Source organism: Lathyrus oleraceus, chromosome 5 (assembly GCF_024323335.1).
Source record: "Lathyrus oleraceus cultivar Zhongwan6 chromosome 5, CAAS_Psat_ZW6_1.0, whole genome shotgun sequence".
NCBI lineage: Eukaryota > Viridiplantae > Streptophyta > Magnoliopsida > Fabales > Fabaceae > Lathyrus > Lathyrus oleraceus.
This window is the reverse complement of record NC_066583.1, coordinates 561,746,197-561,818,285: the sequence shown is the minus strand read 5'-3', so window position 1 is coordinate 561,818,285 and position 72,089 is coordinate 561,746,197. Positions and strand designations below refer to the sequence as shown.

Here is a 72,089-nt window from a genome sequence, read left to right as displayed (position 1 = left end):
CACGTTAGAGGGAGAATGATTACAACTCATAAATGATGTCTAATCTCAAAATCAGCACACTGCTCGAGGAGATCTCAAGAGACCGTTTCTTGATTACTGCTAGACAGCTGTCTAGAAGTTCCAAGGTCAGACGCATGATGCTCCACGTGTTACTTTATCTGATCTTCAGGAATACCAAAGGCTTGGTTCCTGGAGATTTCTAACTCAGATGACTTCTAACTGGTAGTAGCATCAGAGTCGGATACAGAATCCAACTATTTACATCAGAATCTTATTTCACTAACTCAGAGGCACATTTTATTCATGACAATTTTGAATGTTTAGATTCTTTAAGATAAAGGAGAATCTATCTTCAGCAAGGGGTTTGGTAAAGATGTCAGCCCATTGATAGTCTGTATCAATAAATTTTAACATTACTACCCCTTTCTGAACATAGTCTCTAATGAAATGATGTTTTATTTCTATGTGCTTAGCTCTGGAGTGCAAAATAGGATTCTTACTTAAACAGATGGCAGCAGTATTGTCACAAAAGATATGAATGTTACTCTCAAAGATTTGAAGATCCTCTAATTGATTCTTCATCCAGAGCATCTGAGTAGTGCATAATGATGCTGAAATATATTCTGCTTCTGCAGTGGACAAGGCTATGGTTGATTGTCTTTTGCTGGCCCAGGATATCAGATTCTTTCCCAAGAGCTGACAATTTCCAGATGTACTTTTACGTTCCATTCTGTCCCCTGCGTAATCTGCATCACAATAACCAGAAAGTCTATACTCTGATGTTTTCTCATACATCAGGCCCATGTTAGGAGTTCCTTTCAGATATCTGAGTATTCTTTTAACAGATGTTAAATGAGATTCTCTAGGATCTGATTGGAATCTGGCACAGAGACAAACACTAAACAAAATATCAGGACGTGTAGCAGTCAGATAGAGAAGAGAGCCTATCATACCACGATAGAGCTTCTGGCAAACCTTTTGACTGACTTCTTCTTTTTCCAGAATGCAAGTTGGATGCATGGGTGTCTTAGCAGGTTTGCATTCCGCCATTTCGAATTTCTTCAGAATGTCTTTTATGTATTTACTTTGATGAACATAGGTGGCTTCTGAAGCTTGATTGATTTGAATTCCTAGAAAGAACTTTAGTTCTTGCATTAAGCTCATTTCAAATTCTTCCTGCATTAGCTCAGAGAATTCTTGACATACAGAGGGGTTAGCTGAACCAAAAATGATGTCATCGACATATATCTGGCATATCATAAGGTCATTATTAATGTTTTTACAGAAGAGTGTAGAGTCAACTTTCCCTCTGATAAAATCATGTTCCAGAAGAAAATTACTTAGCCTTTCATACCAAGCTCTAGGAGCTTGTTTTAGTCCGTATAGAGATTTCTTAAGTTTAAAAACATGTTCTGGACAAATTGAATTTTCAAAACCTGGAGGTTGATTGACATACACTTCTTCTGATATATAGCCATTAAGAAATGCGCTCTTGACATCCATTTGATATAGTTTGATAGAATGATTTACAGCGAAAGAAACAAGTAAGCGAATAGATTCTAACCTGGCGACTGGGGCAAAGGTTTCATTGTAGTCAATGCCTTCTTGTTGACTGTACCCTTGAGCCACCAGTCGAGCTTTATTTTCTGACGACTTCGCCTTTCTCATTTAGCTTGTTTCTGAACACCCATCTGGTTCCAATAATGTGAATGCCTTTGGGTTTAGGAACAAGATCCCAGACGTCATTCTTTTTGAATTGATCTAGCTCTTCTTGCATGGCTAGAACCCAGTTGTCATCTTGAAGTGCCTCATCACAGGAAGTAGGCTCGATCAGAGATACTAGTCCTAGAGGGGTTTCTTCAGATACTTTGAAAGTTGACCTAGTTCGGATAGGTTCATCCTTGTTTCCCAGAATCAACTCTTCAGATATGTTGTGGAGACTTTTTGGTTTCTTTTGGATCGCTGGGGCTTTAGTTCCTTCTGAACTTTATATATTAGATACTTCTGGTGCTTTTATCTTCTCTTCAGAACCTGCAAGAGTAATCTCCAGATCTGTAAGTTTCTCAACTAGCTTTGACCTTTCAGGGTCAAGCTTATAATCAAATCTGACGTGAATTGATTCTTCCATAATTTTGGTTTCTATATTGTATACTCTGTAGCCTTTAGAGCATTCTGAGTATCATAACATAATACCTTTTTGTGCTTTTGAATCAAACTTGTTCAGATGTTCTTTAGTATTCAGAATAAAGCAAGAGCATCCAAAAGGATGAAAATAAGAAATGTTGGGTTTTCGTCCTTTACACAATTCATATGGAGTCTTCTCCAAAAAAGGTCTTACGGAGATTCTATTCTGAATATAACACGCTGTATTTACTGCTTCAGCCCAAAAGTGCTTAGCCACATTTGTTTCATTGATCATGGTTCTGGCCATCTCTTGGAGTGTCCTATTCTTCCTTTCTACAACTCTATTTTGTTGTGGAGTTCTATGATAGGAGAAATCATGGGATATTCCATTAAAGTCAAATAATTCTTCAAAAAAATTTATTTTCAAATTCTCCACCATGATCACTTCTGACTCTGATGATTTTAGAGTCAAATTCATTTTGCACTTTGGAACAGAAGCTAGTGAATACATAGTGAGACTCACTCTTGTGCTTTAAGAATTTTACCCATGTCCAGTGACTAAAGTCATCAACAATAACTAATCCATATTTCTTCCCATTGACTGATGCTGTTTTAACAGGACCAAACAAATCAATGTGAAGAAGTTCCAGAGGCTTAGAGGTAGAAACAATATTTTTCTTTTTAAAAGATGATTTTGAAAATTTTCCTTTCTGACATGCTTCACATAGAGCATCTGAAGAAAACTTCAGCTTGGGTAGACCTCAGACTAACTCGAGTTTATTTAGCTGAGATAGCTTTCTCATGCTAATGTGGCCCAAACGTCTATGCCATACCCATTGCTCTTCATGAACAGACATTAAACATTTTACATTTTGTTCTTTTAAATCTGAAAGATTTATTTTATAAATATTGTTTTTCCTCTTGCCAGTGAATAAGATTGTTCCATTGTTTTGATTTATTGCTTTACATGTTTTTTGATTGAAGATTACATCATACCCGTTATCACTTAATTGACTTATTGATAACAGATTATGCATTAATCCTTCTACATAGAGAACATCGGATATAGAGGGAAGAGTACCATTACTAATAGTTCCGGAGCCTATGATCCTTCCTTTCTGATTTCCTCTGAAACCTACGAATCCAACATCTTTAAGTTCCAGGTTTTGGAACATATACTTTCTTCCCGTCATGTGTCGCGAGCATCCAGAGTCCAGGTACCATGACTGGTGTTTTAACTCTGCTGCATAAGATATCTGCAACATAAACAATCTTATCTTTTGGTACCCAAAATCTTTTGGGTCCTTTGTTATTAGTTTTCCCAGAGTTTCTTAGCACTTTGGGTTTTCTAGCATTATCAAAGCGTTGTGCTTGTGTATGTGTATAGTGACAATGTCCCAGAGATCAGCGTCGTAGCCCAGAAAGAAACTTTCAATTCTGTCTTTCCAATAATCAAATTTCTCTCCATCAAAGACTGGAGGTTTAGCATTGTAACTATCTCTTTCATTGGTGTTGGCCATAGTTTTTCTCACTCTGGATCTCTCTACATTGTTAAGTGTTTGATTAGAAAATCAATAACAGAGCCGAAGCTCTGATACCAACTGAAGGTGAGAAAAACAAGAAAGGGGGGGGGGGGGGGGGGGGGGGGTTGAATTATTTTGGAATTAAAAGCTTTTTCAAAAATAAGAACACACAAAAATTTTATATTGGTTCGCTTAGAAAACAAAATTACTCCAGTCCACCCGGCCAAGGTGATTTCGCCTTCAAAAAGGACTTAATCCACTAATCTTGAAAGATTACACAACCAATCGTCTAAGAGAATAATCTCTTAGCCCTCTCAAGTATACAGACTGCGCAGAGTCACTTGAGGAACAAAAATAATTTAAGCAAAATAGATTTGTAATGTAAGGTGCTTCTAAGAGTAAGCAAGTATTATAACAAAGTATTAGAACAAGAGTTTTTCACGTAAGAGCAGCAGCTCGTGAAAAAATGAGATAGAATATGAATGATTTTTCTATGCGTTGCAAATGTGTCTCTCTAGTGAGGTAGACTGTCCTTTATATAGTAGTTGAGAAGGACCGTTGGAGTGATGACAGAATCTTGGTCTTTGAAGAGTATTCAATGTCATTACTTATGTGTTTCTTGCTATAACCATTTTATCTGCCGTTTAAATTCTTTCTAAAAATACTTTCTTTCCATAGTGAGATTTATTTCCGTTACGCTTCTGGACTTGTGAATCTTTATCAGAGTCTTGATGTACCAGAGTTATTCTTTAGAGGATGATCACATCTGACTTCATCAGAGCTTCTCAGAGTACTAGTCTTCTAAAGTTTCAGAGTCTATGACCAGTAGAATGTTGGAGCTTCTGGTTCTGTCTTTCTTTGATCAGAACCAGACTCTTCTTGGACGTACTCCTTTCTTAGCGGCGTCTGATCCTTTAATACTTTGTATCTGATATGTGATCAGCATCCTTCATAACTGTTCAGAGTCCAGCGTCAATGTTCAGATTCCTACATGAATGTTCAGAGTCCTGCATACTTAGAAAAAATCTCGTTAGAGTGTCATTTTTGGTTTCATCCTTTGTTATCATCCAAATCTTAGAAATCTATTGTAGAACTAGTTTTTTCTTACAATTTGCAGCAGTCAGACTCTATTGTTAGCCAATAGTAGTCTGCTCTCAACATCTTCTTTGCCATGGCGTGTCCATTGGAATGAGTACCGAATGAACCCTCATGGACTTCAGTCATCAACAGGTCTGCTTCGTGTCTATCCACGCATCTGAGCAGAGCCATGTCAAAATTCCTCTTATAAAGCACATCACCATTGAGATAGAAACTGCCAGATAATCTCCTCAAAGTCTTCTTATCTTTAACAGATGCCCCGGCGGGTAAATCTGACTCTAGAGAAAGCACTTGATATCATAATACCATGGCTTATCATCTTTCACTTCTTCAACTGCAAACACATGAGCTGGTCTATGCAAGCGTATCACAGTGATATTGGGGACTTCATTCCAATATTTCACTACAATCATTGAAGCAAGTGTAGCAAGAGCATCTGCCATCCGATTCTCATCTCGAGGAATATGATGGAAGTCAATCTTAGTAAAGAAAGTTGAAATCCTCCTCGTATAATCTCTATATGGGATGAGGCCAGGCTGATTCGTCTCCCATTCACCCTTAATCTAATTAACAACAAGGGTCGAATCACCATAAACATCAAGATGTTTGATCCTAAGATCAATACACTCTTCCAAACCCATAATACATGCTTCATACTCCGTCATATTATTCATGCATTTGAAAGTTAGCCTTGCTGTAAAAGGAAAATATGTGCCTTGAGGAGTAATAATCACTACCCCAATACTATTTCCATATTGATTAACAGCGCCATCGAACATCATACCCCATCGGCAACCAGGCTCTGGCCCTTCATCGAGCGTAGGCTCATCGCAATCTTTCATCTTCAAATACAGAATCTCCTCATCAGGAAAGTCGTATTGCACAGACTGATAATCTTCAATTGGTTGATGTGCCAAGTGGTCATCCAAGATACTACCTTTAATAGCTTTCCGAGCTCGATACTCGATATCATACTCAGACAACAACATCTGCCAACGGGCAATCCTCCCAGTTAAAGCAGGCTTCTCAAAGATATACTTAATTGGATACATTTTGGATATCAACCAAGTCGTATGATTCAACATATACTGGCGTAAGCGCTTAGCAGCCCAAGTCAAAGCACATCATGTCTTTTACAGCAAACTACAACCACGCAAGTATAGCCCATTCAAAGTAATCAGAAAAATAAATGATAATGCTTATGTGATAGCTCTCTTGGATTCCATGAATATATCCAATACTTTCAATGTTACTGACATTCATGAATATCAAGTATATGAGGCTCTTTATCAAGAAGAGAACTCGAGGTCGAGTTCTTCAGAGGCGGAGGAGATTGATTTAGGAAGACTGATAACGCGTGTCGAAGAAGAAGTTGTGTGTCAGAAAGGTTTTCAGAATTTGTGCAAGTTTGGCGTCTGATGTCATAATGACTATTATTATACCATTCAGGCCCAAAAACCACATTTTAATATTTTACGCAATTTTATTCTTTATTTTTGTTTTAGATTAAAAATTCATTAGGGTTTCTTTTTTCTGTATTTAAACACTCTTGGGAGTGACCGTCAAGATTATCTTTATCATAATAATATTTAGTAATTTCCTCTATCTAGTGGATTCCAGATATTTATTTGGCAATTTTGTCGCTTGCAAACATGTGCTTTAATTTTAGGTTTAGCGCTTGCTAATTTGTAGTGTTTTCGACTACGTCAGCTCACATCCCATCTGAAGAGAAAAGTGAGGGATTTTCTTTCGGTCAGCATCCCAATTGTGATATCCCAAAATTCACCCTATCCTTCACAAAGTTCATCTAGGTCACTAACCCTAATCATATGCATAACCTTATAGACATTCATTTCATCTGCACAACCATGTTCAATACAAGTGGACAAATACCATGGATTTTGAGCTTTGTGCTTGTACTTAGTGGGAGCTAAGGTTTCCCTACAACTAAAGGTGGCTCAATCAATCAACCCTAATTGGAGGTAGCTCTTGAGGCTTATGTATGTTCTTATCATTAAGGATTCAACGGTGGCTTCTTGATGAAGCAAAACCCTAAATTAGGATCCTCACTTGATCATGGTATCCCTAAACCCTAATTATGGCCACCACTTCTTGTGTGTGCCCGTAACCATATTTCATTAGTCCATCATCCTTCCATGGTATGTATGTTTCACTTTATTGGCCAAGATCCAGTCAAGGCCCACTCGTTCATGTGTTTTCTTTGGTTTGATTGGCATTCATCTCATGGCCCTACATGTTCATCTCTTGCTTTCCTATGTTTCATTAGTTCAAGCCTATTTCCATGACATCATAACTTCCACTAGAGTAAATTCATCCCTAGCATTTCATATGATCATTTCTTCATGCCTAGTCCAAGTTCATGTCTTGCTTAGGCCTATTTCATATGGCCATTTCAAGTACCTAGTCTATGCTTTGCTATTTCATCTGGTCATTGTATTTCAATTCCATCTCTTGCCATTGCCATGCCATGGTTTCTTGGTTCATGAATCCTTACTTAAGCTCTATTTCATGGTACATCTAGGTTTTATCCATATGACCATTGGTTCATGCAATTTCATTGTCCATTGGTCCATGCTAAGGCCTAAGTTCATCTATACTTTGTACCATCTATCATTTCCATTGGTTTGGTCTTGGTCCATCCACAATTCATTCATGTCTTTTGGTTCATGATGGTTCATACAAGCTCATTTTCCATGCCACGTGATTCATTTCATACCATGTCTTGCCTAATTCGTTTCAAGTCATGTTACCCATACAATGCATTCAAAGTTATGATCATAGTTGATTCAAGTCACATGTGTTCAAGTTTATCATGGCAAATTCAATTTTCATTCAAATATCATGTTCATGCATAATTTCAAATTCAATCAATTCCATTCAAACAATCATTCAAGAATCCATTTCATCCAGTTATATGTAAATTCCATTCATTACAAACATGAAAGTGTCCTAAGTTTGGAAAATTATAAGAAATGATAACTTTGACCAAGTGTTGACTTTGGTCAACTTTGACCAAAGTCAATCCTAAAATCCTAAAATCCTAATTTTCCAAACCTAGACCTAATTTCATCTTATCTTGTCTTGATTAATCAATGTCCATGTTTGTTTGTTTCCACCATGTTTCACTTCATTTTGCAAGTCATGCCTTGATTTCAACCATGTTCACCATAAACCTACAAAAATAACCAAATCATGGCAATGTAAACAATATGTATCAAGTTAAAAACCACTCATGCCAATTACAATACAGCCCTAGCAATCAAGCTAAATCATACACTAGCATACCAAGTTATAAACATGCTACGTTACAATGTAATCACATAGTAATACATTCATAATAGGCTGCAAAACAAATAGGCATGAAACAAGAAGCTAAACCAGCTAAACCATGACCTACATGTACTAAAAGCAAATTCATAACGGGAATGATTACCACTGCATACCTGCTGAATCAATATGCAACAGCAGTGCAAACCATTTGCACACCAGGCCAAGGCATCATCAAGTTATCCTGTAGAAACACATAAACACAATCCAAGGCCATGAACATGCATCCAACAATTTAGAATAACCTAACCTTCATCCTAACACGTTCTCATCTAACTTGCCACACACTAAAAACATGTTGCATCACCAAGACAACCATGCCAATGAATGTGCACTTGCAGCATGGCAGGAGATAACAACAATCAACATTCATCAAGAAACAAGTATGCACCAATGGGGCGATTCATGCCTGCAATGCACCCGAGCAAATCTGCAACTGAAGCCAATCATGCTTGCATCAGTCCATGCCCTACAGAATACACATACACAAGAACCCAACACAAGCCATGAGTAATGCATACATGAAACATGTTTACTTGTTACAAGGAATTCATACCAATGCTACATGAAGCTCAACCCAAAACCACCCATGTAGAAGGAATATCAAAACACTTCAAGCACAACAGCATAACAAAAACTGCCAATTTAACTTGTCAAAGTATCATGACCTACTGAACTTAGTATTCATCATTTTCAGCTTAGCTAACCTATAACAACTAAACAACAACCTAACCTTACATGCCATCATTCACAGAACTACATAACATAATTTAATCATAACTGAACTCAGGCTAACTAACTACATTGGGATCAACAAAGTCAGTTACAAGCTTCAACAAATCATAACCAACCATTTGCCTCGAATCCACAAAAATCTCCAACAGAAATCCTACATTGGGATTACCTTTGAACCAATAATAAACATCTCAATATGCTAATTACCCTTATTGTTGACAACACTTCAATCGTCAAAAACACGAACAACAAACTTCCATGTGTTGTTTAGAGTCTTTGACATCGTTGATAGCATCAATGGATTGTTCCATTTTTGTGCATGATAAATATATATTTAAAATTATTGATAAGCATTCTATTATTTCAAAAAAAAATAAATTTTTTCTTTATAAATCTCGTTTCAGAAAAAATGAAAAGTAACACAAATTCAAATTTAATGTTCAACGTTTAGAAATCAGAATTTAAAATCTACTTTTAATATATAAAAGTTAATTACCACCATAATTACTTAATTACCCTAATTACAATCCATAATAAAGCTAATTTCATGTTCCTATAAGTAATTTCGTACTAAACTCTATTTAATACTCTAACTAACTCTACCATTTTACAATTTAATAAATTTGCCGTTATTTGAATATTAAAAGTAGATTATATGTAAAGTTGTTCCCAATTAAATACAGTAATGAATATAAAAAATATTTAAATTTTTTATTATTAACATTACAACTAAAAATTGAAAAACTAATTGACGTCTATTACATTTTACTTTTGACTAATCATCTGTAATTTAATTTAATTTTTAATTTTTATTCACATCAAATTTACAACTATTTATTTCCTAATGACAATATAAAATTATAACATTCATATGTGAACTAAATTGAAATATTTATTAACAATAAAAATTTAATCAAATTATAATAAAACAATTTCTCTACATTTTCATTTAACCATTAATATTATTATTTATCAAAATAATATAAATAATGAATATAATGTCATTTTAAAAATTAAATAATGAATATCATAAATAGCTAAAAATTTCATAATTTACGTTATTATTCTTAACTGAATGATGCATACGAATAATAAATATATTACTTTATTTCTAAATATTAACAAAATTAATACATATAAAATTTTATTTTAAATATTAATAGCAGATAATAAAATGTTACACAAACAAAATATTTTATTTTTATAAATAAATTAATAAAGATGGATATTAACATTATTATAAACATTTATATCATTTAAAAAAAACTCATGAAATAAGGACAATAAATATAAGAGACTATTTTTTAAATCAGGAAAGAAAATTGATGAATAGATGGACCTGAGTTGCACATTTTCTTGAATATAATAATAAAATTTTATAATGGTTTAAGATTTATTATCACTCACAACTCATACCGTTTAAAACGGATTGATATGGTTGTTTACTTACGTATTAAGTAATTGACTAATTTAATTTTATCATAATTAAGAGTTAATATTCATTTATTATTATGACAACCATATTTTACACGTTTAATAATTATTTTTATTATAATTAACGGTTCATTGGATTCCAATTACATTATAATTTGCAATTTATAATCAATATACATGGTTTACTTATATTATTATTATTATTATTATTATTATTATTATTATTATTATTATTTGATACATATTCATATCAATTTTTTTTAAATATAACATAGGAAATAATCAATATAAAAAAGATCATTTTGTACAAAATTTTATTCATATTTACAAATAATTATATTTATTCTTTTTATAATCAAAATAATATTCTTCATATTGTTGGTAAATTACAAATATTAAACATAGATATTAGATGACTATAATCAATATTTATTAAAATTAATGCATCACCATGTAGCATATATTATACTATATGAAGGCCATTAATTAAAGTATTAAAATAAAATTCATTTGAATCATAAAAAATTAATTTAGTCTATCTAAAAAAATGTTTATTTATGATACTAATAAATAAACTGAATCTTGATAAAATATTTACAATAAACTACAATTAATTTTTTTTCTTTTTTTGGAGAACCACTAATATATTTAAAGTTGTTCACAAATTTAATTCAATAATGAAAATAATAAAAATTTATTTTTTTTGTTATTACTCTAAATTTAAAATTACATATTAATAAAAATATGTTATTTTATTTCACATGAACAAAAAAAATCATATAATATTGTATCCCAAGTATTAATAGCACATGATAAAATGTTACATAAATTAATTTTATTCCCTATAAAAATAAAAATAAATCTGTCACTAATAATCAAAAAGAGTCAACTATTTTTAAGACAAAAAACCTAATAAATCATTATAAAAAGGTATTGAAAACATTAATGTTATAAAAAATATCGGCATAATTAAAACAAACAAATGTTGATAAAATATTACAATAAATTATATTATTAATCAAAAAAATATAAATAAAATATTGTTTATGGGGACGAAAAAGTCATAAATGATTGTAAAAATTGAAAAAATTATGTCATCAAAATTATTTCCATCATTGAATTTTTTTATAAAAACTAAATAATAAATAATTTAATTTTTTATTATTAACATTATTATTTAAAAAATAAAAAATGCGTATGAATAATAAATATATTATTTTATTTCTTATCATAAAAAAAAATTAATACATATAATATTTTATCCCAAATATTAATAGTACTTAATAAAATGTTACACAAATAAAATATTTTATTTTTATAAGTATTTTATTAAATACGTGTATTATTATTATTATAAACATTTAAATCATTTAAAAAAAATAAAACTCATGAAATAATGGCAATAAATATAATAGACTATTTTTTAAATTATGAAATAAAATCGATGAATGGATGGACTTGAGTTACATATTATATTGAATAAAATAATAAAATTTTATAATATTTTAACGTTCATTATAACTCATAACTCATACATTTTAAAACGAAATGATAATGTTGTTTATATACAATTTCATCATAATTAAGAATTCAATTGGATTCTAATTGCATTATAGTTTAGAAATAATATTCCTTTATTATTATGACAATCACCATTTGCATTATATTATTATTATTATTATTATTATAAATATTCATATCAGTTTAGTTATATATTATTATTATTATAAATATTCATATTAGTTTGTTTTAAGTATAACATAAAAAATAATCAATGTAAAAGAGATCAGTTTGTACATCATTTTATTCATCTTATAATTAATTATATTTATAATTTTTGATAATCAAAATAATATTCTTCATATTGTTTTTAAATTATAAATAATAAATGACTAATTAAATCATATTCAACCAAATGTACATATTTTTAATTATTATAAGAATTAGATATAAATAAAAACAAATATTAATAAGATTAAATATTTTTCATTTATATAGATATAAATAAAAACAAAAGTTATTATAAAAAATATTCTATAATCAATTTTATTAAAATGAATTCATCATCCTTTGACGTATATTATAGTTATATGAACATTGCTTCCCCATAATTAAAATATTAAAATAAAATTCATTTGAATCATAAAAAAATAATTTAGTCTTTATAAAAAAATATAATGTATGTTTGTAATACTAATAAAAAAATCGAATCTTGATAAAATATTTACAATAAACTATATTTAAAGTTGTTCACAATTAAGTTAAATAATAATAATAATAAATTTTTAAATTTTATATTGTTACTAAAAATTGAAAAATAACAACACATAATAAAATATTACAAAAATAAAATATTTTCATTTTATAAATACCTTAATAAAAATGTATATTATTATTATAAATATTTATACCATATTTTTAAAAATATAAGACATGAAATAATGATAATAAAAATATTCATTTATTATCATCACGATTTCATTCATATTTTAATATGGTGGAGGTACATTGTTATACATAAGTTAAAATGTTAATAGTTTATCGAGTTGTAAAGTTCAGATTATCACTCATGGTTGATATTTTATTTTTCCATTAGAATGGAGAAGATGATTCAATGGTTTATCTTGATGAGCTTGAAATGCTGTTGAATAAGAAAATGACTTTTAGAGTTAAGGTGCAGCCAACGTTTTCCCAAGCGTCTGTTTGGAAGCTTTGTGATGATGAAGCCTTTGTTAAAGAGATTGAAAATGACTACATAGTAGAAGATGTATAATATTCACTTAATTCATGTATTATTTAAACATTTAACAAGTATAATAAATATTCGATGTTTCAATATGCAGAATCAGTCTAAAACTGAATATGCAAAGTTGGTCCCTAACAAAGAAAATTTGGAAACTTCCGCAGTAAGTATCTTCATTTGTTAACATAATAATTTTCTATGATAAATATTGTATTATTATAATTCATTTTATATCTGACAATTAATTTTTTATATTGCAAGCAAACATTATTTGCATCTGGTGAAAATGATCCAGAATCAATCATTCTAATGACTCCGGCTAAGGATGTTGTAATTGCTGACAAGGGTGAAGAAGTTGATTTTGAAGCGTCTGACGCTACGCAATTATCAGGAACCAAACCATCCAAGAAAGTAAAGATAGAACCATCTTCTTAATTAGAATTTTCGGAAATTTGATATTGAAATATATTTTATGAACTCTTTAGCACCAGAATGAGTTTAAGTATGAAGTTGTTAAGAACATGATATGTTTTGGTTGTAGGATGTGTTCTTACTTTTTTGAAGTGTTTATTTTGTGGGATTATAATTGACATTTATATTTCATGTATGGCTTAAAGGATGATAATGAGTATTTAATTCATGTGTGTGAAATTATTCAAAATCCTATGTTGTTATGTTGAACATTGTGTTTTGTGTGTTCTTTCATTGTGAAGGTCAAAATTCGGTATATTACACCGATTTTGATCGTATCAATACAGTTCTGGAAAAACCAAGTGTAACTGAATCGATGTTTACATCATGGTTCGAAGCAAATTGCAAGTATCCTGAAGCACAAAATTTAACTTACAGCAAATTTGTTTCAAAATTTGTTTATGTTAAGAAAAAAAGAGAATGGAAACCCCGTCAAAAAGGTTACACAATTGGTAGGCTTATATGGGTTCCTCCAACAACTGGCGAATTGTACTATCTTAGATTGATGCTCACACATGTCAAAGGCCCCCGCAGTTATAATGATATAAAAATAGTGAATAACGTAAAATATGATACTTCCCGGGATGCCTGTTTTGCTATGGGTTTTATCGGCGATGATAGAGAATTCATTGCAGCTATTAAAGAGGCAAATCATTGGGGTTCAGGTCAATATTTGAGATTACTATTTGTTCACATGTTATTATCAGGCAGCATTAACAGGCCAAGACATGTATGGAGTAAAACATGTCATCTCTTAGCTGATGGAATACTATATGCTCAACAGCGAATTGCAAACAATAGAGGTATTATTTTTCCTATATTGTGAATTTTTATTATATTTATTTGTTTGATTCTTAAAAGTAAATTTGTTTTATAGTTTACACTTATAATTACTATTGTATAAAGGTTTGAGGTTGTCGGATGAAGAGATAATGAATTTAACATTAATTGAGATTGAACGAAATCTTCAAAGGAAGAGCCGAAGTCTAAAGGAATTTGCTGGAATGCCTTATCCAAGTGGATATGTGGTTGAGCAGTTGGGAAATAAGCTCATATACGAAGAGCGGAGTTACAATCCAGCCGAACAATTGCAAGAATACAATAATTTGTTCTTAAATCTTACAGGTAAATATGTTAAATGTTTGTAAGTTTTGTCATAATTTTATAAAGTTAACTTTTAAAGTATGATTTTATCTTACAATTTTTTTAATGTATAATTAATTAATCACTGCATGTTTGCTATGTATTTTTTTTTAAATTAGATGAGCAAAGAGGTGTATTCAAGCGAATAATGGAAGCAGTAAACAATCAACAAGGAGGCGTATTTTTTTTGTATGGATACGGTGGCACAGGGAAAACCTACATGTGGAGAACTCTAGTTTCCTACATAAGATCAAAGAAACAAATTTGTTTAACTGTTGCTTCATCGGGCATAGCTTCACTACTACTTCCAGGAGGTCGAACGGCTCATTCAATGTTCAAGATTCCAATACCTACAATGGAGTCTTCTACATGTAATATCGACAAAGGTAGTGATCGTGCAGAGCTACTAAAAATGGCAAAGTTGATAATTTGGGATGAAGCTCCAATGGCACACAGATTTTGTTTTGAAGCGTTTGATAAAACCCTTAAAGACATAATGGGGCGTTTCAATTGTTCTGACAAATTATTCGGAGGGAAAGTAGTTGTATAAAATATACATTATATTTTAACATTTGTTTATATGGATGTAATTGTTTTTTACAGGGTAATGAATCATCACTTCCTAAAAGGTTGCGGGCAGGTTTTGTATAAACCCAATTTTTTAAGGACCAAAGAATTGTACGAAGTTAAATCATTTTTGTTGCTGGACTTATTTCTCACAATTTTAACTAAATTTGTGAACCTTTTGTTTCAATATCTTTTGTTGCATTAAACCTTACTGTATCAATTGCAATTAATTTCAACATTTGGTAGTATTCATTACTATATTTTAAAACAAATGAGGTTCTGGTATTTCTTTTACATGGTTTATGTATTTTGATTAAATAATCATTTATTATGAAGGTTAATATTTGCGCTTTTATACCTCAAATTAGTAACAGATTGGAAAATTTCATCCATTACTAAATAAATATATTTTTATTTCTTATGTCCAAAATCTCAATGATAAATGGAATGTTTATTCATAACATTAACAATGGAATGTTTATTATATATCAATATACCAATAAATTGTAAAAATATTTTTGTATTATATTTTTTGATTATTTCCTTAATATAGTATACAAAAAAATTAAGCAAATTATATTAGTATAAATTAATAATGTTTTACTTTATTATGTCCCAAACTGGAAAAAGTTATTTGTGGAAATTTTTTGAACCCATTTATTGATCATTTAACATCCATTACATTAAAAAAAACTCTTATGCAATAAATTTGTGTACGTTGATCCATATATATATATATATATATATATATATATATATAAACAAAAAAATATATTATATTTTAATTTTTTTTAAATAAATTATTGCACTTGCGCGACCCGTGCGAACGCACGGGTCCTTTACTAGTGTTTATTTAAAAAGAAAATAGTCAAAGTTGAAAAACTCTAACAACTAAAGAAGAAGAACCGATAAAATAGAAGGAGAAGAAGTAGTAAAATGAAAAAAAAGAAAACATATGTAAAATGGAAGGATAAAGAACAGTGGCGGAACTGAGGGGGGGCGTGGGAAGGTCACGGCCACCCCTCAACTTTTTATTTTTTTTAATTCATATAAATTAAATTACTAAAACATCCTTATTTTAAATTAAAATTAATTTTTCTTTTTTCTTTTTCATTCAAAGTTAGGTTAAAATACAGATAAGATAAAAAGCTCCTACCTTTCCTTTCTTTTTTATATGGGTTTGCTACTGGCACCGGAATCGGAACAGATTAAAGTGATCGGCATCTAACAGGTAAAAAACTTTATTCATTCTTCTTTTATAAAAAGTAACAAATTAAAGTGATTGCTTAATTTGTGTTTTTGAGATTTTTAGGGTTCTTCTTTCTTGATGTGTTAAAATAATCTATATGAGGTTTATTAAGTCAATTCATAACACTGTAATTTACAAATATAGTTATACACTGTAATAAGATTTATTTAATCATTGTTGCTGCTAATTTTTAATAGTGAAGTTACCGGTATTTGAAAACCGATTAAAGTTGATTAATTAAGTTTATTAATTTTTTTCTCTTTTAATTTTTATGTTCTCTAAATTGATTTTTGGATCTGATATGATATTATAGGAAGAGTAAAGATGAATAATAGGAAAATTGATTCTTTTTTCAAAAGAAAAGCATGTGAAATTGAAAGAGAAGAGAGAGATGAAGAAATTATAATCCCGACATCAGAATCTGAAACAGTTCTTGAGAATCCAACAATTGAAGAGCATCATGGTTTTGAAAATTCTTTGGAACGCGATCCTGGAAAGTGTCCTCCGATTTGACAATATCCACCAAATCAAGTGGATGCAATACGAAGAGCTTATCTAAAATGGGGTCCATATCAAATTCATTTAGAAAACTATCCTTTGTCCGGTAACGAGGATCATCCGAGAAGGTTTCAACATACTTGGTTTAGCATATTTCCATCATGGTTAGAATATTCACCATCTGAAGATGCCGCATATTGCTTACCGTGTTACCTTTTTAGCAAAAAACTAAGTGGACGTCCCGGATCAATTGTCTTTATTTCTATGGGTTTCAGAAATTGGAAGAAAGTTAGGAATGGAAAACATTGTTCCTTTCTTAAACACATAGGGAAGGATCCTTGCTCACCACACAACAATGCAATGAAAGCTTGTCAAGACTTGTTGAATCAAGATGGTCATATTAGAAATATTATTCAAGTGCAAAGTTCAAGTCAAATAATGAATAATCGGTTACGACTCAAGACTTCAATTGACATTGTTCGTTGGTTAACACTACAAGCTTGTGCTTTTAGGGGTCACGATGAAAGTAGCAAATCAAGAAATCAAGGTAACTTTCTTGAGTTATTGAAACTTTTAGCATTCTACAATGATGAAGTTGCAAAAGTTGTGTTGGAAAATGCTCCACAAAATTGCAAGTATACTTCACATCAAATTCAAAAAGAGCTCTTGCAAATTCTTTCTAGTAGGGTGAAAAAGAGTATTTGTGAGGAAATTCGTGATTCCAAATTTTGTATCGTTGTTGATGAAGCTCGTGATGAGTCAAAAAAGGAACAAATGGCCCTTGTATTAAGATTTGTTGATAAAGTTGGTTTAATACAAGAGAGATTTTTTGATGTGGCACATGTTAAAAACACCACATCTTTAACTCTTAAGGAAGCAATATGTGATATACTTTCTCAACATAACCTTGATGTTTCTAACATTCGTGGCCAAGGGTATGATGGTGCTAGCAATATGAGAGGAGAATGGAATGGTTTACAAGCCCTCTTTATGAAGGATTGTCCTTATGCATACTATGTTCATTGTTTTGCTCATCGATTGCAACTTGCATTAGTTACATCATCAAGAGAAGTCAAACCTGTTCATAAATTTTTTGAGAAGCTGATCTTTGTTGTGAATGTTGTTTGTTCTTCTACAAAGCGTCATGATGAGTTACAAGCTGCCCAATTAGAAGAAATTGCTTATTTGTTAGAGATTGATGAGATTGTAACTGGTAAAGGTGCAAATCAAGTTGGTACATCGAAACGAGCTGGAGATACTCGTTGGGGATCACATTACGATTCAATTTCTAGCTTGATAAACATGTATGAAGCAACTTGTTTAGTTTTAAAAAAAATTGCAAAAGATAGAGGGAGTTATGCTACACGTGGGGATGCAGATACTTGTTAGAATTACTTGAAGGCATTTGATTTTATATTTATTTTGCACTTGATGAAAGAAATCATGGGAATAACAGATATGCTTTGTCAAACCTTACAAAAAAAAATCAAGATGTAGTTAATGCTATGAACTTGGTTCGTTCAACAAAACATCTTATTCAAGGTTTGAGAGAAAATGGTTGGGATATATTGTTTACTAAAGTGGTATCTTTTTGTGAAAAGCATGGTATTGAGATTCCTGATCTTAATGATGTTCATTCAACAACAAGATTTGGACGCTCCCGTCTTGAAGATATTTATATGGTATATTATTTTTATTTTTACAATTATTAATAAATTTATTTTAACAATACAATTTTTAAGTTAATTAATAATTAAAAACATTAAAATAACATATTTATATGGTATATTATTTTTATTTTTACAATTATTAATAAATTTATTTTAACAATAATTTTTAAGTTAATTAATAATTAAAAGCATTAAAATAACATAACTTCATTCACTTTTTATTATTCAATTTTTTGGGTATTTTTTATCATCACCAAAAAAAGTTATCAACCAGAAATATATTTTTCTCTTAACGTTACAAAATATCATTAATCCAAAAAATATGTTCTTTCTCTATTCTGATTAAGTCGCCATCATTAAAACACCACAATTCATAAAAAAAAAACCTACAAAAAATTCATATATGTTATTTTTAGTGAAATAAATTTCTGTTTTAGAGTTCATATTTCATTTTTTTAGAGATCTCAGTTTCTAATTAGAAAAATATTAAATCTGGAAATTACTATTGACTCAACTGTGGATTCAAATATCGAAAGTTCATATCTGATAACGAATGTGGGAGAAAGCTCAATAAGTTGAAGAGTAGTTTTAGAAGTTAAAAAAAACTAAAAACTGGATGAAGAAAAAGAGTTTGAAAAATAAGAATGAAAACTTTAAAAACTACCATTCCATCAAAATGGACCACAAGTTGTTGTTGTTGGCTGCTCACAGCTTTGATGCAAACCGTGTTGAAGCCACCGGTCACTATCTTAATTTTTGTCACCTTAAATAATGTTTTTTTTTAATTTATAACAACATTTTGAGTTAATAATAAATTATAAGAAACATGATAGAAGTGAAATCTTTAATTTTTTTTTTCTGAATCATTATATAGTTGACACATTAAATTGGTAAATATTGACGTTTTTTCCAGCTAAACTAACATATTGAATCAATAATACTAACCAGATTAATATTAAAGAATTAAATTATAATATTTTTTATTAAAAATTAAAACAGAATTTAAAATTAATTTTAGGGTCCTGATGATTAATTATGCTTATAAATTAAGTAGAAATAATTAAAATTATTATATAAATTCTTATATAAATAAATTAGGAAATTAGAAGTAATTAAAATTCTTATGTAAATAGTTGAAAACTTACAAGCTTTGAATGAAGTAAGAAGAAGAGATTAATAGTTAAAAAAAACTTATTCAAAATAAAAGGCAGGCTTAAAAAATGTAAAGGAAGAAGAAGAAGAGTTAGGTTGGTTGGAAGAAATAAAAATAGAAATGTTAAGTTGAGAAGCTTTTAACACTGTTCGCAGGACTTTTGGTTGTGCTGGGATGGATTTTATTGATTATTTTGAATTATTACTAATTAGTAAAATACTTTTATGTTTAATTTTATATCACGAAATAAGTTAATATTTTTATATAAATAAATTAGGGAAAATTATGAGTAATTGAAGTTTTTGTATAAATTTGTTCATAAATAAATTAGGGAATATTAGGAATACTTAAAATTCTTATATAAATTCCTATATAAATGAGTTAGTGTAAATTAATAATAATTGAAATTCTTATAAAAATTAATATTTAAATTAGGGAAATTAGGAGTAATTAAACTTTTTACATAAATATAAAAAATGACGAGCTTTGAAAAAAGTGAGAACAAGAGATAAATAGTATTTAAAAGACCAAATAGAAATAAAAGTATCGAAAATTAAATGGAAGAAAAGTATTAGAAATTTTTACCAAAATAACTCAATTTTTCAAAAAAAATCCTAAAATAACCCTGTTTTAAAAAAAAATTCAAACTACCCCATTTTTAGGAGGAGGCGTCAATCCAATTGGAGACTCATCTTAAAAATAAAGTGCAGACGCCAATTGGATTGGCTAGTGCACCACATTGTGCAACCAATTCAATTGGCGTCCATGTGTAATTTTTCAAAGGAGACGCCAATTGGATTGACACCTCAATGTATTTTGTATTTTTTTGTTATAAATATAGGTGTTGTGTGAATCATTTTTCCACATCTCATTTTATCATTTGGCAATCATGTTTGATGTTCGTCGCCGCTATGGAAAGATGATTTATGCGAGAGACAAACCTCAGATGTTGATGCTCTTCTGAAACATCACTACTTTCGATCAACTGAAGAGGGAGCTGGTTCATTGGTTAGATGGGAAAATACCAGAAGGGGGAAAATTAGAAGTATTGAGAGACTCGACAGTATCTTTGGTTGGGTGCGAATGAAAACTGATAAGGATGCTAGGGAAATGATGTTCGGACGAGATGACATCACTTTGATTGTTGTAATCAATTAAAAATATTCTATTTTCAGTTTGCTTATGTTGTAGTGACATCACTTATGTTTTAAGTTAGAAATATTTTGTAATCAGTAACAAAAACTTAATGATATATAAAAATTGAAGGTTACAAAAATCCAATGTTACAAAAAGATTATGACCCAAATGATGCTCCTCGATTGAGATAGTTGTTCTTATTGTGTCCTGGTTAACGATAGATACTACATAGTCTTATCATTTTATCTGTCGTATCCATTTCTGTCCTGATACGTGTGTTGTTTGGCCGTCCTTTTTTCTTTCTACGCACCTCGTCGTTATGCCAAACTATGTCACCTTCGTATGGAGGCCAATATTCCTCCATTGGTAGCACCGAGAAGCTTTTATTATAGACATTCATGACGGTGATGGCCTTGTACACATCAAATAGATGGCTCTAAGCGTCCGGCCGAGTATGTGCGCATGTTGCAATGACATAGGAGCAAGGAATGCGGAATGCCTGAAATTTTCCACAGTCGCACCAACTTCTGTTTAGTTTGACAGCATAGGCTAAATTTGGTCTCCCCTCGTTGTGGTCCATTGTTTCCTGGACGCTGAAATTTTACCTATGGAGGTCAAAGACTGTTACAACGTGTGTGCTAGCTTTGATACTCTCCTCTTTCATGACTTTCATGCAACACTCACTGAATAGTTGCCCAGACATTAACACCGCACTCCATCTTTCACCTCTGGTTGCGAAGCCAACCTATAATAGGTTAATCTGACCAAGGCGGTTATTGGCAGATTTCTAATGCCTTTGAATACGTCGTTCATGCATTCCACAAGGTTTGTTGTCATGTGGCTCCATCGATAGCCTCCGTTAAATGCCCTTGTCCACTTCTCTACTGGTATGTTATCCAGCCATCTTCCTGCATCTTCATTAGACAGTGTAATCTCATCACGGTAATATTGAAATGACGGTTGTGTTAAGAGCATACCCAACATTCACCACCTTCTTGCGAAGATTCTTATCTTTTATTGCACGCTTGAAGTTTTGTGCAATATGTCTAATGCAATAGACATGGGTAAAAGGAGGATCATGCCATCTGTTGTCATGGTTATTGTAGGCACTCTCAATGGAAGCATGTCTATCAGAAATCAAACAAAGATTGGCTTGTGGAGCCACATGCGTTCTGAGATGTCGAAGAAAGAAACCCCAACCACCAGCAGTTTCATCTTCAACCAGAGCAAAGGCAATGAGAAAGACATTGTTGTTGTCATCTTGTGCAACCGCCATAAGCAAAGTACCCTTGTATTTTCCGTATGACCATGTTCCATCAATTTGAATAATAGGTTTGCAAATGCAAAACCTTTGATGCATGAGTCAAACGCCCAAAAGAGACGGTGAAAGATTTTATTACCAGTAACACAGGTTCCGTCTGGCATCATTGCTGGCAATGTCTCCACAATTTCCATAGTTCTTGGGACATATGTTTTTAATGCCCATAAAAACGTGGCAATTCTTTGTATGAATCATCCCAGTTGCCGAATACCTGTTCAACAACCTTTGTCATTGCAATCCATGCTTTCTTGTAAGATGGAGTATAATTATATCTTGTTCTGATATGAGATATAATTATACTCACCTTCATTGATGGGTCTTTGTTAACAAGCGGCAAAATGTCTTGGCATATCAATGCAACGTTTAATTTACGGTGATCTTGTTCGACGTTAGTTGCAATGCAACTGTAGGTGGGTCTATTGAAGCTATCTCCCAATAGTCGCTTTTCTTTTTGTAAGACGCAGCCAACCGAAACTTACAAAGGCTATTACGACATTCGATGACATACCTTCTCGAATCAATGTGTTTCACTGTAAAATCAACAGAGTTGTTCATGTGGAATTTTTTGATAGCTCGCACACATTCTTCTTTAGTGCGGAACATGTCTCCCACCTTTAACTCACCTTCTGATCGTGGATACGGGTTATAGAAAACACTGTTGGATGTTTCATCGTCATGCAGATCCATGTTTGTCATATGTTGAGGCGAATTGTAGACATGACTAGGAGGTATTGTCGTTGGTTCATCATCATCTTCAATGTCGTTGTTCAACAGATCAGTTGATTTTGAGTTCATCTCCGAGGATATGTACCTATATGACCCATGCCAACAAACTTACACACCAGGCACCTCAACATCTAACCCCTAACAACATTGTCAGACCGGCTACACACAACCCCTTGTCCGTCAAACTTTCCGTTCCACAAACACACAAACATACAACCCTAACATGCCATACACCCAACCACAATACCAAGAGCATACCCCATACCACCAACAACAAATAGATCATCAACCAGAGACCCAACATCGCTTCGCACCCGACACATCACCCTACCAAAGTCGCCTTAGCCAGAACATTCAACGATCATTCAACACCAACCGCCCCTCCTCCTACCATAGCCAAGAAGCCCAAACCTCACAAAATTGAAACCTCCAACAAACCTATCTCTACCAAACACCCCAACAATCTTTCCAACCGTTCCTCGACGCATCATTCACACCCATGTCCCCCTTCAACCGTCCCGGTCACCCACCAATAAGTCAAACACAACCCAACTACTCTGGCATGGGTCATGAACTCAGTTATGGCGGTACATCTTCGATGCATACTTAAGACTATGCTGATTTGTCAGACTATCTCAACAGGCCATCTCCTGTAGTCGGTAGTGATGTTCCTGGCCCCTCAGATGCTCAAACACCAGTGGTGAATCATCAACATGGGTTAGGGCCACGGGTTCGGGTAGGTAGGGGATGTGGGATCGGAGGTCGGTTAGGTGATCCCGGTCATCAACATTAGGCTTTTTTGTGTAAACGGGAATTTATATTAACATGAATTGGTCCTATTTCAAAATTATGTATCACATAGATTGTTTAACAAAAAAAATTGCAAAATACACTGAGGTACCAATCCAATTGGCCCCTCCTTTGAAAAATTACACATGGGCGCCAATTGAATTGGCTGCACCATGTGCCTTAGCCAATTCAATTAGCCCCTGCACTCTAATTTTAAGAGGAGGCGCCAATTGGATTGACGCCTCCTCCTAAAAGTGGGATAGTGTTAGATGCCCAAAAGTGCTTATTTGAACTATCAAATGTGTGCATTTTTCACTCCTTTTTGTTGCTAAAGCGTTCGAAATCGCCTTTGTTTTAGATGAATCGAAACCGCCTTTGTTTTAGATGAATCGCAAGCCTAAGAACTTAAGAAGTGGTGCAGCTGCTGGTAATACCGGGACTTCTGATGGTCCTGGTACTTTTGCTCATGGATCCGATCCTTTCCAGCAGGCTGTCTGCAACTACAATTGGGATTGGATGGCGGCAACTCAGCGCGCCATGGTTGACATGCACGATTCTATGCAGCTGTTGCAGTTGCAGGCATGTGACCCCTCCGGTGATCACTCGATGATGACGCGTGAACAGTTTCTGCAGAACGCTAGATGGCCTGTGGACAGGCCTATGTTTGGAGAGGGGGCGGGTGCCGGTGCATCTGGTACTGGTGTTTCAGGTGGTGCTGAGGATGATGGTGATGATGACGATGATGATGATGATGATGCTACCGGTTTTGAAGCCGGTAGTGATGAGGGTTTTGAGTCCTTTGAGGGCTAAGTTTGTTTTATTTTATTGTATTTTTCAGATTTGTTGTATTTTGATTTTGGTTATGTACTTTTGGGGTGTTTTGTCCCCCATGCACATTTTAAATTTTTTAAGTAATAGTTATTGTTTATGTTTTTAATTTGTGTGTTTGGTTCAAATTTCTTTTGTTTAATAAATTTTGGTTGTGAGTGTCAAACCTTCTAGATTGGTTGCTCCTCAAAGAAATATCCAATGAAGGTGCATCCGAACTTGGATGGCAATGATAAAAATAACAGGCGAATAATGCTAAGGTACATGGTTACCTTCGGTTAGAATTTTAGAATGCATTAAGAACTTTACTCTTTTTTGTAATTGAATATTGTTCTTTTTGCAACATAATTGAAAGAATGATTCACTTAGGACTTAGAACCACAAATTGTGAGGAAACCTCCATTGTACACTTAAATGCTGGATTCTAATAAACTTTGTTGATTCATTTGATTCATGCTTGGTCTTTTATTATTGTGAATATGTCGAAGCAATTAGAAATGATCAAGGCGCTTGTTTTCTATCGAGCACAACCAGTTCCAAATACAACTTACCCGTGAGCAGAGAGAGTATTCGTTAACCCCTTCGAGCTTAAACAGTTGAATCTCGGCTTGAAATAAAGCGAGATGTCAAAAATCTTTTTTCTTGAAACCCGAAAATTTTTGATAATTGTTCTTTTGCCGTAAAAGTCAAGAGCATTCACTTAGGGTGAGTAAAAGAAATAAGTTGGGGAGAACGAAAATGAGAATCGGTAAGTGCCACAACTCTTGAAAAACCGAGCAAGCATTGAAAAAAAAATATAGAAAATATAGAAAAGAGAAACATCTGTTTTGTAAATATGATGTGAAAGAAAAGAAAAAATAGAGAAAATGAAAATGAATGCTTGCTTGGAAGAAAAATAGTGAAAAACAAAAATTGAGTTGTGAAATAAGAGTTGTGAAGGTTTCAAATGAGAAACAAATGGAACGAAGTTGAGATGTGTGAATAATGTACAATGAATGTCTCTTTTGCATCGGCAATTTCGTTTTCAATGGCCTTAGAAATGACCCTTGTTTGTTAACCTAACCAAGCTACAACCGAAAAGTCCTTAGTGATCTTCGTGCTTCCACATTACCATTTATAATTGTTAGACATTGTATGAATTGAATTGATTTCTTCATTGTTTGTTGGAGAGTGAGATTATTCCCGCGGTTGCAAACGCGTAATTTCTTCAATCCTTATTCGAAGAGGAGAGATAGGGTGATTCATTCAAGATAATATTGTTGTGGATAGATACATATTTCGCATTGCTATTAAGTTTTAGTTCCTGTGCATTATGTTATTCTAACCATTGGGAACTTATGCCTGGTTGATTTTCTTGTGTTTGAGCCGTTTTATCCGACTTCGGAGAAACCTTTTTCTTAAAGCAAATCCTCTTGTCCTTCAAGAGGCATACTTTGCTTGAGGACAAGCAAGAATCTAGTTGGGGAGAGTTGTTAGATGCCCAAAAGTGCTTATTTGAGCTATCAAATGTGTGCATTTTCACTCCTTTTTGTTGCTAAAGCGTTCGAAACCGCCTTTGTTTTAGATGAATCGCAATACAATGTTAAACGATCTTGGTACCTTTGATTTGTGCGTTATTGTGCAGGAATTAGGCATGAAATAATAGAAAATGAAGGCACAAGAAAATGGCAAGGGACCAAGAAAAAGAATGCATTCATCAGCTTGCTCGCTAGGCGAGTGTTGTGGCGAAGTGCTCGCTAGGCGAGCACCCAGCGAGATACCAGCGAACATCTCCAGTATTTTACAGTAGCAAACATCAACATACTCGCTAGGCGAGCAACCAGCGAAGGTGGTAGCGAACACGTCCAGACTTGATCAAAAGAGCAGCCAGCACTCACTCGCTAGGCGAGCCATTAGCGAGCTCCCAGCGAGCAATTCCAATAGCAAAACCTCCTAAACTCGCTGGAGCGAAGGTTGAAGCGTGGGCTTCGCCTAGCGAACATGCAAATCTGGCAAAGGATATTTCTCTGGGCGCAGGTGCCTCTGGTGCCTATTTTAGGGGCTCGCTAGGCGAACCATTCTACTCGTCTAGCGAGCATGACAGCTCAGACCATAATACTATAAGTAGCAAGGGCTACTTTTTGGACAAAAACTTAGATTTTCTTAGATATTTTCCTGCATTGCTTTTTGGATCATTTTGTGACCTAGAAACCCATTTTATCATTTCTCTTCATCTCTTAACAATCTTTCACAAAAAGAAGGTGGATTCCCATCCAATCTCGATTATTCGACTCGGATGTTGATCAACCTTCTTTCGAAACTTGTTGACCAAGCTACCATGAAAATGAGTAGCTAAGTTCTTCATTTTGTCAAGGTTAGATGTAGATAATCATTAGCTTTGTATGTAAATGGGATGATCTTCATTTGTAAACTCTTTAATGATGAATATATGGTCAAAACTTTGTTTTATCGATAACTCTTTGTGTTGGTTTATGATCGAGAGATGTTTACCAACTCTTTACCTAGGTTTTCATCCAATCTTGTTTGTTAGCTAGAGATAGTAATGAATGATTTTGTTCACCATAAAGTTGAATCAAAAAGTTGTCATTTTGATAGATTGTGTTAGAGATAAATAATGGATCAAAATGGGAAAACCCATAATGTGTGTTAGAGATAAACACATTGGGAGGACTTTGTGAAATAGTTTATCATCTAAAGGAGTTTATAAGTCTTGTTGATCGAACATATGCATGCAAAGTGATTGTCGAACCCTAACTTTGGCAATATTTCTCAAATATTAAAACCAAATCTTTTACCGCAGTTTCTTACACTTTTATGCAAGATACCTGTAGCGGTGTATTCGTCGCTATATGATCTATTGATTAAATCATAAGCAAAGTATACAATAAACATAAAGTCCCCACCGCACTTTTATTTATCCAAAGGACTGGCTAAAAAGCGAACAAAAGCCTAAGAAGTTTTACACATAGAAAACTAATGAAAAGATCAGAGATCGGGTAAGGGGTAATTTACGCAATGGGAAGGTGTTAGGCACCCATCACGTCCTAGGTACTCCTAGGGAACATTTTTCACACTTGTTGTATAAGGAAAATATTCATTTGTTTTTTACATATTGTGCAAACATGAGTGGGATGATGAGAAAAGAATGTACATATTAATTATTTTTGTGTTCGAACGGATGAACCCGTTGCCTACGTACCTTCCATCAAAGGTAAGGATCAAAACGCCGTAGTTCGGCTAAAAACTTCCAAAAGTTAGTGGATTCAATTTTAAAACAAAAGCTCTAAGGTCTTACGTTACCCACGGGAGAAAACTCAACCTTAAGAAACAACAAATCCACCATGTGAGAAAAGCTTCAACTTGCTAGAGAGGGGTTAACCCTATAATAAGCAAGGAAGACTTACAATTCAATCAACTAAGGACAAATAGGTGAGATTAATATCAACCAACTAGGGTAAATCAAACCTATAGCTAATGTATGAAAACTTAACAAACATGGACAAAGCCACAAAATCATTTGAATGGGTGAAGTTATTTGGATTATTTACAAAAAGGTCAAGGTATGATTAAAGTCAATTCGAAATGAAGTATTTACAAAAATGAAGTTTGGAAAATCATGGACTTAAGGTCCAAGTTTCTAATTTGGAAAGGAGTGAGAATGTTTGCACAACATGTATATACAAGTTTGAAAAGTCAACAATGTGAAAAGGATTTGAACAAAAAAGGTATGGATGATGGAGTGTAAAACTTCCTAGAGGTTCACCTCTTGAAATCATATAGAAGATGATTCAAGTGTGTCCTTTGGAATGAGGGACAAAGCAAGTTAGCAAAATAAAAGACAAGGTGATACCGGATGCCACTCAATGGTCTTACTCCAATCTCACAAAGGCGGATACCGGATACCAATAAATGGATTTACACCAATCTCCTAAAATAAACAATGATACCGGATGCCAATAAATGGTCTTACTCCAATCTCACAAAGCAAAACAAAAACAAAACATGGAAGTCAACTGCCAATCTATCTGGACTTAGGTTAACCTCCACATATGATCATAGGAAAACAAATGCCAAATTACATGGGCTTACAATGAATCCTCACATACAACAACAAGCTCAATCAAAGAGCAAAGAGGATATGAGTGACCAATGAAGTGGTCTTACACTCTATCCCTTCCATGTCATAGGAACAAAAGCCAATCAATATGGACTTACAATTGTCCTCAATGGGAAAGCATCAATGTCACAAGGACAAAAGAAATGATCATGCACTAATGGCAAACAAAGATGATAAATGCACAATGGAAATCAAGTAATCATGTATAAATGAATCAAGTAATCAATCACATAAATTCAAGTAGCACACACTATAACCATTCAATGAGGCTCAAGCAAAAGGGTGAGGCATTAAAGCCAACTGTAATAGGGTTAAAGTTGCTCTTAACCTTGCCATTGAGGGGCTAAGGTGAAGCAGATGAAAGGGTATGAGGGGTGTGCCTCATCACTCTTATCTCCGGTCAGAGAGAGTATTGAATATCAGAAGGTGTGGGAGTTCAGAAAGATGGAACTCTCTCCACATATTAGACTCGATAGATCTTGGGTTTGGATCTCAATGCTATAACCATGAAATGGGAGCAAGGAGAAGACTCACAGAATAGTGGGAGATAGGCTACATATCTCTTATATCCACCAATTGCCTCAAATGAGGACTTTTCCTGCTTGGGACAAACATAAACAATCACAAACATCGCCTCTTAAGGAGGACTTCAGACAGTTGCCTGGCTAAATAACAAGCCAGGTCTTCCAGACTACATGAAGAAGAAGGTGCTATACCTCAATGCAAATGCTATACAAGCAAAGCAATGCAAGTTCTTAAGAGAACTGAGCAACTAAGGGTACCTGAAATCAATCAAATATAATCAGCATCCCAACATAAACAAAACAACAACATAAGAATCAATCAACAATCAAACAATGATGTGCATAGCACAAAGTCCATGTGAACCAAGCACCCTACAACACAAAGAGTTAGTCAAATGAATTCAACTCAAATATGAATCAACCTCCTTAAGGCATTAGCTTTTTAACCTGAAAAGTCAAAGTCAAGCTCAAACATAAGTAACAAGACCACTAGGCCAAGCCTAGGGTCCAAAGGAGGGAAAAATCTTAAAACAGCAAGTAAAACATGATCAAAGTCAAGATAATTCCAATAAGAAGAGATCCCAATTGGTCTCATATCCAAACTATGCACTAATTTTATTTTATGCACAAATTAAGACAAAGTAAGCAATGTTGCATCACATATGGACAACCAGAATGATTTCAATCAAAAAAATATCAAAACAGCACAGTAAATTCCACAAAAATTATATCCTAAACAGAGGGTATTCAATGGGCTACATGTCAATTTTCATGCCATTTGGACAAAAGGAACTATGTCAATTAAATCAACATGTTAAGGCATGCAAAAACACAATCAAACCAAGCCACCAAATGAGTATCAACTTCAATCCATTGTAAAACAGTGAAATCACATGAGAAATGAGTAGGACCAAAGCCAAATGGAAGCTTAATATGTCAGGAAGCACTCCACCAAATTTCATATTCACAGGATTAGGGATGAGGATTTGGCAACATATGTAAAAATGTTACACAAGCAAAGCCCTAAAAATGCTAAGCAGCAATCAAAAATCCTAATCAAATAGAAAATGGATCAATTGAATCCACAAAAATTCATGTTGAAAGTTAACACATACATTGTATCTCATGCAAAAAAATCAGGGTCATTGGCCTAAGGGAAGCATGGAAAATTAATTCATGAACTCAGCATAGCATAGTGTGACACAAACTGTCACACTCAAAAAGAAAAAATCATATCTACCAATCCAGAGATCCAAAAATCACAAATGATATACCAAAATCTCCAGAAATGTGTCAAGAATCATCATATGAAATTTCATTAGTTTTGGATAATGTATGAGTATTTGGTGATTAAAATGGCAAAACATACAATTATGTCACACATGTCAAATATCAATATACCATTCAAAAATTCTACCAGGCACAACTTACAGTACTATGCCTAAAAAAAAGTAGATTAAATTTGGAAACTAACAAAAAAAATCCCACCTAATTTGGATTAATATCGAATTTTATATGATTTTTTTAAGTTTGTTAAATTTATGTAATAATTATTTAATTGGTTTACGAATTAATTAAGCTGTAATGGCGTTTCAGTAAATATCCAAAACGTGGTACTGTAGCATTAATGCCGTGGCGGCTTCTGGTTGGCTGGAACAAGAGGGAAACACGTTTCAAAAATGGCACGGCATTGCAGCGGATTGAAAAGCATTTTTCCAGATCTTTTTTACTGTTCTTCGCCGCGTTCATGCGTGTTCATCACTACCGGCTTCGGTTACGGGAAATTCTTCACCAAATCGCGCAAACCTTATACCGTTGTGACCGTCTCTCAACGTAGGTTACGGTTATGGCAGCGCTTTTGTCCAAAGATTAACATACAAAAAGATCTAATCGAAAGAAGTTTCGCACGCAAATATTCGGATCAACATATCTAGCTCAATACTTGACGGAATCGCGCGATTCAAACGGCAGAATGATCTATGTTCAACGATCTATCTAAGCCATGCATTGATTTCACGAATTAAAGATTTCGAAAAATCACCTTCTTGAAGTGCAGCCGTGAAATTCTCGTGTTATTGGCCTTGATTCTTGAAAACAGATCGTGATTGATGATTATGAAGATGAATGATGATGATTTCGCAGCTCAACACGCCTTAGAGATGGAGAAATTGCGAATCGCCATTGAAGCTCAAGGTTTGGACAGCTGCGAATTTGCACGGTTCTTCCTCTAATTACCAAAAACAGAACTCCACAAGTACCTGCAAATGATGAATACAGCAAAAAATTGCACAAAGATTGATGGATTCTTGATGAATTGAGCAAAAAAAGTTTGTGTGAAAAGTGGAGAAAATTGAGAGAATTCTAGAATTTTTTGCTTTGATCTGAAAATTGTGATTAGTCCCCTTCTGAGTTTGTTATAATTAACCTTATATATGATGTATTAATCCACCCTTAATCATAATTAAGCAAAAATGATAATTAGTGAAAAATGCACATGTAAGCAATTTGGCATTTTTGCCCTTGGAGAGCTATGACCAATGGAATAGTGATTTTTTTTTGAACAAGTCATAACTGGCATTTAGAAGCTATTGGAATTGGTCCCATGTCAAAATTCTTTATACTTTGTGTTTTGGACCATTTTGCCCCTGCACTTTAATTAGTTCACTTGAAAAATGACCTTTTTATGTGAAGGTTTTTGGCAAAAAGTGATGATGGATTATGAAAGTACATATCAAATGTGATTTGCTCAAAGAAGAAACATCCAATTTGGACATTCCATGTGCAAGTTATGCCACTTTGAATTCGGGCATTTTCTGAAATTGATCTGACCATAACTTGTCAACCACACATGGGAATTGAGTGTTCTTGGACTTTTTGGAATGGTGAGAACAAGATCTTCAACTTTCATGTTGGACAAAATTCCATTTGAAGCTTGTATGATGAAGTAATTTCGGGGAGAAAAACTTTCCATTTTTGGCAGGTGAGAATTACAAGTCATTTCCATTTTTGGAACTTTTTGTCTGACTTCAAATTCTTCAACCTTGGTCTTTGAAATGTCAAATGAGACTTGTATGGACATGAATGAGGTCTTTCTAACCATCTCACACCTTCCAATCCCTGATTAAATGCACAGTTGACCACAGTTGACTTTTCTATGGTTTTGGATGACTGGGCCATGTTCTGATGAATTCCAAGCCTCTTTCAAATGAGATCTTGATTCCAAATGATATCACAAGTTATATGAACTTATCATGAATGATCATGGTGCCCAAATCCTTCAAGAATGGCCACCATCCACTGCTCAATGAATGCTTTGACTTAGTTAGCTTCATCTGCAAGTAACATGGTTAGATGACAATATTTTTGTACTTTTGGTTAGTAAACATATGAAAAGCAATGACATACAATGCAATACATGCTTGGTGATCAAGAACCACACTCATAAGGTATCCCACCCACTAGGAGGGAAGCTAGGGTATGCAATGATCCTTGAGGCTATGATATGATATGATATGAGCCATGAGGGATCTTAGGGCAAAAATTGGGGTCTTACAGATGCCCCTATTTAAGGTCATTCTAGCCGGAGAAGTGAAGTTTAGAAATCTTCATCTCGACGCGGTAGAATGGGCTTAAATAACAGTAATGAGACGAATTTTGGTCCCTAAGAGACCTCATGATGCAGATGTATGCATGTAAAAGACACAAACTCTGTGAGGAATATGGTTCGCACAGAAGAAAAGACGATCCATCGGAGTAATACACTCACCAGGAACGGAGACTCTAACAAGACTCTCATTGGGATTCTTATTGGGGATAATAAAAGAAAAAGAATGCGTGAGCAGGACACGACTTGGAATTGGGGAAAACAAAACTGACATAACATGCGCAAGGCACGACTCTGATTAGGGGGTAACAGAAATCAGACCGGAGACCTCACTGGGGAAGTAAAGGACTCGAACTGGGGAAAGAAGCAATTCCAAAGGAAAACATTTCCATTGGAAAGACATCAAGCTGACTCAAAATGCATGTACTGGGGATAACACCAATACAGCAACAACAATAGCCACATAACTCCGCTGGGGATATCTAGAAAAAGACTTTCCAGGGGAACCCAAGGATGAGATGTTACCGGTATAAGGGTAACAAACTCGGGAAGAATGAATATCTAAGACCGGTATAAGGGTGAGAGATATCAATCGACCAATCATCTGAGAAGGACCTGAAAAAGGTACATAAACTCAGGAAAATCTGACTCCACAGGGGACCAAAGTCATAATAAGGAGTAGAGAGGAAGGAACACCAGAGATACCGAAGTATATAATAGGTGACCGACCGAAACGTGAATTGGTATATATGCCAAAACACTCATCATCCGAAAGGAGGGCTTGAAAAAGCAAATCGAACTTACAGGATGGACATTCGAATCCACTACGGGAAAACGAATCTTACTCAAATGGGGACACAAACCCAAAGAGTGCATGAGATATAATATCCATTACCGGCGGACCGTGGATAAGAATACTCGCATGAGATATATTATCTATTACCGTCAGAACGTAGATAATAAACTCGCATGGTAAGAAACACCAGAGATACCGAAGCATATAATAGGTGATCTACCGAAAACGTGGATTGGTATATATGCCAAAACACACATCATCCAAAACACAAACTGGTTAAAGGATGGATATTCGATCCTACAAAGAATACGAATCTTGCTCAGTTGGGGAAAATCAACAAAGGATTCCAACTAAAGAGCGCATGAGAAATATTATTCATTACCGGCAGACCGTGAATAACATACTCGAAAGGAAAAGACACCAGGGATACCGAAGTATATAATAGGTGACTAACCAAAAAAAAGAGAGACAATCGATACCAAGCATCCGGGTAAACGAAAGACAACTCAAAGGATAAATTGCAAGCATCCGGCAATTATCCGACAACAAGGAATATTCGACTCCGCAAAGGGAAAAACGAATCTTACTCGACCAGGGAAACACAAAAGGCTTCGACTGAAGAGTGCATGAGATATATTATTCATTACCGTCAGAACGTGAATAATACTCGAAAGGAAAAGACACCAGGGATACCGAAGTATATAATAGGTGACTAACCAAAAAGAGAGACAATCGATACCAAGCATCCGGGTAAACGAAAGACAACTCAAAGGATAAATTGCAAGCATCCGGCAATTATCCAACAACGAAGAAATATTCGACTCCGCAAAGGGAGACAACGAATCTTACTCGACTAGGGAAACACAAAAGGCTTCAACTGAAGAGTGCATGAGATATATTATTCATTACCGTCAGAACGTGAATAATACACTCGCATGGAAGATTATCCACAACCGGTTACTGGGTTAATAAAGGATAAATCGACCGAAAAGAAAGGCATCGGGATACCAAAACTAGGTATATAAAGATGACCAATCAAAAGAAGCAACAATCATTACCAAGCAAACGGGTAAATGAGAGATGATCCGCTGGGGATAAATTGCAAGCATCCGGCAATTGTCCGCAGGGACTGGCTGGGGATGTATTGAGAATCAATCAATAATCCGGGGAACAAATCACTAGCAAACGGTGAAAAGACCCACTGGCGACTTCAAAAGGGTAACATTGCAAGCATACGACAATGATCCAGAAGATTTACTGGGGATACAAGTGCTTACTCAAGAGCAACTACCCAGAAGAAGGGAGGAATATCAACATCGAATATTGAATGAAGATAACCACAAAGAGATTAGGGTTTATATCTACCGAATACGGGGTAGAATACCAAAAATCTGGCTGAGGAAACAAGAGGTTAACACTACCGACTACTGGGTAGAACCAAAGACTCAGCTGGGATAAAATTGCAAGCAACCGACAATTATCCACATGTACCACAAGGTACAAAACTCCGATGGGGAGGACAAAACCACAACGTGGGATTTACAACTACCGAATACGGGGTAGAAGACCACACACTCAACTGGGGATAAAAATCACCACAGGGAGATACCAACTCTGTTAGGGATGAAACCACAACAACAGACAATTCACCAATAGTCAGATCGAACCACAAAGGGTTACCTCTGCTAGGGTAAAAGAGATAGGACTCACAACTACCGAATACGGGGTAGAAGCCATACTCTGGTGGGAACAACCACAAATTAGGGTTTACATCTACCGAATACGGGGTAGAAAACCAAAAACTCTGCGTGCGGATAGAATAAATCACGAATCCGCACGAGAAACCAAAAATGAGGTTTATAACAAACCACAAACTCTGTTGGAGAGTAAAAAAAATAGGATTTACGACTACCCACAACTAGGCAGAAAACCAACAACTCTTGCCGAGGAATATAAGGTATATAACCACCAGTTCCGTCAGAAGGGCAAGGAAACCTAGGACTTATAACTACCGGTATCAGGGTAGAAGCCAATCGACTCTTGCTGAGGAATAAAAGGTATATAACCACAAATCCCGCCAAGAGGAAAGGAGGAACAATAGGACTTACAACTACCGGTATCAGGGTAGAGGCCCGAAAACCCCGCTGGGGAACAACCCACTGGGAAGCACAAGATATTCGACAAAATGCCAATTCGGGAATATTCCGAAAAGACAGACTGAATCAAGACACGTCCTATGAGGATATAACTCAATAGGAACATCCACCCCAATATATATGTTGGGAGGAAACGGAAGAAACCGTCATCCACGAGGAAGTATCTCGGTGGGGAACTACAGAAGGAAAGGAAACGTTTTCTGCTTATGGGGGCTGACTCTATATGGAGAGATTTATAACACCCGACATCCGCTTGGGAAGATCTTTTAGAGAGATCTATGAAACCCATAGCAGGAGACAAACAAACAAGAGATATATGGCAAACAATGCAACATGAATATCTGAATGTTTCATGAATATGCATGAATATGTGTTTTTATGTTTGATGAATGCTGACAAAACAGACATATCTAACACAACAACCCAGGAATCAAACGCCCGGTACTATACTTCCAGGGGAAAAACCAGCTGGAAAGCCAATCTGCGGAGATCTAACATGCTATAAAGCAAAGATCTGCGGGTACTGCTGGGGAGCAACGGATCGGAGATATCAGGATACACCAAATCTCTGAGTAATGAATCAGCGAAAGTCCCAACTAAGGCACAGAAAGTCACAACGGGCGAACAGCCACCAAGACGAATCTGTTGGGAACAAGAGAAAATCTCAAAACATCCGCGGGGGATCTCAGCATCAACTGAGAAACAACAGTCACAGCAACTCTAAACAAATTCGGGGAACAACCCACTACAGGAGAACAACACCATCCGAGTAGAACATAACTGCATAAGCAACTCTACTGGGGGAAACCGCCGGCTACTCACTTGGGGAACAACCCACTGAAGGAGAAAGCATCACGCAAGTAGACTCTGCAACAAACCATTCCACTTGGGGAAAATGCATCTGAAGGATCACATCAATAGATTCTGCAATATAAGCCACTCTACTGAGGATCAAGAACAATCAGGAAATCAATCCAATCTCTGGATGACAGAGCCGTCAACCAACCTTACTGGGGATTGGAGGATTCAACAGGCAATATTGCCACAACAACCGTTCTGCAGACAATGCTGAGGAGATATGGGTGAAAAATACTGGGATATCAACCCAATCAACCACTGAGTAAGAAAATAAATCCTGCTCTGCTGAGGAGAAACAATACTCTGATAGAGAGAAATCAACAAACTCTACTGGCAACTGCACTAGAGAGAGTAACAACAACCTGCTAGCGACTACGAAGGGGATATCAATACCCGCTCCGCTCGTGACTGCGCTGAGGGGATAGATAAAATACGGGGATATTAACCCACTGACTGAATCTTCCAAGAATAACATCCATGCTGGAGAGAAACTGCTGCTGGAGAAAATTAAGTCTTCAACAACACTCTGCTTGCGATTATGCTGGGGAACAACCCCACCAACAACTATGTTTGAGGGACAACCCCAGCAAAGATCTGGAGAAAGGGATACAACCAAACCAGGAATATGAACAAACGTCTTACCTGTTGGGAATCATACCACCCTTGGGAGAGCACTGAGATATCCTCAGGTATCCTTTCAACATTGTGAATATTCACTTTGTTTAAAACAACAGTTTTGAAAATTTTGATTTGTTCAAAACAATGATATTTTATCAATTAAAACATGCAAAACATTTGTTGAATTGAAACAAATAAGAGTGCAAATAATTGGATAAAAAGCTCAAATTTATTTGATGGAATGGTAGTCTGCAAATGGCAAGGCTCCATAGATCTGTACAAAATTTGAAATCAGTGATATATATTGGAAGAGGGCTACATTGAACATAATGATCCTTTCTCTACCAATTTGAATCTCGATGTATTCGAAGCTTCAGTTGACGACGAATCGAGAATCCTCTGACGAAAAGACAGCTGGTGAACAGAAAGTCTTGTCAGGATGCAGTTACTTGCCGAATCCCTAATTTTTGCCTAGATTGCCCCAGGGTGAGGTACTCAATCTATCGGGATGCAAATATGCTTTTTTTCAAGTCTCTGATTTTTTCTGGATTACCCTTGCGGGTTTTCCATTGAGACACTCATTTTTTGCCTAAGCCGCCCTTTCGGGTTTTCAACTTAGCGAGCTATTCTGTTTTTCATTTGCATATACTTTTTTTTACTAGGCAAAGTATCTCTTAACTGCATCTGAATTCACAGGACGAGTGAAATCCTCCCCATCCATTGTTGTAAGCATCAAAGCACCGCCTGAAAAGGCTCTCTTAACAACATATGGACCCTCATAATTTGGAATCCACTTGCGCCTGGAATCGGGCACGAAAGACAAAACTTTCTTGAGCACAAGGTCACCTTCCCGGAACACACGAGGCTTGACCTTCTTATCGAATGCTTTCTTCATTATCTGCTGATATAACTGACCATGACACATGGCAGTTAATCGCTTCTCTTCAATCAGATTCAGCAGGTCATAACGACTCTGAATCCATTCAGCATCAATCAACTAGGGACTTGAGGGTATACTTTTTCTTCTTTCTTTTGAAAAATTTTGAAATTTTTTTCCTGATTTTTGATTTTTTTTCATTTTTCACCCTCTTTCTTTCTTTCCTTTTTTTTACATTACATTTGTAATGCCCCAGTTTGACTGTTTTGCTGATTCTCATGATACAGCTGAATGAGCTTCCTTTGTGCTCAAGAAGGCGGGTAATCTCATCAGGAATCCCTTTCAACATCATCTTCCTCTGCTCCGAATACAAGGAATTCAAGATTGGGAGATGGCGTTGGATCATTATGTTCAATGGGTTTAGAAATCCCTGCATAATGATTCTGGATAATGAAAGCTTTTTGGATTTAAACAAGCAAATCATTTATGCAGATGAAAAAGCTGTTTTATTGTTTTTCAGGGTTTTTTGTGATCACTGATTTCATGCAAAGGCAAAAAGTGAAAACAAATGGAAAAACAAATGTTTAACAATGCATTAATTGAATGAAACATCATCGTATTAAATGCTGCCAGTACTGTCATCACTTCTCCTTTTGGCATGGGAGAAGGGTTTTAAACAAAGTGAACAATTACTCTGATCTATGAATGACCGTAGGAACATCCACAGCGACCCAATTGTGGCAGACACCACCAGGGATAATGAAGTTGTTCACATCCTCTGCATCCTCTTCCAAGATAGCAGCAGCTTCCTCTTCAGGCTGATCATCATGGATGAACCCTCCACTCGTGAACAGACCTCTCTCATTATATGCCCCTGAACAGTAGCCAATGCCAGCCCGGGATTGGTTGACCAGGAATAAATCTATCAACAGTACTAAGTCTGGAAAAATCCTCCTCGAGTTCACAACTCTCTTGCTCAGGATGATCCATCGATCTGGCAGAGTTGGCTCTGGTATAATACCGGCGAAGTGCGTCTTCAAAATAAATGAAGATCGCAGGGTCAGACCACAGGACAGGAGACTGGAACAAAACACCCGCTTATGCAAATGATGCATGAAGTGTTTATGCATATGCTTGTTTTTTATTTCAAAGGAACTCGAGGGTTTTATTTGCGAACTTTGAAATATTTAAGCATTTTGATCATATATGAGAATATTTCATCAGATATGTCAGGTGAAAAAATTTTCCCGGTTTTTTCCATGTTTGAAAATTTTTGCAAATAAACTCCTTTGAGTTCCTTGAAAATTTTCTCTTTTTCGATGATATGGATGCAAATGAATGCGTGAATGCATGAATGCAACAATCACACTCAAGGATCAAGCAAAGCACACCAAACAAAGGTCATGGGAAAGCTCATTGTATCCCTAATATCAATCATCCATTTTGGTGGATTTAGGTTTTCACCTTATCAACACCCAAGTTCCATTGATATTAACGGTACATGAACCGGCTCTGACATCCTTAATATCAATCATCCGTTTTGGCAGATTTAGGTTTTACACCTTATCAATACCCAAGTTCCATTGATATTAAGGTTGTCTGAACGACTCAACCACGAATCACGGGTTTGCTGAGAGTCACGAGCATGGAGTTTTGGTTAAGAACCACCCAAAGGGAGTGTACTAGGGTTTAAACCTGCCAGACATGTTCTACCAGAGGTTCCCATAATCATCGTCCCATCTCTCGGATATTATCGGAGGAACGAATACTCGTATTCCAAAAATATTCTCAAGAGAGACTCTTATGAGTGTAGTATCGCGTGACAATCGCATCAGAACTTACATCTGAACGACCTCCGCACTACGTCCTAACAATAGGCCAAGATGGGTTTGGTAAACTAAGGTCCTTGGCTTCTAAGGGACATGATTGAACGAATAATGCCTAACCACAAATAACTTGTGTGACATTATCAATCCAACATGACCTCCACCAAGTGAATGGACTCGCAAGTCAACTGGCTAAGGAATACTCCACACCAATCGACAAGACTATGCCATTCTCCTATCCTAGAGTGCGCTCGAGTTCGGGTATAGAACTCATCTCACAGAGATCACCAAAGCAAACAGCAATTGTATATCAATCAATTCAAACATTACACTCAATACAGTTATCCCAAATTGTACAAAAATATGTCAAATAACACATAATAATATATCACACAACAATGGTGAAAAGTAGGCAATACCACCAGGGAAGGTCTAATTTCTCCCCAGCAGAGTCGCCACTTTTCTGTAGCGGTGTATTCGTCGCTATATGATCTATTGATTAAATCATAAGCAAAGTATACAATAAACATAGAGTCGCCACCGCACTTTTATTTATCCAAAGGACTGGCTAAAAAGCGAACAAAAGCCTAAGAAGTTTTACACATAGAAAACTAATGAAAAGATCAGAGATCGGGTAAGGGGTAATTTACGCAATGGGAAGGTGTTAGGCACCCATCACGTCCTAGGTACTCCTAGGGAACCTTTTTCACACTTGTTGTATAAGAAAAATATTCATTTGTTTTTGACATATTGTGCAAACATGAGTGGGATGATGAGAAAAGAATGTACATATTAATTATTTTTGTGTTCGAACGGATGAACCCGTTGCCTACGTACCTTCCATCAAAGGTAAGGATCAAAACGCCGTAGTTCGGCTAAAAACTTCCAAAAGTTAGTGGATTCAATTTTAAAACAAAAGCTCTAAGGTCTTACGTTACCCACGGGAGAAAACTCAACCTTAAGAAATAACAAATCCACCATGTGAGAAAAGCTTCAACTTGCTAGAGAGGGTTTAACCCTATAATAAGCAAGGAAGACTTACAATTCAATCAACTAAGGACAAATAGGTGAGATTAATATCAACCAACTAGGGTAAATCAAACCTATAGCTAATGTATGAAAACTTAACAAACATGGACAAAGCCACAAAATCATTTGAATGGGTGAAGTTATTTGGATTATTTACAAAAAGGTCAAGGTATGATTAAAGTCAATTCGAAATGAAGTATTTACAAAAATGAAGTTTGGAAAATCATGGACTTAAGGTCCAAGTTTCTAATTTGGAAAGGAGTGAGAATGTTTGCACAACATGTATATACAAGTTTGAAAAGTCAACAATGTGAAAAGGATTTGAACAAAAAAGGTATGGATGATGGAGTGTAAAACTTCCTAGAGGTTCACCTCTTGAAATCATATAGAAGATGATTCAAGTGTGTCCTTTGGAATGAGGGACAAAGCAAGTTAGCAAAATAAAAGACAAGGTGATACCGGATGCCACTCAATGGTCTTACTCCAATCTCACAAAGGCGGATACCGGATACCAATAAATGGATTTACACCAATCTCCTAAAATAAACAATGATACCGGATGCCAATAAATGGTCTTACTCCAATCTCACAAAGCAAAACAAAAACAAAACATGGAAGTCAACTGCCAATCTATCTGGACTTAGGTTAACCTCCACATATGATCATAGGAAAACAAATGCCAAATTACATGGGCTTACAATGAATCCTCACATACAACAACAAGCTCAATCAAAGAGCAAAGAGGATATGAGTGACCAATGAAGTGGTCTTACACTCTATCCCTTCCATGTCATAGGAACAAAAGCCAATCAATATGGACTTACAATTGTCCTCAATGGGAAAGCATCAATGTCACAAGGACAAAAGAAATGATCATGCACTAATGGCAAACAAAGATGATAAATGCACAATGGAAATCAAGTAATCATGTATAAATGAATCAAGTAATCAATCACATAAATTCAAGTAGCACACACTATAACCATTCAATGAGGCTCAAGCAAAAGGGTGAGGCATTAAAGCCAACTGTAATAGGGTTAAAGTTGCTCTTAACCTTGCCATTGAGGGGCTAAGGTGAAGCAGATGAAAGGGTATGAGGGGTGTGCCTCATCACTCTTATCTCCGGTCAGAGAGAGTATTGAATATCAGAAGGTGTGGGAGTTCAGAAAGATGGAACTCTCTCCACATATTAGACTCGATAGATCTTGGGTTTGGATCTCAATGCTATAACCATGAAATGGGAGCAAGGAGAAGACTCACAGAATAGTGGGAGATAGGCTACATATCTCTTATATCCACCAATTGCCTCAAATGAGGACTTTTCCTGCTTGGGACAAACATAAACAATCACAAACATCGCCTCTTAAGGAGGACTTCAGACAGTTGCCTGGCTAAATAACAAGCCAGGTCTTCCAGACTACATGAAGAAGAAGGTGCTATACCTCAATGCAAATGCTATACAAGCAAAGCAATGCAAGTTCTTAAGAGAACTGAGCAACTAAGGGTACCTGAAATCAATCAAATATAATCAGCATCCCAACATAAACAAAACAACAACATAAGAATCAATCAACAATCAAACAATGATGTGCATAGCACAAAGTCCATGTGAACCAAGCACCCTACAACACAAAGAGTTAGTCAAATGAATTCAACTCAAATATGAATCAACCTCCTTAAGGCATTAGCTTTTTAACCTGAAAAGTCAAAGTCAAGCTCAAACATAAGTAACAAGACCACTAGGCCAAGCCTAGGGTCCAAAGGAGGGAAAAATCTTAAAACAGCAAGTAAAACATGATCAAAGTCAAGATAATTCCAATAAGAAGAGATCCCAATTGGTCTCATATCCAAACTATGCACTAATTTTATTTTATGCACAAATTAAGACAAAGTAAGCAATGTTGCATCACATATGGACAACCAGAATGATTTCAATCAAAAAAATATCAAAACAGCACAGTAAATTCCACAAAAATTATATCCTAAACAGAGGGTATTCAATGGGCTACATGTCAATTTTCATGCCATTTGGACAAAAGGAACTATGTCAATTAAATCAACATGTTAAGGCATGCAAAAACACAATCAAACCAAGCCACCAAATGAGTATCAACTTCAATCCATTGTAAAACAGTGAAATCACATGAGAAATGAGTAGGACCAAAGCCAAATGGAAGCTTAATATGTCAGGAAGCACTCCACCAAATTTCATATTCACAGGATTAGGGATGAGGATTTGGCAACATATGTAAAAATGTTACACAAGCAAAGCCCTAAAAATGCTAAGCAGCAATCAAAAATCCTAATCAAATAGAAAATGGATCAATTGAATCCACAAAAATTCATGTTGAAAGTTAACACATACATTGTATCTCATGCAAAAAAATCAGGGTCATTGGCCTAAGGGAAGCATGGAAAATTAATTCATGAACTCAGCATAGCATAGTGTGACACAAACTGTCACACTCAAAAAGAAAAATCATATCTACCAATCCAGAGATCCAAAAATCACAAATGATATACCAAAATCTCCAGAAATGTGTCAAGAATCATCATATGAAATTTCATTAGTTTTGGATAATGTATGAGTATTTGGTGATTAAAATGGCAAAACATACAATTATGTCACACATGTCAAATATCAATATACCATTCAAAAATTCTACCAGGCACAACTTACACTACTATGCCTAAAAAAAGTAGATTAAATTTGGAAACTAACAAAAAAAATCCCACCTAATTTGGATTAATATCGAATTTTATATGATTTTTTTAAGTTTGTTAAATTTATGTAATAATTATTTAATTGGTTTACGAATTAATTAAGCTGTAATGGCGTTTCAGTAAATATCCAAAACGTGGTACTGTAGCATTAATGCCGTGGCGGCTTCTGGTTGGCTGGAACAAGAGGGAAACACGTTTCAAAAATGGCACGGCATTGCAGCGGATTGAAAAGCATTTTTCCAGATCTTTTTTACTGTTCTTCGCCGCGTTCATGCGTGTTCATCACTACCGGCTTCGGTTACGGGAAATTCTTCACCAAATCGCGCAAACCTTATACCGTTGTGACCGTCTCTCAACGTAGGTTACGGTTATGGCAGCGCTTTTGTCCAAAGATTAACATACAAAAAGATCTAATCGAAAGAAGTTTCGCACGCAAATATTCGGATCAACATATCTAGCTCAATACTTGACGGAATCGCGCGATTCAAACGGCAGAATGATCTATGTTCAACGATCTATCTAAGCCATGCATTGATTTCACGAATTAAAGATTTCGAAAAATCACCTTCTTGAAGTGCAGCCGTGAAATTCTCGTGTTATTGGCCTTGATTCTTGAAAACAGATCGTGATTGATGATTATGAAGATGAATGATGATGATTTCGCAGCTCAACACGCCTTAGAGATGGAGAAATTGCGAATCGCCATTGAAGCTCAAGGTTTGGACAGCTGCGAATTTGCACGGTTCTTCCTCTAATTACCAAAAACAGAACTCCACAAGTACCTGCAAATGATGAATACAGCAAAAAATTGCACAAAGATTGATGGATTCTTGATGAATTGAGCAAAAAAAGTTTGTGTGAAAAGTGGAGAAAATTGAGAGAATTCTAGAATTTTTTGCTTTGATCTGAAAATTGTGATTAGTCCCCTTCTGAGTTTGTTATAATTAACCTTATATATGATGTATTAATCCACCCTTAATCATAATTAAGCAAAAATGATAATTAGTGAAAAATGCACATGTAAGCAATTTGGCATTTTTGCCCTTGGAGAGCTATGACCAATGGAATAGTGATTTTTTTTTTTGAACAAGTCATAACTGGCATTTAGAAGCTATTGGAATTGGTCCCATGTCAAAATTCTTTATACTTTGTGTTTTGGACCATTTTGCCCCTGCACTTTAATTAGTTCACTTGAAAAATGACCTTTTTATGTGAAGGTTTTTGGCAAAAAGTGATGATGGATTATGAAAGTACATATCAAATGTGATTTGCTCAAAGAAGAACCATCCAATTTGGACATTCCATGTGCAAGTTATGCCACTTTGAATTCGGGCATTTTCTGAAATTGATCTGACCATAACTTGTCAACCACACATGGGAATTGAGTGTTCTTGGACTTTTTGGAATGGTGAGAACAAGATCTTCAACTGTCATGTTGGACAAAATTCCATTTGAAGCTTGTATGATGAAGTAATTTCGGGGAGAAAAACTTTCCATTTTTGGCAGGTGAGAATTACAAGTCATTTCCATTTTTGGAACTTTTTGTCTGACTTCAAATTCTTCAACCTTGGTCTTTGAAATGTCAAATGAGACTTGTATGGACATGAATGAGGTCTTTCTAACCATCTCACACCTTCCAATCCCTGATTAAATGCACAGTTGACCACAGTTGACTTTTCTATGGTTTTGGATGACTGGGCCATGTTCTGATGAATTCCAAGCCTCTTTCAAATGAGATCTTGATTCCAAATGATATCACAAGTTATATGAACTTATCATGAATGATCATGGTGCCCAAATCCTTCAAGAATGGCCACCATCCACTGCTCAATGAATGCTTTGACTTAGTTAGCTTCATCTGCAAGTAACATGGTTAGATGACAATATTTTTGTACTTTTGGTTAGTAAACATATGAAAAGCAATGACATACAATGCAATACATGCTTGGTGATCAAGAACCACACTCATAAGGTATCCCACCCACTAGGAGGGAAGCTAGGGTATGCAATGATCCTTGAGGCTATGATATGATATGATATGAGCCATGAGGGATCTTAGGGCAAAAATTGGGGTCTTACAATACCGTGACTAAAACCAAAAACCATTGTTACCTTAAGTTAAGAATTAAAACAAATGTCGAAAGGCGGAGATATCTCACAATCCCTGTGGAGACGATAACAAAAACCCGACACTTAAAATTACAATCAACAAAATGGCGCCGTTGTCGGGGATTGTGAATTGATATTGCGAGCATCGCAATAGTTGCTTAATTTTTAACTTTTGAATTTTTGACTTGTGCTTGTAATTTGTTTGGTTTAGTGTGCAGCTTTCGTTTTATGCGAGGGCAGGTTCCTAAGGACGAACTTCTTTTTGATCCTAAGATCGAAAGAACGGCCAGGAGACTGAATAGCAGAACGAGACGAAGGAGGCAACAAGCTAGACAACGACAAGAACAAGGAGAAAGTTCTTCTACAACACATCCACCACCTTTCACACCTATCATGGATCAACCACCACAACCACCGCCCATTTCCACACCATGTGTCAACAGTCCAAGGAATACTGCTCAGTTTGCCAACCACATGGGAAGGCAAGCCGAGATGAAAACGGGAACTCTTAACCTACTATATGGAAGTCCATTCACCGGAATGGACCATGAAGACCCCTTTGCTTTTCTCACCAAATTTTATGAGATAGCATTGGCGGCCGGAGTTGATCAAGCTCAAGAGCTACCGTTGTTCAAAATATTATTTCCCCACGCTTTGCTCGGCAAAGCAAAAGATTGGTACTTGGATCAAACACCTGCAGTCATGACGGATTGGAACGTGTTGGAAGAGAAGTTCATTGAAAGATTTTTCTCCCACAATCGTTTCATGGAATCCAAAACGGCAATCTCCGTGTTTTCACAAGGGACCAACGAATCATTGAATGAGGCGTGGGAAAGATTCAAATCCATGCTTCGGAAGTGCAAAGGGCATGGATTTGACGAATTGACTCAAATCTACATTTTCAAGAATGGCCTCCAACCGAATTGCAAGACTTTATTGGATGCTACCTCGGCTGGTTCTTTGTTGTCTAAAAGTGTCGATGAAGCTACTGATATCATTAATCGAATGGCTCTAAATGACCTCCAAAGTCAAAGTAGAGGCAACTCTTTGAAGAAACCGGGAGTGCTTGAACTTGAGACGAACGATGCTATTCTTGCCCAAAACAAACTCATTTCACAACAAGTCGAACTCTTAACTCAACAAATAAAAGAGTTGAAAGAGCCTTCTAGAGCTAAACAAATAGCTTGTTGTGAGCTTTGCAAGGGTGAGCATGACACCGGATTTTGTCCACCTCCCGGGTTCGAAGAAGTGAATTACACGGCGAACCAACGAGACTACCAACCGAGGCAACAACAACAACAACTGTATCAACAACCGTATCAACAACATCCTCAAAACCAACAACATACTCAAAATCCACAACAACACTTTCAAGGGAATCAAGGGTTCCAACCAAGGAGTAACTATTACCATAACCAAGGTTATGGGGGTGGTGCTTCTAACCGTCAAAACCCTCCCCAAAATCCTTACCAACCTCAACCGCCGGTCGTTGCTTCAAAGTTAGAAGAGACATTGACTCAATTTATGAAAATGTCAATGGCTAATCAAAAGAGTAACGATGCGGCAATCAAAAATCTCGAGACTCAAGTCGGTCAACTTGCTAAGCAACTAGCAGAACAACAACCCGGACCTTCTTTTTCGGCGAACACGCAAACGAATCCTAAGGAACATTGTAAGGCGATAACGACGAGAAGTGGAAGGGAGTTGATTAGTGAGAGTAAGAAAAGAGATGAGAGTGAAAAAAGAGAGGTTAAGAAAAATGATGAGGAGAAAAGAATAGAGGATAGTATTGATGGTGAAGTTGGGGAGTGGAGTGAGGATGAAGTTGAAAAGAATGAAAAAAATGGTGAAGTTGAAAATAAAGAAAGTGTGGAAGTAGAAAATAATAAGAGTGATGAAGTGATGGTGGAGGGAGTGAAAAACCCTAGAGCAAGGAGTTCTAGAGTTGCTAAAGGAAAGGAGGTAGTGAGCGCTACTCCAATCCAAAACCTTCTGTATCCTCATGCTCCATCTAAGAGGGAGAATGAACGGCATTACGCCCGGTTCATGGATATTTTCAAACAACTTCAAGTGAACATTTCGTTTGCCGAAGCATTGGAGCAAATGCCTAAGTATGCCAAATTCATGAAAAACATACTTACTAAAAAGCGGAGGTATACGGAACCGGAGACCATTGTCCTAGATGCGAGTTGTAGTGCAATCATTCAACGGACGCTTCCGAAAAAAGAGGTTGATCCGGGACGAGTTACTTTGCCGGTTAAAATTGGTGATGTCTATGTCGGGAAGGGACTAATTGATTTGGGGTCAAGCATTAATTTAATACCATTGTCTATTGTGAAAATGCTTGGCAACATTGAAATAAAGGCCATCCGGATGACTTTGCAATTGGCCGATAAGTCGACTACCCATCCTCATGGCGTAGCCCAAGATGTTTTGGTCAAAGTTGACAAATTTTTCTTCCCAGTTGATTTCATTGTTATTGATATGGAAGAGGACGATGATGCTCCGCTCATTCTTGGTCGACCGTTCATGAAAACCGCACGCATGATGATAGACGTGGACGACGGTTTGATGAAGGTGAGGGTCCAAAACGAAGAAGTTACTTTCGATCTATTCAAAGCCATGACGCATTCAAAGGATAGAAGCGATAGCTTTCGCATTGATGTGATCGAAGAGGCGACTTTTGAGGTTTCTAAGCATATTCATGAGATATCTCCTATGGAGTTAGCTCTTGATGACTCGTTTGAAGTGTTCACAGTTGAAGAAGAGCAAGCTCTTGATGAATGTCTAAGGGAGCTTGATAGTCTAGAAGAGTTGAATCCGTGGGAAGTTAAGGAGGAAGACTTGAAGAAGGAGGTTAATGACGAAAAAACGCCTATTGAATTGAAAATGTTACCTTCTACTTTGAAGTATGCATTCCTAGATGAGACCGAAGCAAAGCCGGTCATCATAAGCAACCTTTTGTCAAATGATGAAGAAGCCCGTTTGATCAATGTGCTGAAAAAAAAATCAAGAAGCCATGGGTTGGACTCTTTCCAATCTCAAAGGAATTAGTCCTTCCTATTGCATGCACAAGATCTTAATGGAAGAGGATTTTAAGCCGGTAGCTCAACCACAACGCCGCTTAAATTCTACTATGAAGGAGGTTGTTAGAAAGGAAGTTGTCAAGTTGTTGGATGCGGGAATGATTTACCCGATTTCGGATAGTCCATGGGTTAGTCCTGTGCATGTGGTTCCGAAGAAAGGTGGAATTACCGTGATCCGAAATGACAAGGATGAGTTGATCCCTACTAAAGTTGCAACGGGGTGGAGAATGTGTATTGATTATAGGCGGTTGAATACCGCAACTCGAAAAGATCATTTTCCACTCCCGTTCATGGATCAAATGCTCGAAAGACTCTCGGGGCAACAATACTATTGTTTCTTTGATGGTTATTCTAGGTATAACCAAATTGCGGTTGACCCGGCCGATCATGAAAAGACGGCTTTCACATGTCCGTTTGGAATTTTCGCATACCGAAAAATGCCCTTTGGGTTGTGGAATGCACCGGCGACTTTCCAAAGATGTGTGCAAGCCATTTTTGCCGACCTTATTGAGAAAACAATGGAAGTCTTCATGGATGACTTCTCGGTATTTGGTGGTTCCTTTAGTTTATGCTTGGCAAACTTGGAAACGGTCCTTGAAAGGTGTGTGAAGACCAATCTTGTGCTTAATTGGGAGAAGTTCCACTTCATGGTGACCGAGGGGATTGTGCTTGGTGTCGCATCCTGCGAAAAATCAACCGGCGAGGCTAAAAATAAAGACACACAGAGCCGCCACTGCGCGTTATTTATCCCAAGATAGGGAAAGGAAACGCTCAGAGAAACCTGGAAAGACATGGTCTCGCGACCAGAGAGAAAAGGTTCGGGAGTCGGTTACGCAAGGGGAAGGTATTAGCACCCCTCACGTCCGTCGTACTCGACGGGATCCACGTCCTAGAATAAAGAAAAGGTTGCTAAACATCACACACACACACGGGGAACGCAGGTGGGGTTAGGAGAAATGGGCTCGATAAGGCGTCGCACCTTATGCCTACATATCTTGTCTGGAACAAGAATCAGAGCCACTGTAGTTCGGCTTACGCACGCCAAACAACACAAAACACGCGAACAAACAAGGGTGGCAAACATGGAGCCCGACAACCACTGATGGAATTACGTCGGCATCCGAACCAGAACACACTCAAAAGGGCAAACGTGGAGCCCGACTGCCAATCACTGGGCTTACGTCAGCATCCGAACCAAAACACACAGTCAGATAACAAGCAAACACACGCAAAAAAGAAAAAGGTTGCCCGGAGTGGTCTCGCACGACCACCTGCCTACATACCTCGTCTGGAACGAGGATCAGGACGATGTAGTTCCCCTGAAAGGGACTAAATTGCTAACCAGAAACCGGGGAAAACACGACACTAGGGAGCTGAGACTCGAGCCTAATGTTGTCATGCAAAGTCACCCTAAGTTCAGGTTTCTACCTACTTGCATCAGTGCGATCTAATCCTAACCAGGAAAGAAGAAAGCATACAAGCATACAATCATATATCAAATGAGAACAGGCATCTCAATCAACACAAGCATAACAATCAGATATCCACGTAGCATGCACTATAGCCAAACAAGGGGCTCAATCAATCAGGTTTGACTGCCTAAGCAATCGTCTGTACAGGCTGGTTTTGCTCTTAACCTTGCCATTACGAGGCTAAGGTGAAGCAGATGAAAGGATGAAGTGAGGATCAGACCTCACAGCTCTTATCCCTAACCAGGGAGAGCGTCTGACAAATGAGCATGGGTCCAGAATGGGGGAACCCTTCTATACTCGATGACTCTGACTCAATGTGCACTGCACAAGATCTTGGGCTTTTGATCTCAATGCTACAACCATGTAATGGGAGCAAGGAGAAGACTCACTGAATAGTGGGGGACAGGCTGCTTGTCCCTACCTTCCACCAATTGCCTTCTTTGAAGGACTTTCACCTGCTTGGGCTTAAAAATAAACAACCACAATCATTGCCTCTTAAGGAGGACTTCAGACATTTATTTGCCCGGCCCGGTAACAGCCGGGTCTCCAGACTACATGAAGTCGAGAAGACTTACCTCAATGCAAGTTGCTTAAGCAAAGCAAAGCAAAGCAATAGTTCACAAGGAACTGAGCAACTAAAGTACCTGGAAACAATCAACCTCAGTCAGTACTCAATCAGACAAACTGTAAAGCAAACAGTTAAACAGCTTAAACAATACAACACAAAGCAAGCCCAAGGCTTAAGCCCAAGCTCCAACACCTACAAAACAATGTTATGTTAGTGTACAAACATCCACAACATCAATTAAAATCAACTTGTATCATTCTCCATGTACATTGCTTTTTTTGATCCTGAAAAATCAAGCAAATATTAGCAACTAGACCACTAGGCCAAGCCTAGGGTCCAAAGGCAATAAAAATTCCTAAACAGCAAGGTATTCACCAACCAAACTCAAATTAACATCAAACAAGATCAAACATCATTGGTCTCATGTTTATATCATCCATCATGCTCAATTCATGCACAAAACAATCCATATGAGGTCAAATGAACCACCAAGCATACAAACAGAAGTATTGCATTCAAATCCCTATCAAAATAAATCCAAAAATTCTCAAATTAAATACACCTAAATAGGGGATAATCAAGGTCTACCATGTCAAATTTGAGCTCAATTGGGCAAATGGAACCATGTCAATGAAAATCATCAAAAACAGACACAATTTCATGCTTCAATTCACACCATCAATGCATACATCCAATTCAAAAATTCATATCTCATTGAAAACAAAAAAGAAATGGATGAGACCAAAACAGGGAGGTCACACAACGTGTCTAGTTCATGCATATCAAATTTCATGGCCATACAATACAATATGAGGATTTCCCAATCAATCTACCAACATGTGTCACATGAGCTTGCAATTTCAATCACCAGAAATGAAAAATCATGATCAATTAGAAAAGGCAGTGAAAAATTCTACAAAAATTCATACAACATCCTAACATATCAACAATTCACCATGCCAAATTTCATTCAATTCTAACATGCATAGGTTATCCAATTAAATTCAACAAGTTGACATCAAGAGGTGTGACACAAATTGTCACACCTATGTTCCAGAATTTGCTGCTCTCTGACCAGGTATCAAAAATTCATGAAATTTACATATAAATAATCCTCAATGAGTCAAGAACCACCACAAAATTTTTCAGCCATTTATTTTATGATATGAGTATTTCATGATCAAATTGCCAAAATGTATCAAAATGTGACATACATTAGAAAAGCCTATGCCAAATAAAATATTTGCCAAGCACAACTTTGACCAATAGGTCAAAAAAATCCTACACAAGTCAACAAAGTCAAGGAAAAAAATCTCCATATTTTTAGGAATTTTTTACTATTTTTTATGAATTTTTAATGTCCTAATGATTTTCTATAATTTAAAGGCGGGAGCGGGAAACACGAATTTTGAAAGTTCAAAATGAAAAACGGATCAAACAGCCTATTTCATCTTCTTCCTCACGCCAAATTTCCAGAAAATGAAAAAATTGAAGAACACTCAAAGTTAACGAAAATGGACGAGCGATAGCTCGTTGGACTCGTCTCAACACATAGAACACGAATATCACATTATTTCTCACTAACAGTTCCTAGAACTCACGAATCGATTCACTTAGGGTTTGTGATCGAATCTTCAAATCAAGATTGCGCAGCCTACGGTTCACTATTTGCAAAACTAAGCATATCACTGTGATCCACGCAGCAAGCTCTTTCTAACGCATACAAATATTGAACAAAACATGAGTTTCGAATTTTCACTTACTTGGATATGGCAGTCGTGATTGCAATGCTTTTAGAGCTCAAATCGTGAAAACAGCAACACTAGAAGGATGGAGAAGGTGAATGGAGGTGCTTGCTTCGATTGAGGTTGCTTCTAGAGCTCAAAACTCGAATTCACCATTGTTGATGTGGTATTGGACAGTCGAGATTCCGAGCATTTCCTCTTCCAAACTCCCAAAACAGATGCTAAGGATGATGATGTGAGTTCAAATCAAAAGAAACTTCGAAGAATGATTGAGATTTGGTCAAGAATTTTTGGAAATGAAGGTTTGTGTTCTTGGATGAAAATGGAGAGAATGTGATGATTCTAGATCCAATCTTGGAGAATGTGAGGTTCAGTTATGATTAGGAGATGATTTGGTTTATATACCTTGCATTAATCCACCACTAATCATGTTTAATTAACAATTTGGAATGTTAGTGAAATGGCAATTTTTGTAAGCAAGGGCAAATTGGTCAATACACAATGACAGCTAGTGCCAGCTGTTTTGACAGCTCAAGCAACCCCCAAATGCCATATGTGATGTGTAGAAACTATTCCCATTCCAATTGGTTGAGTATTTCTCAAAATCATATGTGTGTGGTAATTGATCCATTTTTAGCATTTCATTTTTCAACCCAAAACTCAAACCATGTGCATTAACCACGAAATGAATATTCAAACACACTTAAAATGCCATTCCTGAGGTGTTGGAAAAAGTCCCATCCAAAAATTCCAATTATTTTGACATTTGGACAATTTTGCCCCTGGTCCAATTCAGCTGTCCAGTTGAAAAGTGACTTTTTGCCTTGGCCATTTTTGAACAAATCCAATGATGCACCCTCAAGGTACATGTCAAATGGAGTTTGTGCATATAAAGAACTTGCAATTTGGACAAAGTATGTGGTAGTTATGGCCTCCTGATTACGGGTCTTTTCTGAAATTCAATGAGCCATATCTTGCAAACCGTACATTGGATTTTCAAGTTCTTGGACTTTTTGGAAAGGTGAGAACAAGATCTACATCTGTCATGTTGAACAATTTTTCATTTGAAGCTTCCTTGGACATCTGTTTTTGAGGTCAAAAACTTTCCATTTTTGGAAACTTCAGTTACAAGTCACCTGCTATTTTTGGCAGTTTTTGTCCTGACTTGATTTTCTTCATTCTTAAGCTTTGAGATGTCATATAACACTTGTTCCAACATGAATGAAGTGTATCCAACTCATTTCCACCTCCACATCCATCAGATCAAGCACAGTTGACCACAGTTGACCTTTCAACTGACAGATGAATCTGGCAATGCATAGATCAAATTGAACCCCAATCTTCAACTGAAATGGCTCAAGGGTGACACCCTAGCCTCAATAATCACCATATAATCACAAAATGAACCTCATCTCCATCTTAAACCCCATCTCCTGATCCAGCCCTGATTGGCCCAATACAACTGATTAGGGTTGACCAGTGGTCAAAACCCAAATCTCAAGGAATCTTCTTCAATCTTCTGATGACATCCAACCATGATGATGATGCATCAATTCAATCAACATGGAGACCAATACCCTTGGGAATCACAAAACCCTAATTCACAGTCCAATCCTCAGATGGCCCATGATCAGTCAACACCCTAGCTTGCACCTTCTGACTTCCTCATCTTCTGATCAAGACTTGGAAAGATGGCTTGCACGATGTAACCACATGATATGCAATATGAGATGCCTAATGCCCTAAAATGAAATGCAAATATGTTAATGCTTAGTCCCAAGAGAGGAGGGCAAATTTTGAGGTGTTACAGCTGCCCCTATTCAATCCACTGTGAACCTGTCGATACGAAATAGCCTCGGCTTTCGGATGATCAGGATGAAGAGTGATTGAATACCAAGAACAGACGAACAATTTGCACTCTGATGGGATGATAATTAACAACGCCTGTCAGCATCGGCGAAGAAAAACTCGAAAAACCGACGACCTGGATGCCAAAATAAATGGTAACGCAGGGATAACCATGGTCTGAACACCACATCCACTCGGGATTCTCATTCTTTTTTTTGCTTTTCTTGAACCCCGAAAATTTTCTCTTCTTCTACCTGGTCCGAAAACCACTTCGGTCTGAACTCCGAAAAACTGGCCTGAATACCATAAGTGCTTCAACCTGATAGTCGGAAACTTCACTAATCACCACTCTAAGGGCAACACGTCAGAGGGTACACCTTCAACCAGACACTGACTGATGACTGGGAAGAAACTCGACGTTTACTGAACATCGGACGATGATGTTTACTGACACCAAAAAAAGCTCGACCAGACATTAACCAATGACCGGGAGGAAACTCGATGTTTACAGGCACCGAACAATGATGTTGACATGACATCAAACAATGATGCGGACAGACATCAAACAATGATGCGGACAGACATCAAACAATGATGCGGACAGACATCAAACAATGATGCGGACAGACATCAAACAATGATGCGGACAGACATCAATCAATGATGCGGACAGACATCAAACAATGATGCGGACAGACATCAAACAATGATGCAGACAGACATCAAACAATGATGCGGACAGACATCAAACAATGATGCGGACAGACATCAAACAATGATGCGGACAGACATCAAACAATGATGCGGACAGACATCAAACAATGATGCGGACAGACATCAAACAATGATGCGGACAGACATCAAACAATGATGCGGACAGACATCAAACAATGATGCGGACAGACATCAAACAATGATGCGGACAGACATCAAACAATGATGCGGACAGACATCAAGCAATGATGCGGACAGACATCAAACAATGATGCGGACAGACATCAATCAATGATGCGGACAGACATCAAACAATGATGCGGACAGACATCAAACAATGATGCGGACAGACATCAAACAATGATGCGGACAGACATCAAACAATGATGCGGACAGACATCAAACAATGATGCAGACAGACATCAAACAATGATGCGGACAGACATCAAACAATGATCGACCAAACACTTACTGATGTCTGGGAAGAAACGGTGGTTCCAAACTCACAATGCTGAACTCCTCGGAGCATCGTCTTCGCTGTCAGACAAAACCAAACCTCAAGCGGTAATCACGGCTTGAATCGCGCTGATCGCGTAACGTCTTCTGACTGTATCCCCATCTCTGTCCGACGGGAACATTTCCTCCAATATCGCACTACTGGGGAACATTGCTGATCTGACGTTGTGATGCTAATCTCCTCAGAGTAACATCTTCACCTTTGGTGAACCCCAAATCTTCAAGCGGTAACCACAGTTTGGGTTGCGTTGAATACATCCCTTTTCCATCTCCGTCCGACGGAAGGAGTCTTCTCCAGTGTCGTACCACTGGGACAATACCTGTGATCCAATCATGAGGCTATACTACTCGGAGTAACACTTTCATTTTCTGGCAAAATACCTCTCAAACAATAACCACGGCTTGAGACTAGCTGACGTTTGCAATGATGCATGCTTGATTTCTTCTGCGTAATGCTCCATAATTATGGAAATGCTACGCGATTATTTATTTTTCTATGCAATATGCAATGCTTATTCTACATGATGAATGCATAAAAATATCCCCCTCAAGGGAATTTTCTGGGGAATACGAGACTCTCTGCTGAGGAACTCGCCACTGCTCCGATTTCCACCCTGCTGGGGATAGCACTGCTGCTAGGAAATAGACAACCCTTGCTGGGGATACAGATCCTTTGCACCCAACCCTCTCGAGGACATGCTGGGGAATACCTCCTTTGCACCCCACCCTCTCGAGGACATGCTGGGGATACAGATCCTTCACTGCACTCTGTGGGAATACCACAGTCTTTGACTTGCTGGGGATATAGATCCCAACTCTGCTTTGGGAACCCTCACAGATACTCCCGCTGGGGAAATGAGCAATCTTCAACCTGCTGGGGGAATACCATCCAGACCCTGCTAGGGGAACGACAACTACTCCGCTGGGGAGGACCCAATCAATCCACATGTAGGATACCCTCGGCTGGGGATGCAGATATTCGTCTGCTACGGAAACTCGTTCAATCCACTGGTAGAATGAACACTGTTGGAGAGATATGTCATTGAAAAAACCCGCTCCACTCGGGGAACTAGCTGGAGATATATATCGTTGAAACCCGCTCCACTCGGGGAACTACTGGAGATATATTTCTTTGAAACCCGCTCCACTCGGGGAACTGCTGGAGATATATTTCTTTGAACCCGCTCCACTCGGGGATAGCAACCTTCAGACCTGGCTACTGAGGAAACACCGTTTTACCTCTGCCCGGGATAACCGTCCTGACTCGGCTGGAGAAGTCCATAGACCTTGAATCTGCTGGGGAGCTGGTCCTCTACTCCTACTTGGGGGACCTAGCTGGGGAATAAGAAAGGTTGATACAGAACACCCGTCGACTCGTCGAACTATGGTATCCACCTCCCAAACTCGTATCAACTTTCCACTTTTGGGGAATTTCCAGACTCGTCTGGACCTTTTCTGCTCCATCATCTTGTATTCCAAATCGCCCCGCGCTCGACGAGAAACGTACTCCTGGGATTTACACAGAAATTTCAATTTTCCGACTTTGAAGAGTCTTCTTGATTAATTTCAAGGGTCGTCGTCGGACGTCTCGTCGTCTTCGCCACTTCTCTACCCATTCACTCATTTCTGGTCAAACTCTGCGGGGAATTTCTACAGACTTCCAAATCTTCTGACTTTGAAGAGTCTTCTTGATTACCATCAAGGATCATCGTACGTCTCAACGTCTTCGTCATTCTTTCATATCTGAGCGAACTCTCTGGGGATCTGTTACAAAGCTTCCACATCACAACCTGCAAGTGAGTGAAGAATATCTAACAGTACCTGCAAAACAGACCGTTAGATAAAACCGTGCCCCAGGCGTGCCAAGATTTCCACACTTGGGTCACTCAACCTTCCAAATAAGATTTCAAGCTTCAATCTTATAAGCATGCATTGGAAGGGACCTGTATGTCTTAAAATGCAAGATTCTTTATCAAAAATATCTGGATGTTTTTGCAATCAAAACGGTTATGAAAACAAAAACAAAATTATTTGACTGAATATGCATTTTGTTGATTGAAAAAGTGTGGCTCAAATGAGCAATACAAAAGGAAGCAATTCCTGAAAAGAGGTAATTGCACAAAAGGAAAAATCTATCCTAATGGCAATGTGAAACCCATGATCTCATCGAGTTCCAACTCGGTTACACCCCGCATGTCCTCAGACTCTCCATGCTTTCTGCCTTCTGAACAAGACAATTCTGACTGATCCCTACCAGGTATTATCCATGATGCCTTAACCAAAGCGCAAACGATCATGCTGGACGCAGCTGTTCGTTTCAATCCCTCTTTTGCCTGGACCGCCCTTTCGGGTTTTCAGTCCACCGGGATACCCTTTTTTGCCCAAGTCGCCTTTTCAGGTTTTCGACTTGCCGGGTGTACATTTTTTTCATCTTTATCCCTAATTTTTGCCCGAACCTTTCTTTCTGTTTTTGGTTCGCCGGGATGCCCATTTTTTCCTGGACTATTTTATTCTTTTCGTCCAGCGGGTCAATTATACGAAGTATTTTTTAACTGCGTCTGCATTCACAGGGGATGGAAAATCCTCACCATCCATGGTCGTTAACAACAAGGCTCCGCCAGAGAAAACCTTCTTGACCACGAATGGACCTTCATAATTCGGTGTCCATTTGCCCCTTCGATCGTTCTGAGGAGGAAGGATCCTTTTCAGCACCATATCACCCACGTGATATACCCGAGGTCGTACTTTCTTGTCAAGAGCACGCTTCATCCTTTGCTGGTATAACTGCCCCGGATAGATGGCTGCTAGCCTCTTTTCTTCAATCAAGCTTTCTAAATGAGAAAGGCGTGTGCCCCAGCAGACGTACGTACCGCGGTACAGTACCCAGGATACCAGCTTCGTACTCGGTCACCATCGTTGGTACATTCCATCGTGCCCCGGGAAGCACTAACTCATCCACCTTATCCTCCCCATCAGACATCATAATCCGTTCGGATTCAGGGTCAGGTCCCTCCTCCGGGATCGGTTACCCTCAATCTTTCGATTAGAGCACCTCGAGATGTCCTCATCAGGGAACTCAAACGTCCTCGGTTGATAACCCTCAACGGATTGCGGAGCGACGTAATCAGACAATACCCCTTTGATTGCTTTCTGAGCGGATCACAAATCCGTCAACATTATTTTGCACTCTCGCAACCCGTCCGGTCAATGTTGGCTTCTCAAACCCATACTTGATCAGATCCATCTTGGAAATCCACAAAGTGGTATGAACCAGCATATACTGTCTCAGTCGGCGGGCAGCCTATGCCAAAGTACATCAAGTTTTTTCGAACAGTGAATGTACTGTTTCACAGTCGATAAACTTTTTGCTAAGGTATATTGCATGCTCTTTTCGACAAGACGCGTCATGCTGACCCAATACACCTCGCAGACCCCTCGAAGGCCGTCAAGTACCAGATTAACAGTCGCTCCTTCCACAGGAGGTATCAGAATCAGAGGTTTCTGCAACTTTTCTTTTATTTTTCAATGCCCCTTGGCAATCATTATTTCACCTGACCGTTTGATTTTTTTTCAACATCTTGAATATAGGTTCGCACGTGGCTGTTAGATGAGATGTGAACCATGACAGGTAGTTCAATCTTTCTAAAAAACCACGAACCTCTTTTTTTCTTTCTCGGTTCAGGCGTTTCTCTTATTGTTCCCTTTTTTTTTTTAAGCAGGATGAACCTCGATTCCTCCCTTACAATGAACCTCCAGCAGCTTACCGGCCCGCACTCTGATAGTGCACTTATCTGAATTCAACCTCAGTCTGAATTATCTCCACCAGATGCCCCACTCCTGTTTGGGACTTTGCTATCATGTCATAGCATAACATTCGATTTCATGATGAATCATATCATGAAACAAAGTCACCATGGCTCTCTGATACAGGCACTGGCATTCCGCTTCTTTAGAGGACGGTCTCCTTTCCATAGTAGCTTGTGTGCAACGACACCGGTATCCGACCCGGGCATATCCTGACATGACCAGGTGAAGGCATCCACATGCTCTTTCATCCAGAACTACCATTTTGCTCTTGACTCGCCTCTGAAGCGGCTCCAATTTCACTTCCTGACCTTGGCGGTGCTTGGAATAACAACCTCAACCCGCTCTGCGTGCGGCTGAATCACCTTCTCCTCTTGTTTTAAACAACCTGGCTAATTCCAGCAGATCACAATCTTCTTCGCCTTCTTCTTCAGCAAGATAGATCGAATTGTCGAAGTCATATGAGGTGTAACCAAATCGTTATCAACGAGATCCGGAGAATTATTTTTGAAGTTGGGACGAGACAAATCAACAAAAGGAAAAATGAAAATAAACATTGCCGTTTTTATTTGTTTTTTTAAAACTGCAAAAATAAATGAAAAACAGGGAACACCGCTTTTTGACTGAAAAACATCCATTTATTAATGATGCAGAAAATGCAAATTTATGAACATGAGGTGGCCCTTACAATGGACCATTACGTGTCGGGCCACACGTATGGCTTTCATGCATATAAACTGAAAACAAGAAATATTACTCTTCGGGATGAGTGACAGTGCCGATCTTGTTTAGGCCTTTCAGCTTCCTGGTACGCACGGCTTTATCCAACCACTGAACTTGCAGTCACTGTCAGTCTCTCCACCTACCGCACAGGCGCGATCTGAATTTTCAGCAATTGCACCCACCATCGTCTGTCCATGCGCCGGCATGGGATTGGCATCAGCATTCAATGACAATGTAAAATTGAGGGCCTTGGAGTCCACCAGGTCTTGGACTACGTGCTTAAAAGCTTTGCAGTCCTCTACACTGTGCCCGGGAGCACCCGAATGGAATTCACATTTGACATTTTCATCAAAATTGGCTGGCCTTTGATCAGGTCCCATAGGTGCCAAAGTCCTCAACTGTACCAGCCCCATATCTTTCAGCTTTTTCAATAGGAAAGAATATGTCACAGGCGGCCTGTCAAAATGTCGATCACTCATCCTCCTCCTGGCTGGATATCCTACCCTCGGAGACCTCCGCTGAAATGGCTGACGCTGCTGTTGCTGTTGTGCAGGCTGATTGTCAGCAGGAATAGTTACCGCAGCGGTGTGCTGGTAGTAACGACCCCTACCGTGTCCTCTCTGGGCGTACACAGCACTCGATTCACCCTCATCCTTGTGCTGGTCATTACCAAATGGCTTCTTCGGTCCAGACGACGAAGCGTTTCCTTGCATGTTCCCCATCTTCAGTCAGTCTTCAATCCTCCTCACCTTTTCGGCAATTACTTTCTGCCCCAAGGCGAACTCTTGCATGACATTGATCAGCTCTCCCATCTTCTCTTTCAGTTCGAGGATGTCAGCGTTGGGAGGATCCATCAGTCTGGGAGTATTGCGCCTGGTGTAATATCTGTGAGGGCGTGTTGAGTGCAAAGGTACGGTTCTGCGAGCACGAGCAATGATTCCTGCAAAACAGCAAACAGGTTAATATGCATGAATGCAACGTCTATCCATATGAGGAAGCTTCTGTCCTTTGATTCCGGTTTCATCGAGACAGATAATATTTTGACATCCACATTCTGAAATTCAAGATGTCTCTCAACCAGATTCTCAATCAATAACATTCCCCATATGGCTAAACGTGGGTTAGGTGCAGATGAATGCAGAATGAGAATGATGCAGATGTATGCAATGTACTGGGCCATCCTCCAAGTCCTCTGATCATCTGTTGCTCTGAACCACAGCTCTGATCTCTGAACTGGTCACAACCATCTGAAGTCTGGTTAACCACAAATCCGACTCAAGGGTCCCGAAATAAACGGGAAACAGATACATCATCATCATCATCATCATCACCAAACCATCTCTGAACAGAGAACCATAACCATCTGAATCGGCCCGGGGAATCCTGAAATAAACGGATCCCCACTGATAAATATCTCGGCCCGGGGAATCCCGAAATAAACGGATCCCCACTGATAAATACCACGGACAGCACTCCGGCGTCTTGGCAATAAATGGCCATAATTCCGACTTATAAATAGGACTCTGATCCACGGAACAAAAAGTCACCATCTGAGTCACCATCTGAACATGCATCTGAAAGAATCACCCTCCCCTCACAGGTAAATTCTAAACAGGTCATCCTAAGGCGGATAATAGTCTCGACAATCGGGCAGAGATACTCAATGGGTTTGCCCTTTCGGGTGTGCCATTGCAGCTCTCCTGAGATCGTCTAAACCAAAGATCCGGGAAATGATCGGTCACCAGAGTCAATAGTTCAGATGAAGTAACTCAACCAAAGTGGAGTACCCCACAGAGGAAAGCACTATCAAATGAACCTCGTCTGGCTCGTGGTATGTCACGTTGCAACAATATGCTGATCCAGCAAATGAGGAACATGAGACCACACTAGTCCTAAGTGTATGCTCGGGCCTGGGTTTTAGCCCCACTCAGAACACCCACCCCAAATAACAGAACCACCTGCATAGAGGACGGCAACAGCATGATAGTATGATGCATGCAGACATTAATGCAAATATAGATACACACTGGTTAGAATAATAAATGCAATAAATCGAACAACAAGCAACCTAAACTAATCCTAGCACGCTAGGAAGGACTCGCTTAGGGACGATGGACCAGCATAGGTCTACATCGAAGGTCCCCAGCAGAGTCGCCAGCTGTCGCATCCTGCGAAAAATCAACCGGCGAGGCTAAAAATAAAGACACACAGAGCCGCCACTGCGCGTTATTTATCCCAAGATAGGGAAAGGAAACGCTCAGAGAAACCTGGAAAGACATGGTCTCGCGACCAGAGAGAAAAGGTTCGGGAGTCGGTTACGCAAGGGGAAGGTATTAGCACCCCTCACGTCCGTCGTACTCGACGGGATCCACGTCCTAGAATAAAGAAAAGGTTGCTAAACATCACACACACACACACGGGGAACGCAGGTGGGGTTAGGAGAAATGGGCTCGATAAGGCGTCGCACCTTATGCCTACATATCTTGTCTGGAACAAGAATCAGAGCCACTGTAGTTCGGCTTACGCACGCCAAACAACACAAAACACGCGAACAAACAAGGGTGGCAAACATGGAGCCCGACAACCACTGATGGAATTACGTCGGCATCCGAACCAGAACACACTCAAAAGGGCAAACGTGGAGCCCGACTGCCAATCACTGGGCTTACGTCAGCATCCGAACCAAAACACACAGTCAGATAACAAGCAAACACACGCAAAAAAGAAAAAGGTTGCCCGGAGTGGTCTCGCACGACCACCTGCCTACATACCTCGTCTGGAACGAGGATCAGGACGATGTAGTTCCCCTGAAAGGGACTAAATTGCTAACCAGAAACCGGGGAAAACACGACACTAGGGAGCTGAGACTCGAGCCTAATGTTGTCATGCAAAGTCACCCTAAGTTCAGGTTTCTACCTACTTGCATCAGTGCGATCTAATCCTAACCAGGAAAGAAGAAAGCATACAAGCATACAATCATATATCAAATGAGAACAGGCATCTCAATCAACACAAGCATAACAATCAGATATCCACGTAGCATGCACTATAGCCAAACAAGGGGCTCAATCAATCAGGTTTGACTGCCTAAGCAATCGTCTGTACAGGCTGGTTTTGCTCTTAACCTTGCCATTACGAGGCTAAGGTGAAGCAGATGAAAGGATGAAGTGAGGATCAGACCTCACAGCTCTTATCCCTAACCAGGGAGAGCGTCTGACAAATGAGCATGGGTCCAGAATGGGGGAACCCTTCTATACTCGATGACTCTGACTCAATGTGCACTGCACAAGATCTTGGGCTTTTGATCTCAATGCTACAACCATGTAATGGGAGCAAGGAGAAGACTCACTGAATAGTGGGGGACAGGCTGCTTGTCCCTACCTTCCACCAATTGCCTTCTTTGAAGGACTTTCACCTGCTTGGGCTTAAAAATAAACAACCACAATCATTGCCTCTTAAGGAGGACTTCAGACATTTATTTGCCCGGCCCGGTAACAGCCGGGTCTCCAGACTACATGAAGTCGAGAAGACTTACCTCAATGCAAGTTGCTTAAGCAAAGCAAAGCAAAGCAATAGTTCACAAGGAACTGAGCAACTAAAGTACCTGGAAACAATCAACCTCAGTCAGTACTCAATCAGACAAACTGTAAAGCAAACAGTTAAACAGCTTAAACAATACAACACAAAGCAAGCCCAAGGCTTAAGCCCAAGCTCCAACACCTACAAAACAATGTTATGTTAGTGTACAAACATCCACAACATCAATTAAAATCAACTTGTATCATTCTCCATGTACATTGCTTTTTTTGATCCTGAAAAATCAAGCAAATATTAGCAACTAGACCACTAGGCCAAGCCTAGGGTCCAAAGGCAATAAAAATTCCTAAACAGCAAGGTATTCACCAACCAAACTCAAATTAACATCAAACAAGATCAAACATCATTGGTCTCATGTTTATATCATCCATCATGCTCAATTCATGCACAAAACAATCCATATGAGGTCAAATGAACCACCAAGCATACAAACAGAAGTATTGCATTCAAATCCCTATCAAAATAAATCCAAAAATTCTCAAATTAAATACACCTAAACAGGGGATAATCAAGGTCTACCATGTCAAATTTGAGCTCAATTGGGCAAATGGAACCATGTCAATGAAAATCATCAAAAACAGACACAATTTCATGCTTCAATTCACACCATCAATGCATACATCCAATTCAAAAATTCATATCTCATTGAAAACAAAAAAGAAATGGATGAGACCAAAACAGGGAGGTCACACAACGTGTCTAGTTCATGCATATCAAATTTCATGGCCATACAATACAATATGAGGATTTCCCAATCAATCTACCAACATGTGTCACATGAGCTTGCAATTTCAATCACCAGAAATGAAAAATCATGATCAATTAGAAAAGGCAGTGAAAAATTCTACAAAAATTCATACAACATCCTAACATATCAACAATTCACCATGCCAAATTTCATTCAATTCTAACATGCATAGGTTATCCAATTAAATTCAACAAGTTGACATCAAGAGGTGTGACACAAATTGTCACACCTATGTTCCAGAATTTGCTGCTCTCTGACCAGGTATCAAAAATTCATGAAATTTACATATAAATAATCCTCAATGAGTCAAGAACCACCACAAAATTTTTCAGCCATTTATTTTATGATATGAGTATTTCATGATCAAATTGCCAAAATGTATCAAAATGTGACATACATTAGAAAAGCCTATGCCAAATAAAATATTTGCCAAGCACAACTTTGACCAATAGGTCAAAAAAATCCTACACAAGTCAACAAAGTCAAGGAAAAAAATCTCCATATTTTTAGGAATTTTTTACTATTTTTTATGAATTTTTAATGTCCTAATGATTTTCTATAATTTAAAGGCGGGAGCGGGAAACACGAATTTTGAAAGTTCAAAATGAAAAACGGATCAAACAGCCTATTTCATCTTCTTCCTCACGCCAAATTTCCAGAAAATGAAAAAATTGAAGAACACTCAAAGTTAACGAAAATGGACGAGCGATAGCTCGTTGGACTCGTCTCAACACATAGAACACGAATATCACATTATTTCTCACTAACAGTTCCTAGAACTCACGAATCGATTCACTTAGGGTTTGTGATCGAATCTTCAAATCAAGATTGCGCAGCCTACGGTTCACTATTTGCAAAACTAAGCATATCACTGTGATCCACGCAGCAAGCTCTTTCTAACGCATACAAATATTGAACAAAACATGAGTTTCGAATTTTCACTTACTTGGATATGGCAGTCGTGATTGCAATGCTTTTAGAGCTCAAATCGTGAAAACAGCAACACTAGAAGGATGGAGAAGGTGAATGGAGGTGCTTGCTTCGATTGAGGTTGCTTCTAGAGCTCAAAACTCGAATTCACCATTGTTGATGTGGTATTGGACAGTCGAGATTCCGAGCATTTCCTCTTCCAAACTCCCAAAACAGATGCTAAGGATGATGATGTGAGTTCAAATCAAAAGAAACTTCGAAGAATGATTGAGATTTGGTCAAGAATTTTTGGAAATGAAGGTTTGTGTTCTTGGATGAAAATGGAGAGAATGTGATGATTCTAGATCCAATCTTGGAGAATGTGAGGTTCAGTTATGATTAGGAGATGATTTGGTTTATATACCTTGCATTAATCCACCACTAATCATGTTTAATTAACAATTTGGAATGTTAGTGAAATGGCAATTTTTGTAAGCAAGGGCAAATTGGTCAATACACAATGACAGCTAGTGCCAGATGTTTTGACAGCTCAAGCAACCCCCAAATGCCATATGTGATGTGTAGAAACTATTCCCATTCCAATTGGTTGAGTATTTCTCAAAATCATATGTGTGTGGTAATTGATCCATTTTTAGCATTTCATTTTTCAACCCAAAACTCAAACCATGTGCATTAACCACGAAATGAATATTCAAACACACTTAAAATGCCATTCCTGAGGTGTTGGAAAAAGTCCCATCCAAAAATTCCAATTATTTTGACATTTGGACAATTTTGCCCCTGGTCCAATTCAGCTGTCCAGTTGAAAAGTGACTTTTTGCCTTGGCCATTTTTGAACAAATCCAATGATGCACCCTCAAGGTACATGTCAAATGGAGTTTGTGCATATAAAGAACTTGCAATTTGGACAAAGTATGTGGTAGTTATGGCCTCCTGATTACGGGTCTTTTCTGAAATTCAATGAGCCATATCTTGCAAACCGTACATTGGATTTTCAAGTTCTTGGACTTTTTGGAAAGGTGAGAACAAGATCTACATCTGTCATGTTGAACAATTTTTCATTTGAAGCTTCCTTGGACATCTGTTTTTGAGGTCAAAAACTTTCCATTTTTGGAAACTTCAGTTACAAGTCACCTGCTATTTTTGGCAGTTTTTGTCCTGACTTGATTTTCTTCATTCTTAAGCTTTGAGATGTCATATAACACTTGTTCCAACATGAATGAAGTGTATCCAACTCATTTCCACCTCCACATCCATCAGATCAAGCACAGTTGACCACAGTTGACCTTTCAACTGACAGATGAATCTGGCAATGCATAGATCAAATTGAACCCCAATCTTCAACTGAAATGGCTCAAGGGTGACACCCTAGCCTCAATAATCACCATATAATCACAAAATGAACCTCATCTCCATCTTAAACCCCATCTCCTGATCCAGCCCTGATTGGCCCAATACAACTGATTAGGGTTGACCAGTGGTCAAAACCCAAATCTCAAGGAATCTTCTTCAATCTTCTGATGACATCCAACCATGATGATGATGCATCAATTCAATCAACATGGAGACCAATACCCTTGGGAATCACAAAACCCTAATTCACAGTCCAATCCTCAGATGGCCCATGATCAGTCAACACCCTAGCTTGCACCTTCTGACTTCCTCATCTTCTGATCAAGACTTGGAAAGATGGCTTGCACGATGTAACCACATGATATGCAATATGAGATGCCTAATGCCCTAAAATGAAATGCAAATATGTTAATGCTTAGTCCCAAGAGAGGAGGGCAAATTTTGAGGTGTTACACTTGGCCACAAAGTCTCTTCAAGAGGGCTTGAGGTCGATCGTGCTAAAGTCGAAGTGATTGAAAAGTTACCTCCTCCGATCAATGTGAAGGGAATCCGAAGCTTTTTGGGGCACGCCGGTTTCTATTGGCACTTTCTCAAAGACTTCTCAAAGGTAGCTAGGCCTTTGAGTAATTTGCTCGATAAGGATCAGGATTTGGCCGGTGAGAAAAGGAAGGTGCAACTACTTGAGTTGGAAGAGATGCGCAATACCGCATATCACTCAAGTTGGTTGTATAAAGAAAAAGTAAAAAAGTATCATGACAAGAAGCTGCGAAAAAAGGAATTTGTGCCTGGAAAATTGGTCCTATTGTTCAATTCCAGGTTGAAGCTATTCCCTGGAAAGTTGAAATCTAAATGGTCCGGGCCATTTCGGGTCAAGGAAGTCAAGGAATATGGAGCAATTGTCATTGAAGACTTAGAAATGAAGGAGAGTTGGACGGTAAATGGCCAACGTTTGAAGGTTTATCTCGGCGGTCATGTGGATCGCGGGAGCTATACTATTCCCTTGGATGCTCCTCTGTGAGCATCGAACCGTCGAGCTTATCCGACGTTAAACAAGTGCTTGTTGGGATGCACCCCAATATTGTAAGTATTTACAGTTTTTTTGTTGGTTGGTATTGGTGTTCAACTTGAAGAAACTTGTTGAATTGTGCATTGCATTCTATTTTGAAAAGCAAAATACTGTCATGCTCGCTATCTGCTCGCTAGGCGAAGGCAGTAGCGACGATTCGCTAGCTGCTCGCTAGGCGACGCAGTAGCGAGCGCTGCATGACAGAACCAATTTAAGTTTCAGCAGGCCACTATTTTGGGCCCAAATACCATTTTTCTTTTTAGTGGTGTAGTCTGAATTAGCACTCACAAACACTCTCTCACTTTTCATCTCACTCAAACCCTAAACGGTTACATTGCATTGCAAACCTCATTGTGCACTTCAAATTCAATCAATCTCTTTCACTAAGGTTTGCCCTAATTCCATTTCTTTATGTTTTAACTTTGTAAATTTCTGATGTATATGTCATTTAGGGTGAATTTGGGGGAATGGGTACATTAGGTTTTGCATGTGGGTGTAGATTTGCATGTACCTTAGAACGATGCCTTTCATGATAAATCATTTTGTTCTGAAATAGATACCATGAGACCTTGGGTTTTTCTGAAATTTCAGTGTTAACAAGGCAGAATCCAAAACCCGCAAGATTCGCTAGCACCTCGCTAGGCGAATCAGTGGCGAACATGACAGTAATTGGATATTCTGTTTTGCTTTCTAATGTGTTTTGTGTTTGTGTTGTTTCCTCTCTATGTCTTTGCAGATGGCATCCAGATCAAGCGCGCCTAAAAAGAGAAAGGTCGGGAGCACTTCCCGTACCGTGCCCATACAATTCGACACCGACAAATTCGTCGGGCCTAAGCAAGCAGCTAGATATGTGGCTTTGGAAAAGAGAAAGATTTTGCCAGAGAAAAGGTTCATAATCAACCCAGAAGGCACCTACCGTACATTTGCCGGGTTGATTCATAGTAAGAAGTGGGACCGGTTGATATCTCCGCTTGAACACTATGACATCGAAACAGTGCGTGAGTTCTACGCGAACGCACTGCCTAACGACGATGATCCCTTCACATGGACAACACGAGTGTCTGGCCGCCAGGTTGCATTCGATCGGGATACAATCAACCGTGATCTAGGTGAACCGCTCCACCTGGGGGCAAACGAGAGAGACGCATACCATCAGGATTTAAGGCTTCACCGAGACATCGACTCCATTTCTGCTGCTCTACTATTTGAAGGGAAATCAGTTGAGTTGAACCCATCTAGGGTTCCGATGAGATACCATAGGGAGGACATGATTCCCATGGCTCAGCTGATACTCATGTTGGTTCTCACAAATATAAAACCCAAGTCTCACACCTCTACCGTGCCGATCCCAGTGGCACATCTGGTTCACTGCATCTTCACGAATATTCAAATTGATGTGGCAAGGGTAATTGCTTTGAAGATGAAGTCTGTGGTCGAGAGCGAGCTAAAGTCGGGGCACGAGTTAACTGCCCCTTTGCTTTCTCGTGTCTAATCATGGCTTTGTGCCAACATGCGAAGGTGAAGCTACCCTCCCGGAGTCAAGTAAGGATCCCGCCGGCCATCAATGATAGATATGTGGCCAAGTTTTGCAAGCCTAAGAACTTAAGAAGTGGTGCAGCTGCTGGTAATACCGGGACTTCTGATGGTCCTGGTACTTTTGCTCATGGATCCGATCCTTTCCAGCAGGCTGTCTGCAACTACAATTGGGATTGGATGGCGGCAACTCAGCGCGACATGGTTGACATGCACGATTCTATGCAGCTGTTGCAGTTGCAGGCATGTGACCCCTCCGGTGATCACTCGATGATGAAGCGTGAACAGTTTCTGCAGAACGCTAGATGGCCTGTGGACAGGCCTATGTTTGGAGAGGGGGCGGGTGCCGGTGCATCTGGTACTGGTGTTTCAGGTGGTGCTGAGGATGATGGTGATGATGACGATGATGATGATGATGATGCTACCGATTTTGAAGCCGGTAGTGATGAGGGTTTTGAGTCCTTTGAGGGCTAAGTTTGTTTTATTTTATTGTATTTTTCAGATTTGTTGTATTTTGATTTTGGTTATGTACTTTTGGGGTGTTTTGTCCCCCATGCACATTTTAAATTTTTTAAGTAATAGTTATTGTTTATGTTTTTAATTTGTGTGTTTGGTTCAAATTTTTTTTGTTTAATAAAATTTTGGTTGTGAGTGTCAAACCTTCTAGATTGGTTGCTCCTCAAAGAAATATCCAATGAAGGTGCATCCGAACTTGGATGGCAATGATAAAAATAACAGGCGAATAATGCTAAGGTACATGGTTACCTTCGGTTAGAATTTTAGAATGCATTAAGAACTTTACTCTTTTTTGTAATTGAATATTGTTCTTTTTGCAACATAATTGAAAGAATGATTCACTTAGGACTTAGAACCACAAATTGTGAGGAAACCTCCATTGTACACTTAAATGCTGGATTCTAATAAACTTTGTTGATTCATTTGATTCATGCTTGGTCTTTTATTATTGTGAATATGTCGAAGCAATTAGAAATGATCAAGGCGCTTGTTTTCTATCGAGCACAACCAGTTCCAAATACAACTTACCCGTGAGCAGAGAGAGTATTCGTTAACCCCTTCGAGCTTAAACAGTTGAATCTCGGCTTGAAATAAAGCGAGATGTCAAAAATCTTTTTTCTTGAAACCCGAAAATTTTTGATAATTGTTCTTTTGCCGTAAAAGTCAAGAGCATTCACTTAGGGTGAGTAAAAGAAATAAGTTGGGGAGAACGAAAATGAGAATCGGTAAGTGCCACAACTCTTGAAAAACCGAGCAAGCATTGAAAAAAAAATATAGAAAATATAGAAAAGAGAAACATCTGTTTTGTAAATATGATGTGAAAGAAAAGAAAAAATAGAGAAAATGAAAATGAATGCTTGCTTGGAAGAAAAATAGTGAAAAACAAAAATTGAGTTGTGAAATAAGAGTTGTGAAGGTTTCAAATGAGAAACAAATGGAACGAAGTTGAGATGTGTGAATAATGTACAGTGAATGTCTCTTTTGCATCGGCAATTTCGTTTTCAATGGCCTTAGAAATGACCCTTGTTTGTTAACCTAACCAAGCTACAACCGAAAAGTCCTTAGTGATCTTCGTGCTTCCACATTACCATTTATAATTGTTAGACATTGTATGAATTGAATTGATTTCTTCATTGTTTGTTGGAGAGTGAGATTATTCCCGCGGTTGCAAACGCGTAATTTCTTCAATCCTTATTCGAAGAGGAGAGATAGGGTGATTCATTCAAGATAATATTGTTGTGGATAGATACATATTTCGCATTGCTATTAAGTTTTAGTTCCTGTGCATTATGTTATTCTAACCATTGGGAACTTATGCCTGGTTGATTTTCTTGTGTTTGAGCCGTTTTATCCGACTTCGGAGAAACCTTTTTCTTAAAGCAAATCCTCTTGTCCTTCAAGAGGCATACTTTGCTTGAGGACAAGCAAGAATCTAGTTGGGGTGAGTTGTTGGATGCCCAAAAGTGCTTATTTGAGCTATCAAATGTGTGCATTTTCACTCCTTTTTGTTGCTAAAGCGTTCGAAACCGCCTTTGTTTTAGATGAATCGCAATACAATGTTAAACGATCTTGGTACCTTTGATTTGTGCGTTATTGTGCAGGAATTAGGCATGAAATAATAGAAAATGAAGGCACAAGAAAATGGCAAGGGACCAAGAAAAAGAATGCATTCATCAGCTTGCTCGCTAGGCGAGTGTTGTGGCGAAGTGCTCGCTAGGCGAGCACCCAGCGAGATACCAGCGAACATCTCCAGTATTTTACAGTAGCAAACATCAACATACTCGTTAGGCGAGCAGCCAGCGAAGGTGGTAGCGAACACGTCCAGACTTGGTCAAAAGAGCAGCCAGCACTCACTCGCTAGGCGAGCCATTAGCGAGCTCCCAGCGAGCAATTCCAGTAGCAAAACCTCCTAAACTCGCTGGAGCGAAGGTTGAAGCGTGGGCTTCGCCTAGCGAAGGTGTTGTTCGCCTAGCGAACATGCAAATCTGGAAAAGGATATTTCTCTGGGCGCAGGTGCCTCTGGTGCCTATTTTAGGGGCTCGCTAGGCGAACCATTCTGCTCGTCTAGCGAGCAT

The 72,089-nt window shown here is 37.7% G+C and overlaps 1 protein-coding gene across 1 annotated transcript; it reads left to right on the top strand.

The window, feature by feature from the left end:
* The first annotated feature begins 12,756 nt into the window (after positions 1–12,756).
* On the top strand, positions 12,757–67,917 carry LOC127082069 (uncharacterized). Its single transcript, XM_051022292.1, has 9 exons — positions 12,757–12,765; positions 12,859–13,029; positions 13,106–13,172; positions 13,719–14,141; positions 14,184–14,279; positions 14,383–14,601; positions 14,739–15,157; positions 15,223–15,248; positions 67,716–67,917. The coding sequence occupies exons 1-9, from the start codon at positions 12,757–12,759 to the stop codon at positions 67,915–67,917; spliced, it is 1,632 nt and encodes a 543-aa protein (XP_050878249.1).
* The last annotated feature ends 4,172 nt before the right edge of the window (positions 67,918–72,089 follow it).

What these genes read in the sequence shown, in the direction of transcription:
- LOC127082069 (XM_051022292.1), top strand. An exon ending in ATGACTACATAGTAGAAGAT is followed by an intron (nt 13,030 to 13,105) that starts GTATAATATTCA and finishes TTCAATATGCAG; the next exon opens with AATCAGTCTAAAACTGAATA. An exon ending in GAATCATCACTTCCTAAAAG is followed by an intron (nt 15,249 to 67,715) that starts GTTGCGGGCAGG and finishes GTTCAATTCCAG; the next exon opens with GTTGAAGCTATTCCCTGGAA.